Raw genomic sequence first — 72089 nt, 5'->3', positions numbered from 1 at the left:
CGGAGCCCTCCCATCCTTACTATGTTGCTTTTCCTTATTTTCTTTAGACTCTGATGTATAGAGACACTTGATATTTTCTTTTATAAACTTGTGACTTATTTCTACCGGGTTTTGGGAGTTGTAATTATTTGAATCGCAGGTTCTATTCATATTTCATGTGTTGAGATTTGAGTTCAGTTTTATATTCAGTTATTCCGCAAATTGTTAGGCTTACCTAATCTTAGAAATTAGGTGTCATCACGACATCCTACAGAGGAAAATTGGGGTCGTGAGAGGGGAAATGCGTAAGAGATTATTAAATAAAAGGTTTGATCATTCTAAAGTTGTGTGAAGCTAAAAGTGTTTTGATGTTTGAATTGTATGAATTGTAAAAGCATGACGAAACTTTAAGGTAATAGTAAAAGTTGTCAAGTTTTGAAATATTTAAAAAAGTGATACAAAAATTAGAAAGTGAGGGAGTAACGAATTGCTTTATTTAATAAAGTTGTATGTATTATTCATACAAGAAGTCAACTATAGCCTGTCGTTGTCATCATGTCCCTTAACGTACCTGGCCCCACTTGGGGTGACGACTCTGCTCATTCTTCATGTGTTGACTCGGTTGTGTGTTGCGATTTAACTTCAAACAACAATATCGCTCGAGTGTTAGGTACATGTAAAGAAACATTAAATGTATGGAATATATCAATTCTTGATACTTGATTGATCAAAGACTTGTGACCAAAGATACATTGTTGTACCCCATTTTAAACGGGTTGAACTAGAATATAATAATTTAACTATTCCGGGTTTGAGTAAAATAAAGGCTCAATTAATTTAAAGAAAATTATTAACCGACCGGATTAAAGTTAATTAGGACTAAGTATAAATATGGAGAACCTTTTTAAAAGAAAATCAGGTTCACACCAAAAATTATGTTGAAGAGAATTCTCTTTGTCTTATAAGAAAATTGATGCTTGTATCATTGAAAATACTACTTTCTACCTACAAGTGGATCATGTTGAAACATTAGGCAAGTTAGTTCAGAAAATGTTTCTAAAGGAAGTACAGATAACAAACTCGACTTAAATGTTTGCAACACTGAAAGGAAAACATAGATGACAACTTCTGTGTGTTAGAAATACTACTAGCTTTATAGCCTTTTAAAAAAATCACCAAGGTGGAGTTTTTAATCTAAAATCGATAGAATGAAGAAATAAAGTTTAAAAACTAATATTTCTTTTGTAATACTTTAGCAGGCTCAACAACTAGTATTTGATGCACATTCATGATTCTAAAGAGTTTCAACTATATGTAACTATAAAACAAAATACATAATTAAAAGACTTGACTGTGATTTATAATAGAATTAGATCCTAACAGTCAATCACATAATAAAAATTAGAATAGTAAGTCATATAGCAAATAAGTGAAGCAGAAAGGACCGTTTCAAGAGTCTCTGCTCAGTTCCCAGAAGATTTTCTCTTCTATGTTTATGTCTAAACGATATGAAAACCGAAGAATGAGGATGTGCAGTCTCTATGCAGCAGCGACGTCGTTGAGTTTCAAAATGGAATTCTCTTTCGGGGCAGCAGACTGGGGCGTCGGGTCGAGTCGTCAAAGATTCGTCTCCAAAATTAAACTCCCAAACTCAAACTCAATCGTAGTGGCGGATCCAGAATTCCGAACAAGGGTGTTCAATATTATAAAGAATTGAACAGTAAAAATTTCATCGAAAGGGTTCATCGAAATTTATTGAATCCAAATGTAATGTCAAACGGATGCATAAAAAAATCTAAATAGGAACTAAACTATCGTCGAAACTCATGCTAACGATATGTTGAAAACGCACACGTACTAGCGATTTATATTATATTTTATTTTATTTGGATAGTAAGAGATTGGAATTTTTTTCCTTCCTACACAATATTAATCATTGTAACTTATGCAGCGGAAGGGGATAAAATATGAGCAATTATCACCAAAGATCGAGTCAAAAGTATCTCAATTCTAAAAAAAATTAGCAATTATTTTTCATAAATTTATCAAAGCAAATGCAGTAGAAAACTCAATAATTTACATTATTAAAGTCTACGGATTCAAGAATCAAAAAACAACAAACAAGAGTCATTAATCTAAATTAAGAATAACCAATAAAATACTAATAAATTTCTGAAAAATTAGAAAGAACAAGGAATTTACCTGGGATGACAATGCCATGACAGAAGAATAGCAAGCAACAGCAGCAAGGTAGAGAGATTGGAGAAAGAGAGAGAGAGACACACACAGAGAGAGAGAGAGAGAGAGAGAGAGAGAGTGGAGGGAGCCATTGAGGCAATGAAGTGAGAGAGAGATTTAGGGATTTTAACTCAAAGTCAGTTACGTTTTTGGGGAAAAATATATTAAAAGAGACGAAACGAAAACGACGTCGTTTCGTTTAGTTTAAAATTTTAAAAAAAAGTATGAGGTAAAAAGAATTAGATTTCAGTTGACGGGAATTGAAACTGCGACCTTTTACAAAATCTGAACACCCTTGACCACTAAGCCAAGCTTTTGACTTGTGTCAAGGGTGTTCAACATATTATATCTATATGTAAAAAAATAAAATTACCCCTATATAAACAGTGTAACTTTTTCCGACGAAGGATGTTCGGATGAACACCCTTCCGCCCCCTAAATCCGCCCTTGCTCAATCGAATCAAACAGAGGAGAAAACAAAATGAGTAAAGCACTAAAAACTCGAATTATCAGAGAGTTTTTTTCACATAATGAGTAGTGTATCTCAGGTTGTGAAAAGAGTATTGAAGTCGGCTATTTATAGCCCAAATTGAAGACCTTTTCAGATTTGAAACTTAAATTTCAGAATTTGAAGAAAAATGATGATGAAATCATGATGGAAGTCATGGTAAAGATCAAATGGAAAAGGTGAAAATCATTACCTTTTGGAGGCATTCATGAAAAGGGAAAGAGTTGTTGAAGCTAGGACTTCGGGGTCGAAGGCTTGTCCGTTGGTTTCAATCTTTGTCCAGCGGATAAAAACTCCTTCAGATTTGAAGTCTCTCGAATCTCATGAGTCAATTCAAACTCATGTACAAATCACATGAAGTTGAATCAAGGGATTTGTGACAGAGAATCTGATTCTCAAAGTCATGATGACACGAAGGATGTTGAAGTAACGCCAATTGGTGTTGGGGGGGTTCAAGAGAGGACAATGAGAGAGATGAAGGGAAAAGGAAATTTGTGAGGCTAGGGTGACAAAATCAGACCTTACACCATTTGGTGCTAAGGTTTTAGAAGATAGGTCAGATGGAGCAGATGAGAGGAAGGTGGCAAAAACGAGATTCCCGCCAGGGTTCTGACAAAGGGAGGTGGAGGAGAGAGGAGAGAAAGGAGGGGCGACACTTTTGGGCAAATGAGGTATATGGTTTCTTAGATGAGAGAGGAAAGAAAGAGAATAAGTTTTGGGGGGTTTGATTAGATCTGGAACATTTGATTGGAGAGATCAACGGCCATAATTAATCCGGATAAAAAAAGATTTAAAATGGTTAATGAGAAAATATCATGAACCATTAGATCTCATATGATCCAACGATTATGATTAAGTCTTAAAAAAGGAGAATGGAGAATAAATCTCAGTCGTTCACATCAATGGCTAGGATGGTTTATTGGTTTTGTAGTGATTGTACTTGGTGCAACATCGTTGGAAGGTGTCGGTATGGAATTTCCACATGTGAGTTATCTCCGGTGAGCAGGTTAACGGTTGCATGGAGTTGGCGAAGCTTCTACGAAGAATTCTACTAGCTATCCGGTAAAAGGTCGAATATGTAAATGTGGCTAGTGATTCAGAGTGTTCATGAAATATTTAACAGGAAAATCTCGAGAAACTTTGGCGGATCAATTGGGCGAGATCATGTCAATGAGGAAGAAGGAATCTTGGTGGGCTCCAGGGCTATGTAATTATAGCACCAAGCTAAGTGGGAGAGCCCCACCATCTATGATTGGATTGCATAGTTGTCTACTTGTGAGGTTTCTGGTTATCGATATATTGGTGGGTTATTACAACTAAGGAAAGAAAACATCAGTGGTAATTTGAGCAAAGGATTTGGGGAATGTGCGCTATATTTGGCCTTATCAATTCGTGTTCAGGCTTTGGGAAGACTCAGAGTTTATGCTTCGTGTAGATATGATGTACAAGGAAAGTGATTCAGCCGGGTGGTTCTTTGATAGAGTGTTCATGTGTCGTGTGCTAGCAGAGCTTTGGAGTTGATTATATTCGGGACCAGGTCGTAGTGGGTGACTCTAAACAACGGTCCTAGTGGATTCAAAAGTTAAAGTGCGGTGCCTAAGGATTTCGAGTCTGTAGTATGGTTAAGTATCGAGCTTTTACGGCGGATTATGAAAGGGGTTTGGAGTGTTCTATGTTATCTTCGATATGCGGTGTAGCATTGGAGGAATGGGAGAAAATAACTTTGGATTCATAGAGGAATTATCAGAATGGGTGTACCAGTTAAAGATGCAAATGTGCGCACAAGGAGGGTATGAGATGGTTCGTGGGTTTTGAGACAATGTGGTCTCGTGAAATGGGGTCATTCGGTATGAGTGCGGATTGAGTTCGATATATTTTGAATAGAGCTATTGTTATTTTTAAGGAATGTCTAGAGTAAATTAGAAGAAGTCGGATCGGTTAGCAATAGTTGAATTGGCATGATGGTGGCAATGGTCAGTTCCTTCAGCGTGTAAGTTGTACATGTAATTATGGAGGTACATGCGAGGCTTGACGGCCGCCGTAATTTGATTGAATTGGAGGTATTTGATTATTATGGCCTGTTATATGTAGATGGATCCCAGAAGAGTTATGGTGGTTTTGACCACTACTTGGGGTTGTATTTTATGCGGTTACAAGAATTTGGTCGCGTGTTGCAATGGTTCTCCTGAAAAGAGCTAAGTAAAAGGTTTCTATATGATAAAGTGTCTATCCTATTAGTGATTCAGGAGTTATGGTAAAATTCTTGTACTCTCGCGTATTGGCATGTTAGATGCAGTGAGCGGCATGGGAATTGGAAGTTGAGGATCAAGGTTGCAGTTTGGTGTTGACAACAATATCGCGAGCGCGGATGAGCAAGAAAGGATTCAAATGGTTAGAGTAAGCTAGTATTGTCTTTAGCGTCACCTGAGATCGGTGTCCGGTGTAAGAGGCTATGTACTGAATTGCGGATTCTCGATTTGCTTTACAACATTAGTATGGCTGGTAGTATGGATGTGCAGACTTGTTACTTGGTGCAGAAGGTCGTGGGAGCATATCCCACAGGAAGATTGTATAAGTGTGATATGTAGTCACTTGATTGATTAAAGATTGAAACCAAGTATAGAGATTTTGGTACTATCGCTAATGTGAGAGTTTGGGCCTGAAAAGCTCTCTATTTAGTTGGTTGTGAATTGAGGAAGTTTGTTCCGGATTCGACGGCTGTTCTTATGTGTCATGAATAGGTCATTGTGGGTCCTTGAGAGGTTATTTTCCCAAGCATGGTAGGATCAGAATCGGTTTGAGGTCCGTTGAAGGGTCCAAATGTGGATGTGTACTCTACACCAGCCTGGGTGTGTTCATTCAGCATAGCACTCCTTATGGAGGAGTATACGGACGTTGGATGTTATTTCATCATCACATATTTCCTGTAATACTCTATTGTGCCATATGAGTTGTGAGACCGCTTGATTAATTGCACATATGTTGAGGTCCCGCGTAGCGATGGTGTTATGTGAGCAGGATGGCTCTCGAAATGTAGATCATATATCGCACCTTAATCGTGCTTGAGTTATGTAGTGTATGGCGTTATCTGTCTCCCCAGGGATGGTATTATGCACTTGGCATGCTTGTGGTCGATATTCAGGTATTTCATAGTTATGACCATTCTAGCTCGGTAAGTAATTCTTTATAAATTATTATATGAGGATCGGGTGGCACGCCGCTACTGGTATATTATTTGGATCGGGTGGCACGCCGTCACGGGTAACATGATTGGATCGGGTTGCATGCCGCATCAGTATCATGTGTGGATCGAGTTGCACGCCGTAACATCGTGATATTTAGAACAGTTCCCTATATCTATTCCTGCGTGTTTTGTCCTGCATTTTCTGAGAAAGGTTCATGACATCTTTTCAGTTTTTAAATTAGTTACGCGGGTTGAGTAGTTCCTTCAAGGGTTCGATTTCCTTATGTATCACATTCGAGTTGGTAGCTTGTTGGCACATTGTGACATCATATGAGACCTTTGGCAGTGTCTGAGATGGCTTATTGCCTAAGAAGTTTGTACTGGGTGAGACGAGACTATTGGACCTGAAATTAGTATGACCAGATTTATATAAAGTGCATTAAAGAGAAGATATCGTTATTCAGTTCAGAGTGAGGTAATGGTTCTTGTCAGGAGGAGAGACTCCACAAATCATTTATTCGGCAGGTGGTAATGAGTTTTTACCCATCTTTTTCGTCATGGTAGTATTGCGAGCGTTGGAACAGTACTTATAGGTGTCATGAAGTGTGTTGTGGGCACAAGATTCGTGAAATTTCAGTTATTGTGGTCAGGGGATGTTATTATGATCATGTGAATTATGCGGTGCAGGGTGTGAATTCAACAAGGGTATACTATCATGTTTTGGTACGGAGTCTAGTGATTGATGCGGTGTTCGTGTGTTAGAATCTGGTATCGTGGAGAATTTCGGATGTTGGAATTTGGCTCTAAGGCTTATTTGACTAAATAAAAGGGAGGAATTTCAAACTGGCTCGAGCTAATGTGCTCAACTGGGTTGTGGTAGCATGGTTAGGTGCACGAGGTGTTAAACAGTAATTTTGGATAACTCCGGAACAGTTCTTAGCACGTTCAAGGACGAACGTATGTTTAAGTGGGAGAGAATGTAACGACACGATCGGTCTTTTTGAGCTCTAGCATATCGTTCGCTGGTTTGAGGCCATGAGTAGCTTCACTTCAGGTATTATGACTTGCACGTATGGTCGAAATCGAATTTCGAGAAGTTCGGAGTTGATTTGGATAGAAAATTCTAATTTCGGAAGCTTTAAGTTGATAAATATACTAAGGTTTGGAATTTTTATAAATTACCTCAAAATCAGGATTTGAAGGTTCCAATAGGTTCGTATGATGATTTCGGACATGGGTGTATGTTCGGGTCGAAATGTCGGGTAGCCCGGGAGTATTTCGACGCTTATTACGGAAAGTTGGCATTTTGAAGGTTTAATAATTTACTAGGTTTGGGTTGAAGTAGATTTTGATGCTATCGATGTCCGTTTGGGATTCCGAGACTGGGAATAGTTTCGTATGGTGATTTTGGTCTTAGATGCATGTTCGGACGTTGATTTGGAGGTCCGTAGGTCATTTCGACGTCAATTGGCGAAGGTTGGAAATTCGGATGATTTTGAGAAGTTTGATCGGGAGTGGACTTATTGATATCGAGGTCGGATTCTGATTCCGTAAGTTGGAGTAGGTCCATAATGTCAATTATGACTTGTGTGAAAGATTTGAGGTCAATCGGACGTGATTTGATAGGTTTCGACACCGATTGTAGAAGTTTGAATTTTCAAGTTTATTAAGTTTGAATCGGAGGGTGATTCATATTTTTAGCATTGTTTGATGTAATTTAAAGGCTCGACTAAGTTCGTATGATATTTTAGGACTTGTTGGTAGGTTTTGTTGAGGTCCCTGGGGCCTCGGGTGGATTCCGGATGATCAACGAATCGGATTTTTGAATGAGCAAATACCAGAAAAATCTGGTTACTAGTGTGATCACTTCTGCGTAGGTTTGACCGTAGAAGCAACCTCGCAGAAGCAAGAGGAAACTCGCAGAAGTAACATGGGCAGCCGGGCGTAAGGTCGCAGAAGCGGGTTCGAGCAGCGCACCTGCGTGTGCACAGAAGCGATGCCACTGCCGCAGGTGCGAAAGATGCGCAAATGCACTAGGATGTGTCGCACCTGCGATTGCGCAAGAGAGGACGAACTTCGGTAGGTGTGAGGGGCTGCTGGCCAGGGAGTTCCGCAGGAGCGATTTTTGTCTCCTAAAAGCGAGACCGCAGGTGCGAAAGTATGTCCGCAGATGTGACGATCACTGGGCAGAAGGCTTCTTTAAGTACGAGGGTTTGGCCGTTTTCCTTCATTTTTCTCTTGGTTGGGTGATTGTTTGAAAGCTTCAAGGGGAGATTTTCGTCATCTATGTCAAGGTAAGTGATTCCTGCCTATTTCAAGTTAAATACTTGGTTTATATGTGGATTTAAACATGAAAATTAGTAGAAATTAGAATTTTGAAGAAAAACCTAGAAATTTATATTCTTGAATTTTGACCACGAATTTGGGTATCGTATTGGGAATAAATCATGTATTTGAGTTCGTACTATTATGGGTAATGATTATCTTCGAAAATTTTCCGAATCCGGGCACGTGGGCCCGAGGATTGCCTTATCGATTCTTCGAGCGGAGTTGAAAATTGTTATTAATTGATTTATAATAAGCATTTGAGTATGTATTTATGGATTTGCACATTGATTGACTAGTTTTGGAGCGTTGGGCATCGATTTGAGTTGTTGGAAAGGCTTGGGAGTCGATTATGGAATTTCGGAGCGAGATAAGTCTCTTTTCTAACCTTGTAAGAGAGAATTAACCCCATAGGTGAATTGATTTAATATGTTCTTCTATTTGTGGGGGCTACGTACGCGCGAGGTGACGAGAGCCCGTGCGTAGATACTATTATGCTTATGTTCTAGTAGTCTAGGACCCAAATCACGCTATACTTGCGATGTTTACATCCTACTTGTTAATTTAATTGCTTAAATCATATTGAAACTTGATAAAGGAGTTTTAAAAGGTTAAACTTCATTTTCTTGACCGTTAATGAGAATTGTTATTTCCTTGAATAATTGCCCCTTAATAAATCTTGAATTGGTTATTTTAAATGTATTTTCTCTTTTGTGGAGCGGGCCGAACGCCTCGATAGCAGATAGATGCATCTATGATTCGCGTCGTTCGACCGTCGGCAATGCACAATTTAAATATTTATGTTGGATCGGGCCGTACGACCTCGGCATGATTTGCGCATGATAAATCTTTGGAATTAATAATAATTGTTATTGCTTCATTGGTCTGAGATACGAAATGTTAAATGACGAAAATAAATTTGAAAATTTTCTATTAACAAAAGAATTGTTTACTTACTTCATGTTATTGAGTTTATTGTCGTCCTATACAATCCATGCCTAATTATAACATAAGTATTTTATTGTTAGCCCATAATAAGTGTCGGAGTCGACCCCTCGTCACTACTTCTTCGAGGTTAGACTGGATACTTACTGGGTACGCGTTGATTTACGTACTCATACTACACTTGCTAAACATATTTGTGCAGGTGCATATATGTCTAGTGGCCTTGTGGGCGCAGAGGTGCGGTTATTGCGGGGAATTAGGTGAGCTGCATTCCACGTTACGAGTATACAACATGCACGGAGTCTCCATACGAGTTATTTACACACTCCTGTGTAATTATATCCCAAACAGATGTAGTATTTTTACTGTATTTTCTGGTTGATGCTCATACACTCGTGACACCGGGTTTTGGGGGTGCTTTTGGGTTGTTCAGTAATGAAGTTGTAAAAAAATAAAATATTGTCATTTACTTTATAAATTTTATCTCTTACTATTTAATTTAAGAAAATTATGATTTCAAAAATACTAAATGAGTAATAAAATTAATCACTTATTGTTGGCTTGCCTGACGGCGGGTGTTAGGTGCCATCACGACCTTTAACGGATTTTGGGTCGTGACAGACGATCACCTGCCTAGTATCGAATTTGTGATGACGCTAGCTTTCAAAAAAAGGAACAAGGTGTTTTAGCGTGAATGAGTATAGTCATACTCAAATTGAACTGCGTGAGGTTAGCAAGGAATCAGGCTGGGCGTAGTTTGAGAGAACGAACGAGGAGTGCTACTTGTGGATTTGTAGTCTTTGAAGATCAAAGGAATATCAATAACGATATCTAGGGTGGAAATTATTTTATAACATTCTAATTATAAGTGTGGTCAACAACATACCCATAAGTAAGATTCTACTAAAACACTTTCATGTTACCCTAAGATTATGTAAAGCTGACATTCGAATGCCGGCTCTCAGGATTGTCCAGTGTCGAGTCATGAAGACACTGAGATGCAGAAGAATCATGAAATTATAAAGAGTATAGTTGGATATGGAAGATCGTTATTCAATTGGATCACCTACATATCCAGTTGGCGAATGTAGGCTCAGTGAAGTGGATTTGAAATTTTGCAGACAAAAGATATGCCTCAAAAATCAATTGCGATGGTACTAGGGCAAGGCTTGTGAAGATTTGGGTGATTTGGAATTGTTTGTGTAGATATGGATTCAAGGAGATCGGTTTAGGAATGCCCTAGTATCGAGCTCTGAGGAAACTAGGATATGTTACTGTAATTACTCTAGATGTGAATTGACTTGAATTATAAGTCGTTGGGGATATAAGACTGTGTATGGACTAGATATGATGGATCTCAGGTGTCACAAGAATCAGGGCGATTGTAGTTCGGAATTTGTGATGTGAGAATGTACTTGGGGTTTGTAGCCTTGTGGGGCTGAAGGATAGATGATATTTGAAAATAGACGAAAGTGTGCATGTTGCCTCCGTGGTATATGATATACCTTGGATTCCTTGAGATTTAAGATTAAGTCAACTTGTTGTTTTGAAAATTGACTCTTCAAAAATTTGCCCTAGTGTTGGGTTATGGTGACACCAGGACATTGAAACTGGTTGTGCAGTCTATAGAAAATGGTGTTGGAACTCAAAATAGAAGACACATGATTTGAAGATTTGAAAAGTTAGGGAGTTAAAGAACGGATCCTAGACTTGCTTATAAGTTTGATGTCCCTCATTAGCAATTTGCCCCAGTTTGCTGCTTAGAGATAGTTCCACGTTGTAGTGTTTGATCTGTAAAAGTATATACATACAAATATACCTTGATAATGCAAAATAAATATTAGAGAAATATTAATATATAAAGCAAGAGATAAAGTATATGGAAAGAAATCCTCGGCCACCGACAAGCCTTTATTTGGGGTGGATTTCTCCGGGTAATGGGAAATTTGAATTTGAAGTCTCCGAGTTGCGGAGTATTATTTGGGATTTAAGGGATTAGGGTGTTTGAAGTCTCCACGCGATGGGAGTATTATTAGGGATTTGAGAGATTGGGATATTTGACGGGCTGCGTACCGTTTCGCAGCCGTCGGAGCATTGAATGTTAGACGGGCTTTAGTATTGTTCCGTATAGGAGCATTGAAAAGTGTCTCCGCTTGTTGGGAGAGCTTTACTTATCGAGTGCGTCTCCGCTTGTTGGGAAAGATTCGCACTGAAAAATGTCTTCGCTTATTGGGAGTACTTGATTTGTAGAGTGTGTCTCCGCTTGTTGGGAGAGCTTTGCACTGAAAAAAGTCTTCGCTTATTGGGAGAGCTTTGCACTGAAAAATATAAAGTAATATCTGCTTGGGAGTGATTGACTTAAAACGTAATCGTGTCTGAAGCTGCATGAGCAAAACATCAAAACATTCAAGATAATATAAAAGGAAAAGAAAAGCATGCCCAAGAGATACACTTGATTGCGAAGCTAGTTAGGTTGCGGCCATCGATTGGCAGACTGTCGGTGACGAGGTTTGCGACTGTCTATACTGGCATCCATTGTGACTGAGCAGCGGTGCAGATTGCTCCATTGATGGAGTGAACAGTTTGCTATGCTCAAAGCCTCGATTGGCGAAATTGACATTTGATTTTGTACAGGGCACTCCGATTGATTGAGCCGACGATTTGCTATATATAGGACTTCAATTGGTGAAGCTGGTAGCTTATTTTGTACAGGGTGCTCCGATTGGTTGAGCATACGGTTTGCTATATACATGGCTTTAATTGACGAAGCCAACGGCTCGTTTTATACAAGGTTCTCCGATTCGCAGAGCGGACGATGCGATATGTACAGGGTGCTTCGGTTGGAAGAGCGAACGATGTGATATGTACAAAATGCTTCGATTAGCAGAGCAGAAGATGCTTAGGCTGGCAGAGCAGACATATGACTCTAGTTGTGTTAGAGGTTTCGACTCCGGGATACGTCTTTGGGAAACTTGATTTGGTACTCTCGCTCCCTAATTTTTGTTATTCCTGAACTCAAAGAAAGGTTCTTAGTTTGAGGAGGATATCGATTCAGCCTTTGCTCTTCGGTTTTTTTCTGAATCATTGAGCATCAAGTCTCCGTGCGTCTATGCCCCTAATCACTCAAAGAGAATTCCATTAGAAGAAAGTGGTCGACTCGGTGTTGAACCTTAATCTTGAAGAGTCATTCGAACTGTTTCGAGAGAAACTGTCCCAATTTATATTGGGACAGTGGAAAGAAGATTATGAAAGGTTGACTAATTCAAAAATTATGCCCCAGTTTCCAATCCTGATGACATGCATTTTGAGACAGTCACAATTACCAAAGAGTTGTCTGATTTAAAAATCTGCCCCAGTTTTCGTTTCTGAAGGCATATATTTTGAAAACAACGGAATGACTGAATCCTTATGTATAATTGCCTACGTATCTTGCTGGAATAAGAATCAGGTCAGACGTAGTTCAAATTGAACTTGGTAGAATTGTAAGAAAAGGTGTAAGATTTGTAATGTTTTTTTATGATGATCTTTTGGAAAAGAGCCATGGGTGGGCCGGTGGAGACTGGTAGTACTTGAAATAAGGATTGATGTCAGTATTCGGTTGTATTGTTGTCTTTGTCTAAGATAGCGTAGCGCATAGATAGCTCTTAAAATACGAAAGCATGTGAATATAGGAGAAGTAGGAGAGCAAAGAGCTTGTTTGATCAGTTGGAAGAGTGTATTAATTTGGAATGGAGTGCTACTTGAAAGAAATGGTAGAGTACTAAGCGATTAGATAAGTTCGTGTGATTGTAGAGCTGGAAATAAATTTGACTGGGAAAGATTCATGGTTCAACACAAGTCCATACAAAATTGTAATGCAAGTTAAACAAGACATATAACGTGTATGTAATAGATAAAGAAGGTTCAATCAAGCTAAAGAGATTTCAAAGTTGATCTAGTGTATGAAGTCCTAACTGTAAAAGAAGGTTAGGTCCAGTAAGATCAAGAAGCATACAATCAGAAGTGATTGACAAGTAACAAGCTTTTACACTTGAGATTTGAGGTGAAGCTTTGATCTATTATAAATGGTATACTCACTTAAGAGCTTTTTAGAAGTAATTGATATGTCAGAATTGAGTTTTATGAGTTGTTCTGACATGCGAGAATTAATTTTGACAGTCTAATACATAAGCATTGATATTTGAATGATTATATGAAAGCAGGACCTTCTTTTGGTTGTGAAGGGGTGAATGAATGACGAATTGAGGACGAAAACATATGTAACAAATTATCACCAAAGTTAGAGATGTTGATCATTTGATGTGAAGAAAAGGCTACTCGAAACACATGTTCATAAAGAGTAACAACTTGTATAGAGATTTTGAGGTCAATTAGGAATGCGAAGGTATTGCAAAAACCCAAAATTAAATCGAGGAAAGATGACTTAGGAGATGTAACTTAAGCCTTGAATAAAAAAAGTTGATTTGATCCCGTTAATCTTGACTTGAAGAATTTAACAGTTACGGATGGTAAAATTTGAGTTGTCATTGCTTTTTAGAGAGTATTAAGGATATGCAAAATATTAGTATAATTGTGCATATGATTAGCCGGATGCACGGAGCAAGGTCTTGGCAACCCAGACATACGAAGGCTCGAGAGAGATTATCTTGAATAGTCATTCTAGAGCAACTTATTGGCAAAAACAATCGATCAAACGTTGATGTTTACTTGGTAGATTGTGCGAATAAATTTGGACATCTACCAATTTAGGATGCAACATTCGGTAGGAAGAAAAAAACCTTAGAGAACAATGAAAATGTCATGGCTTGAACATTTGCCAGAGTAGATTTTCAAGGGTTTTACCACAATTCCTAAGTGTGAATACAATTGAGATTTCTGGTGTTGTTAGAAAGCGATATGAGACTAGTATATGGGAGACACGAAAGAGTTGGTTTGTTGTATAGGAAGCTGCATTGTGTTCCTGAGAATTGAGATAGACGTGTGTTTAAATGGACACGTGGTTGATTCATGTGACATCCAATTTTGAAAGAGACCCTGGATTAAGTATACTAGATGTATGAGTGAAAGAAAAATTATGACGTATCATGTCTGTTGGAGAATAAAGTTTAACTACAAAGAGTAGATGTGCTTTTCTTAGGATTTGAAGACGCAAAATGTCATGAAATTTCCAAGGGTGATTAGAATTTATGGGCAAGGTGTCCTGCTTTATGTGAATAGAAAGTCACTCCCGGAGAATAACATATTAATCGGGCATTATGAACTTTGTGTGGGCTGGGAAGGATTCTAAGAATTGGTAGAAGGATTAATTGGAGGTTCTAGACTAGCTTAAAGTGCACGTCATCAAGGACTTTATATAAAGCTAACTAGTAACATCAGGATCATAAAAAAATAAGTACACAATTATGTACACAAATGAGCAAGTAAGCACATATTCATGGATATAACATATTGGATAAACAAATAAAGATGTGAGCATCCATAGGTCGTAAAAGTCCGTTGAGGTAAGGGAAGTTTTTCCTTAATTGTGGGGTTAATACGAGTGATTTTCCCACTTATGGTGTATGCAATATGACCTGAAGCTTCCTAAGAGTAGAGTATTTCCTTAACTTTTGTAGAGTGAGACTGAATAATTGTGAGGCAATATGTCAGTTGACCTCACATGTCATTCTCTAAAACTAAAGAGTTATGAAAAAAGGTTCAAAGGGATGCAAAGACAGCCTTGCGTGACTTGTGTGTGATAGTGTACGTGTAATGACCTGGCCGATTGTTTTGAGTGTTTTAGCCTTGATTCCCTTAATTATTGCCTCCTCTATGTTGTATCCTGATTATGTGACTTGTCGTGGGTCCTTGTTTTTGGTTTGGGTGAGTTTCGGAGTGAAATGGGACACATAGTCCCTAAGTTGGAGTCTTAAATTGAAAGAGTTGACCATAGTTTGACTTTTGTGTAGACGACTCCAGAAGTTTGGATGGTTCCAATAGCTTTGTATGGTGATTTTAGACTTAGGAGTTTGTCTAGGTGTTGACTTGGAGGTCCGTAGGTCGTTTTGGCGTGAATTGGCGAAAGTTAAAAATTGAAAGATTTGAAAAGTTTGATCAGGAGTTGACTTTATTGGTATCGGGGTCGGATCCCAATTCCAGAAATTGTAATAGGTCCATAATATCATTTATGACTTGTGTGCGATATTTGAAGTCAATTGGAGTTATTTTGGTATGAATCGGCATTGATTTCAGAATTTGGAAGTTCATAGTTTATAGGCTTGAATTTGGGTTGCGATTCGTAGAATCGATGTTGTTTTATGTGATTTTTGGCCTCGAGTAGGTCCGTTATGTCTTTTGGAACTTATTGGTATATTCGGACGGGGTCCCGGGGGCCCCGAGTGTGAAACAGGTTGAATCCGGATCAATTTTCGGACTTATGCAATTGTTGAAGTTTCCAGCATCTTGTGTCATCGCACCTGCGGAGGGACTGGCCGCAGGTGCAGACTTGTAAAAATGAGCAGTGGATCGTAGAAGAGGAGTTGGTCTTGCCCCGCTGGGGTCGCAGAAGCGGGATGGTCTCCGCAGAAGCGAAGTCGCTTCTGCGATGGAAGGACGCGCATGCGCGGGCTGGATCGCAGGTGGGACTTATTCGCCGCAGGTGCGCATGCGCAGATGCAGCTTGGTTCTCACAGAAGCGAAGGTTGCTGGGCTTAGTTATGACCGCACCTGCGATGGAAATTCCGCAGGTGTGGAGCCACATATGCGTCAGATGGTTCGCAGGTACGGGTTCGCTGGGCAGAAAGGTCTTATTCGAGGGTTCAATTTTCATAATCCATTTTGAACTTCGAGAACTCGGTGTGGGGCGATTGTTCAGGAGATTTTGCAAGGAAAACATTGGGGTAAGAATTCCTAACTCGATTTTGGTTAAATTACACGAATCTACTATTAATTTTATCATTTAATTAGTATTTTGAGATAGAAATTTAGAGAAAAAATTATGAAATTTCTTAGACTAAAATTTGGGGATTTGAAAGGCGATTTGAGGTCGGATTTGAGTAATTCTTGTATGGTTGGACTCATTATCGAATGGATATTCGGATTTTATAATTTTGATCGGGTTCTGAGATGCGGGCCCGAGTTGACTATTTGAGTTGACTTTTTAATTCTTTGTAAAGATCGTAATTTTATTTTTTGAATTAGTTTCCTATAGTTTATATTTATATAATGAAATTATTTTGGCTAGATTCAAGCCCTTCGGAGTTGGATAATCGAGGAAAGGCTTATTAGTGGATTGAGTTAGCGTGATTTGAGGTAAGTGACTTTCTTAACCTTGTGTGGGGGAATTACCCCTTAAGATTTGCATTCGTTATGATAATTGTGATATGTTAAACTCGTGTACGCAAGGTGACGAGTGCGTACATGGGCTAAATGTGAAAATTACCGATTTTAGCTATGTAGATTCCTTTCATGCCTTAATTGAGTTACCTTAACATGTTATAGTCATCATTTATAGTCTATTTTCACATGTCTACTTGTCTTATCTCTTACTTGCTAATTGCTCTACATGTTTAGTTGAAGTTCTTGTTTCCTTTATTCTGTATTCATTATTTAACCGTTTAACTCTTTACTTGAAGTTGTTATTCTTGGAATATCTTATTGTTGAAATTGGTGTTGAGTTATAAAGGTCGTGATTTGCATTGAGGCAAAGTGTTAAGTTGTAAAATATTATTCTTGTTAAATTATTCACTACCGGTTATTGTTGTTGAGACTCTTGTTTACATTGTGGTTGAGTCATGGGCTCTTTATTATAAAAACATTGTTATTGTTTGGTTTATATGGCAAGTTATGATATTGGGCACTTGAGGTGCGATTTGTGATACGTTGTGATATTGATACGCATGCGGTGGTATAAGGTTTTGGGGTTGAAATGCATGCGGTGAGATAAGGTGGGCTTGATATGCGTGACTAGTAGGGGAACTACTAGAAGTCATGTGGTGTGATAAGGTGGGCTAAAACGCGGGATGTTATTTCAGGAAAATAATTTTTAAAACTAAATGTAAAGGCTCTCGCGATGATATAAGGAAAGATTATGATTTATTCTTGTGATTTGAGACTACGAGGTGGTACCTCGGTAGTGACTCTTGTTGGTATTTCTCTATTGATGCACTTGTCTTTGGTCGCTTTGTTTACTTATCATATCACTTTATTTTTTCTCCGTGTTGCATTATTTACTTTAGTTCCGTGTAGCTAACCTTGATATGTTAATTGTTGTTTAAATTTCATTGCTTCCATTACTGCACTGCCTTACACTTGTAAAGTTTGTCTTATCTATTCTAGTAGGACCTTGACCTGACCTCATTACTACTCTGCTGAGGTTAGGCTTAGCACTTACTGGGTACCTCTGTGGTGTACTCATGTTACGCTTCTGCACATCTTTTTGTGCAGATCCAGGTACCTCTTACCAACCCAGGTGTTAGCAAGAGTTTAGCTGCGGAGACTTCAAGGTATACATATCGGCGTCCGCGGGCCTCAGAGTCCCCTTCTACCTAGATTCCTTTATCTCATTATCCTTTTTTTATAGACATTGATGTATAGGATTATTTAGTACTACTACTTAGAACCTATGACTTGTATTTCTCCGTGGGGTTTTGGAAGTTGTACATGTTGAGTTGCAAATTTTATGTTATATATTTGTTGAGGTTTTGAGACCTTAAATTATTGCTTTAGTCATTTCTGCATGTATGTTAAGTTGGTATCAGAGCTCTAGGTTCATAGGTGTTATGAGTCACAAGCAAGTTTAGTAGAGTCTCGCAGATCGGTACGGAGACATCTGTACTTATCTTCTGGAGGCTATGGAACTGTTAGGAAAAGCTTCACTTCATTGATTCCTTATCGTGCGAAGTTGTTGACATCGAAATTCTAAATCTATGTCTTTCTATTCTCTCACAGATGGTGAGGACACGCACAACTAGATCGGATGATCAGACACCCGCGCCCTCTGCCAGAGCCGCGAGAGGCCGGGGCGGGGGCAGAGGACGGCCACATGGGGCAGCCAGAGCACCTGCACGAGCTGCTACAGAGGAGCCACCGGTAGCTTCGGCTGGAGAGCAGGCACCCGAGACGCCTATTACTACCCCTGCATTTCAGGAGACTCTCGCCCAGTTTTTGAGCATGTTTGGCACTTTAGCCCAGGCAGGATTGATTCCACCTTCTTCCGAATAACTTCATTCCTAATCTTATCCATCCTAGTATGCCCTCACATCCACCTCAACATCCTCATCCCTGCCACTTTCATCTTCTAGATATGAGAGCGGCCAACACTCTGCCCCATACAATATGGCCGGTCTAACCACAGCTCTATAGAACTTACCTTTGATTAACGGTGGTACTCTCTTGTCAGTCCCCCTGGATAATCGACCTCAGGTACTTAAAACTGCTTTTCTTGGGGATGACCTATGCTCCAAGCCTCACGTACATGCCCATATCCCCCGACTCGGCACTGAACTTGCATTCGAGATATTCTGTCTTGGTCCTGCTCAAATTGAAAACATTAGACTCGAGGGTATGCCTTCAAACCTCCAGCCTGTCGCTAACACCACCTCGCGTCTCATCAATCAGAACTATGTCCTCGGCGAATAACATACACCATGGAATCTCTCCTTGAATGTGGTATGTCAGTACGTCCATCACCAAGGCAAATAAGAACGGGCTGAGCGCAGATCCTTGATGTAATCCCATAACAACCGGAAAAATGCTCTAAGTCGCCTCCCGCTGCTAACCCGAGTCTTAGCTCCATCATACATGTCCTTGATCGCCCTAATGTAAACTACCGGCACACATTTTACCGCCAGGCATCTCCAGAGAACCTCCCTAGGGACCTTGTCATATGCTTTCTCCAGGTCAATAAACACCATGTGCAGATCTTTCTTCCTATCCATGTAATGTTCCACCAACCTCCTAATAAGGTGGGTAGCTTCCGTAGTCGATCGATCCGGTATGAACCCGAACTGGTTGTCAGATATAGACATAGTCCTCCTCACCCTTGCTTCTACCACCATCTCTCAAACTTTCATAGTATGACTAAGTAACTTGATACCCCTATAGTTGTTACAGTACTGGATATTACCTTTGTTCTTGTACAACGGTACCACCGTACTCCACCTCTACTCATTCGACATCCTCTTCGTCCTGAAAATAACATTGAACAGCCCAGTCAACCACTCCAGGCCTGCTCTACCCACACACCTCCAAAACTTGACCGAAATTTCGTCTGTACTAGTCGCTCTACCCCTGCTCATCTTGCGCATAGCCTCCACGACCTCCTCGGCGCTAATGCGCCTACAATACCCAATGTCCATTGTATTAAAATCATCAAATGGAAAATTTGTGACCACTTAGTTAAATCTCCAAATATGACATGATAGCTTCACAAATGAAGTCAAAATCAAATATTTGCAACCCTTTTCAATATTGAAACCAAAAAATAAAATAAACAGAAACCCAAATTAGTTAAAAAAAATTCAATTTATCAGTCTCTTTTTTGTGGATAAAAAAGCTTAACTAGGCGGGATATTTTTATTTTTAAATTATTTGGCCACTTTCAATATATCGATTAGTTGATGTCAAATGCCTTTATTTCTGTTGCCATCTCCCACAGCAAACCCCCTAATACCACAGCAGCAATTGGAGGATTTGCAAACATACAAGCATACTAAGGGGACATTTTATTTTTATTATCTGATTTTTCTGGTTCTGAATTTCAGAATTGAGGATAAAAGATAAGGCAAAAATAGAGTCAATTGATTTCTTAATTGGCAAAATGACCTCCGAGCCGTTTAAACTTGTACTCAATTGTCAACGCGGTATAGAAACTTTGTACTTTCCCATTTGAATACCCCAACTCAACTATTCGCACATCAATAGATATATTTGATCGTTGACTATGCTTATGTGGCAATATCATATGTGATATGGCAATACTGTGTGTAATTCACGCAAATTAGGCGCGTGAATTCAGTTTTTTTATGTAAAAAAAATACTAAAACATAAATAGAATTAAAAATAAAAAGATAAGACAAAAAGTAAAAGAAATAAAAAGAAAAATTATGTGAGTTCCACCGTCCCCTTCTCCCTTCCTTGTTCTTCTCATCCCCCACCTCCCCTTCCCACGTTTGTTCTTCTTTTCCAGAATTCTTGTCTCCCCTATTCCCCTTCCCTTTCATCTTCCTCTTCCTAATTAATTCTCTTCCAACTTTCCTATTCTTTCCCCCATTCTTTTCTCCTCAATAAGCCAAGCATTGAGATTATTTTTCACTAAATACGATACAAATAACTAATTAAGCTACTTCTAAATCACCTTCTAATTTTAAGAAAGAATACATATGCCAACAATCTGAGTATAGATATGAGCGTCACAATTCTTTTCCGGCCAAAAATATTTTCTGGTGAATTGACCGGTCAAATCGACTCATTTTTTCTCATTTACAAAGGACTAGATTTGAAGATGAGAAAACTTGAGCAAAAGCGCTTTTTCTTTTATTTTGACATTTGGGTTTCAAAATTTTATTAAGATTTTTTTCTTTCTTCTTCATGTTTTTCGTTTCTGGATTTTAGTTTTGATGCTTAGAAAATGGATTGTAGGTTTTCCATAGGAAAGATGGTGGCAGTGTTAGCGGAGATATTATTGTTGTACGCCGGATCGGAGTTTTGGGGGAAAAAAAAAAAAGAGAAGCGGGAAGAGGTAGTGTTTCAATGGAGATGGTAGAACCCGCTGAGGATGGAGTATTTTGATAAGCATTTGTTAAATTAATATTTTTTAAAAGTAGGACCCACAAATTACACATGTAAAATTATGAAAGGCTAATTAAGTGACGTGTCAATTATGTCACCGCGACTCAGAAACATGCTCAACTGAGTGTGCCTATTGATGTGTGAATAGTTGAGTTGGGGTGTTCAAATAGGAAAACACAAAGTTTCTATACCGGGTTTACAATTGAGTACAAGTTTAAGTGGTCCGGAGGCCATTTTGCCATCTTAATCTTGTACACTCTTTCCGTTGACGTACATTCTAAAAAATGGAGATGACATAATTTATCTTCCTCCATTCAGACAATTGAACCTTAAACCAAAAAAAAAAAAAAAAAAATTCATTAACAATTCTCCTTAAATTTTTTACCTCTCAATCTTAGCAGAGATGTTGCATAATTAAAATTTCCAAGAGCTTCGTTTCAGACATTAAATATGAAGTCCTAGCCAATAAAAAACGACTAGATGGTGTCATATGCTTCAAAAATAGAAGAAAGATTTTTCTGGAGAATCTTGTCAAGAATTCATACACTCCCTATGGCAAAGGATAATTACATGCGATTATGCAGATATAGTTTCTTTTTTCGCCTTTAGCAAATTGGAGGAATGTCTTTACTAAACATTCGCGTTACATGGTGGACGATTTGTTTGTTTTTTACGACTTGTGGGTGGCAAACGGGCCAGTGGGGCGGAGAAAACAGATAATGCAAAAAACGGATAAATTATCTGACACGATTTATATTTAATACGGATAGAAAATAGGTTAATCAGCGGATAATATAGATATTCATGTTATCCATGGCTTGTTTGGAAGAATTTCTAGTAGCCCAAACTTGAATAACCCCTAATTTGAGTCTTTACAAATATAAAAATTAAACTCATTAGTTATCCATTGGTTATCCATATTTTAAGTGAATAATATAATTTTTATCCCTATTTGACCCATTTTTAAAAAGTTTATTATCCGACCCATTTTTTAGTGGATAATACAGGGGTGAATAACTATTTTTTTAATCCATTTTACCACCATTACTTGTGCATATTATATAGAGAAAAAATAAATTTCTACCAAAGTTTGACACAATAAGTTTCATGGGAATAAAAATCTTTGAAAAACATTGAGAGATTAATCACTTCAGTTCTCTATTCCGAAACGCCTCTCTAAGGAAAGAATCATTGAATATGAAGATATGATTTCTTGGTACAGCGAGGGGCAGAGAAAATTTCTCCAACCAAATATATTTTCGAGTGATCATGCAACATTTAAATTACATTTAAATTTTTTTATGATGATTGTAAACCATTCTCAACGTGTTATAGTAAATAAATTCGCATTTTTAAAATTGTGAGTAAGTAGCTATGGCCTTTTCTTTTTCTTTTTTCCAGATACTACACCCGTCATAGTTCAATTGCATATATACTTCTTCTTTTTTTCTATCTCATAAGAAAGGGTGAAATTTAAAAATAGTCAGATTTACAAGTGGTAATTATAAAATATGTACATTTTCAAAAGTAATCGAAATTTAGTCACTTTTCATGTAAAGATAAATCTGAACAAAAAACTATTCAAAATCCGAAAAATATTCCAGCATAATATACTGGAATTCCAGCATAATATACTGGTCCAGCATAATATGCTGGAAGTTCATACATAGGTGCTGTAATCTCCGGTATATTATGCTGGAACTTTTCGTGTGTTAGAATTTCAGCAAAATATACTGGAAGTTCATACACAGGTGCACCAATCTCCAGTATATTATGTTAGACCTTTCCGTGTTGCAGTAAAATAATGACTATTTATCAATGACTTTGCAAACGCTGACTATTTTTCAAATACCAGTCCAAAAACTGGCTAATACCTATTTTCACCCTAAGAAATTATTGTAACTGATTCACTTAAACAATATAAGGTCTTTTAGTAATTTCATTCATTTTCTTTTCTCCAACAATTAGTCAAACGATATATAAGCTCATAGTTAAGTACTTTTCAACTAACTTGTTACTTATCCTCATTTCAAACTATAACAAGTAGTAGTAATAATTTTGCAAATATTGGTGAATCTGTGCATGTAAATGAATTAGGGAATCAAGGAGGAATTGGCGGCGCTCATGTCAGAAGTAAGTAGACCTTTTTCCCTCATTTCAACTTTAGCTATAAAAAAAACACCGCCTTCTGTTTCACTCTCTTTTCCTCTGGACTAGATTCTCTCTCTTTCATCTGCTTACAATTAATATAGGAAAAAAGTTCAAATATACCCGTATATTGTTCAAAGTAATACTATAGGGTCACATCTACCCTCACTGTTACCCAACTTTATAAAAATACCCCTCATTAAATGGAAAGCCATTAGACATGTTGGCATGACCCATTTTTAAAATTAAAAAGTTTCAACCCATAACCCATATAACCCGTCTGCATGTCTGATGTCTGTGTTGGGAGGAGATTACACCTTCACAAACTTTGTGATGTCTTGTAACGACCCGACCGGTCGTTTTGTGAATTTAAATTTCGTCTGGCGGCATAAGGCCCTGGGCAGCTTCGTATTATGTGTATTGACTTGCGTGCGTGGTTGAATTCAATTACCGGATGATTCAGAGTGATTTGGGACACTTGGTCCCAAAAACGGAAGCTTAAGTCTTAGGGTTTTGACCGTAGTCGGAACTGTGTGGAGACGACTCCGGAATGGAGTTTCGTCGGTTTCGTTAGCTCCATTAGGTGATTTTGGACTTAAGGGCGTGTCCGGATTGTGTTTTGGAGGTCGGTAACTCATTTAGGCTTGAAATGGCAAAAGTCAATTTTTTGGAGATTTTGACCGTAGTCGGAACTGCGTGGAGACGATTCCGGAATGGAGTTCCGTCGGTTCCGTTAGCTCCATTAGGTGATTTTGGACTTAAGGGCATGTCCGAATTGTGTTTTAGAGGTCTGTAGCTCATTTAGGTTTGAAATGACAAAAGTCGATTTTTTGGAGATTTTGACCGGAAGTGGACTTTTTGATATCGGGGTCGGAATGTGATTCCGATAGTTGGAACAGCTCTGTTATGTTATTTGGGACTTGCCTGCAAAATTTGACGTCATTCCGGGTTGGTTTGATAGGTTTCGGCACGAGTTTTAGAAGATGGAAGTTTTGAAAGTTCATAAGTTCGATTCGTGGTGCGATTTGTATTTTCGGCGTTGTTTGATGTGATTTGAGACCTCGGGCGAGTCCGTATTAGGTTATGGAACTTGTTAGTATATTTGGACGGTGTCCTGGGGGCCTCGGGTGTGTTTCGGATGGGCTACATGCCATTTCCTTCTATTTTTGAACTGATGTTTTCTCTCATCTAGTTTCCTTAATCGTGTTCGCGTCCCTTCCTTCGCGTTCGCGAAGAGTAATTTTGGAGGAGGAATTTATTGTTCTTCGCGGTCGCATGATCATGTGATTGATCGCGAAAGTCTGCTTTCTCCCTCTTCGCATTCGCGTAGTAGAAACTAGGAGCTGGGAGCTGATGACCATTTCCTCTACGCGTTCGCACTGTTCTATCTGTGAACACGTAAGCGTGCTTTCCCCTCCTTCGCGTTCGCGTAGCCCAGTTTCTGGGCCATTTTCTTTTTCCTTCTTCGCGATCGCACATGCTTGTTCGTGATCGCACAACACTAATTCCGGGCAATAGCCATTTCCTCTTCGCGATCGCAGCTCCTCTTCCGCGATCGGATCACGATGTACCAACACCTGGGCAGCAGAATATATTTTCCAAATCGAGAGTTAGGCCATTTTTATCATATCTTGACTTGTGGAGCTCAGTTTTGAGCGATTCTTTGTGGATTTTCAAGCAAATCGATTGGGTAAGTGTTTTTCAGCTAGAATTTATTATATTCCATGATTCTATCTATATTTTTATCATTTAATTTGTGTTTTGAGTTGAGAAAAATGAGAATTTTTGAAGAAAACTTTCAAAATGAAAAATCATGATTTGAGGGACAAAATGGTATCGGAATTTGATAAATTTAGTTTGGTTGAACTAGTATCGGAATGGGTGTTCGGGTTTTGTAAAAATTTATCGGGTTCCGAGATGCGGGCCTAGGAGTCAAGTTTTGGTCGATTTTTAGATTTTAATAAAGATTGAGCCTTTATGATCAGGAATAGTTTCTTATGAGTTTTATTTGTACTTTGAAGATATTTTGGTTAGATTTGAGCCGTCCGGAGGTCATTTCACCCGAGAAGTTTATTTTAGAGTATCAGTTTGTCTTCTTTGAGGTAAGTATCTTGCCTAACCTTGTGTAGGAGAACTACCCCTTCGGATTTGAGTCTTCTATGTTGATTGTAGTCCGTGTATGCGAGGTGACGGGTGCGTGCTCGAACTTATTTGTTGAAATTGGCCTTTTAGGGTTCCTAGGTCCTTGTATTCATTGATTATGCAGTTGTGATGTTATGAATACGTCTCTTCATTACTAGTTTCACCTCTACCTGCTTTAATTAGAATTAATTGCTTCATGATCCGCTCTTGATGCCTATTTGAGTCATCTGTGCCTTAACTGAAATTGTTATATCTTCTATTGCCATGCTATTTTACTCCTAACTGCTTATCTTTATTTGAAGTTATAATTATCTCTTTTATATTTGTCCATCCTTGATTGAGGCTTTGATTATCTTTCTGCTGCTTATCCCTAATTGAAATTGTTGTATCTCTTTCTTAATTGCTAACCTTAAAAGAAGATAGATATCCTATATTTTAGTTGACTTGTCCTTATTTGCAATTATTCGTCTTGTGTTAGCTCCCTCATTGTCGAACTGTACATTGTGGACCGTTGTTATATAATAATTCCTTTCTTGTTGAGTTGTTCTTATTATGGCTAGCATTCTTTATTTTTGCTACTCCTTGTGAATTAGTTCCTCCGTTTTCCTTGAGTTCTAGAATTTCTGAGTTGACTTATTTGTCATACCATTTTATTATTGTCAATTGTTAGATGTTATTTAATTATTGTTGTTATTTAGTAAATGTTAGGTTTACCTAGTCCCTAATACTAGGTGTCATCACGATACCCAACAGAGGGAAAATTGGATCGTGACAAGTTGGTATCAGTGCTCTAGGTTCATAGGTGCTACGAGTCATAAGCGAGTTTAGTAAAGTCTTGCGGATCTGTACGGAGATGTCTGTACTTATCTTCGATAGGCTACGGAACTATTAGGACAGTTTCACTTCCTTCATTCCTATAGTGCGAGTTTATTGATCTCGAAATTTGGAACTTTTATCATTCCATTCTCTCACAGATGGTGAGGACACGAGCTGCAGTTACTGATGATGTTACCCCCGGAGAAGATGTCGCTAGGGGCAGAGGCAGAGGCCGACGAGTAGCACGTGTCGCAGCTAGGGAACCTACCAGAGCAGCAGTTGAGGAGACGCCAGTAGTTCCAGTTGGGGGGCAGGTACCGGAGGTGCCTGCTATTACCCCAGGACTTTAAGAGACCTTAGCATAGTTCCTGAGCATGTTTGGTATATTGGCTCTGACGGGCTTGATTTCGGTTTCACCAGCTACTTCGCAGACCAGGGGAGGGACCAAAACTCCCACCGCCCGCATTCTAAATCAGCAAGTCCACGTCGATCAGGTTCCAGGTGTCATGGAGACACAGCATGTGGTTCCAGTTCAGCCTGAGGTCAGGGCAGCAACATCTGAGGAAGAGCAGCTTAGACTTGCAAGGTTCAACAAATATGACCCTCCTACATTCAATGGTTTGGCTTCAGAGAGTGCACTGGGTTTTCTGGAGGAGTGCCATCACATTCTCTGCACTATGGGTATTGTTGAGACGAATGGGGTTGCTTTTACTACGTTCCAGCTTAAGGGAGCAGCTTATCAGTGGTGGCGGGCGTATGAGTTGGGTAGCCCGGCCGAGTTAGCTTCACTTACATGGCAGTCCCTTCGAGATACATGGCGCGCGAAGTTTGAGCGGCTGCGCCAGGGAACTATGTCAGTATCAGAGTATGCCGTGAGATTCAGTGATTTGGCCATGCATGCACCTGCTTTGGTCTCCATAGTTAGAGAGCGTGTCCATAGATTCATTGAGGGACTCAGGCATGATATTCGGTTTAGCATGGCTCGGGAGTTAGAGTCAGATGTTTCAATTCAGCAGGTGGTAGGAATCACTCGCCGTATAGAGGGCATGTGAGATCAGGAGAGAGAGGACGAACGGGTCCATGAGAGAGAGTATAAGCGGGCCATGAGAGAGAGTACATGCGAGGTCAGGAGAGAGAGGACAGGGAGGCAAGGAAGCGTCGTAGACCGGAGAGATCAATTGGTCCTTATTTTAGAGGCAGGGTACGACATGGTAGAGGTTTTGTGGGTCAGCCAATTCAGTTTGCACTTCAGGCTTCGCCCAATGTTTCAGGTGCTCATGGGTCTCAAAGTACCCGTGACGCATAGTTCCCACATCCACGTCAGCAGAGAGGTTGCTTCGAGTATGGACACCCAGCCACAGAGTGAGAGATTGTCCTAGACTCCGGACAAGTGTGTCACAGCGGAGTATTCAGAAAAATATAGGGCGCCCAAGAGGGGAAGGCCCGGCCCGTTGATGTGTCTCATATAGTAGGCTGGAGGCCGCTGCGCCAGATGATGTCATATAGGTATGCTTTTGATTTGTTACAGAGGGGAACCATTCGTATTTTGATTCGGTTCTGCTTATCGAGGCGAGTTCCTCTATTTGAGGTAAGTATCTAGCTTAACCTTGTGTGGGGGGATTACCCCTTAGGATTTGAGTCTTCTATGTTGATTGTAGTACGTGTATGCGAGTTGACGAGTGCGTGCTCGGACTTATTTGTTGAAATTGGTCTTTTAGGATTCCTAGGTCCTTGTATTCATTGATTATGCAGTTATGATGCTATGAATACGTCTCTTCATTACTAGTTTCACCTCTACCTGCTTTAATTAGAATTAATTGCTTCATGATCCACCCTTGATGCCTATTTGAGTCATCTGTGCCTTAACTGAAATTGTTATCTCTTCTATTGCCATGTTATTTTTTCCCTAACTGCTTATCTTTATTTGAAGTTATAATTATCTCTTTTATAATTGTCCATCCTTGATTGAGGCTTTGATTATATTTCTGTTGCTTATCCCTAATTGAAATTATTGTATCTCTTTCTTAATTGCCAACCTTAAAAGAAGTTAGATATCCTATATTTTAGTTGACTTGTCCTTATTTAGAATTATTCGTCTTGTGTTAGCTCCCTCGTTGTCGAACTGTATATTGTAGACCGTTGTTACATAATAATTCCTTTCTTGTTGAGTTGTTCTTATTATGACTAGCATTCTCTATTGTTGCTACTCCTTGTGAATTAGTTCCTCCGTTTTCCTTGAGTTCTGAAATTTCTGAGTTGACTTATTTGTCGTACCATTTTATTATTGTCAACTGTTAGATGTTATTTAATTATTGTTATTATTTAGTAAATATTAGGCTTACCTAGTCCCTAAGACTAGGTATCATCACGATACCCAACGGAGAAAAAATTAGATCGTGACATGTCTGTGTTGAGCCAAGTGGCTCTAGATTTTGGAAAGGGTAAAGGAATATATTTCATGTTCATAACCGTTAAAGACAAGACCCCAGGAAGATTAATAGCTCGCTTTCTTTTAACTAATATTTACAAGAGTCCTTATTTCAAGTATAGTCCTCTTCATCACCCCGCGGATAACTGCATTAGTCCAACTGCAACCATTTTGTGCTCAAACTCTTACCAAAGCACGTACTCGCAAATGCTTTGTGGCCTCTGCCAAAACCAACAAGTTTTCCAGGTTGGCTCCTTTTTTGCAACCACCTTCGTTCGTGCCATGCGATTCCTGGAGAAGCACTAGTCTCTACTTTGTAATGATATCCGTACCGGAATCATTAACACCCAAATAACTGATTCTTCAGTGAGAGAGGCAGTGATGGAAATCCTCAAACCTGACCAAAAATTAGCTGATTTCATTGAGGCTGAATGCAGTAATTGGCTAAACGGGTTATGGGTCGATGGGTCGAAACTTTTTAATTTTAAAAACGGGTCACGCCAACATGTCTGATAACTTTTCGTTTAATGAGGGATATTTTTATAAAGTTGGGTAACGGTGAGAGTAATGTGGCCCTATAGTATAACAGAGGGTGCATGTGATTAATATACAAAAGTAGAGGGGTATATTTCGACCTTTTCCCATTAATATATGGCCCATGCTTCTTCACATCCAAAAACTTTTATTTTAAACAAACAGCTGATATTTTCTTTTCTTTTTACTACTCTTTCAATCATTATATATATATATATATATATATATATATATATATATATATATATATATATATATATATTGTTTGATTTGGATATATAATTAATTAATTAATGGCTTTGATTCGGATATAATGATCAATTGGGATTTTAGGATGACTTTGATTTGGATATAATGATCTGATCGTTGTAACTTTTAATTTTGATATCTTGTTAGGTATATTAGTGCTTGATGATGATGACTAGTTTAAAATCCTTGTTACCACCTCACCTCATTTCTTGGAATAATAACCAGGGATTGTACAGAGAAAACCGATAAATCGAGTCAAATCGGATAAAAACCTCGATTGTGGGTTAGTTTGATTTATTTTGGTGTTGGCAAATAAAATCCGACCATAATTGATTTGGTTTGGTTTTATCTAAAAAAAAGTCAAACCGAAACCAAACCAACCCGACATTACATTTGTACAATTTTTTAAAATATTTCATCATATAAATATTTATTGTAATATAATTTATAAATATTTGTTAAACTTGTTCACAATTTTATCTTTAAACGTATTATTTAAAGTTTGGACTTAACATTCTTGAATGGTCCAATAAATTTTACCCAAAAAGTAGTAAGTCAAATAAAGTTCAAATCAATACTAATCCTGATAAAAGAAAATTCAATTCAATACTAAGAATGACAATAGTGTTGGATATCCATTTTTTAGTTTTACATTGGTTTATAATGAAAAATGCATAACCTAGCTTATTTTTTTCTTTAGTACTTAGTTGTGTAATTAATTAGTACTTATTAGATGTACTTATTTTAGCATTACCTATATAGTATTTTTAGATTATCTTAATTTTTATTATGGCGTATTAATTAGTAATATTTTATTTATGCGATTTTATTATCTTTGTTATTGAATATATTATTTAGTACAATGTTGTGACTAATCTCATATTATTGTGTTATTTTCTTAAAAAATACATTATATAGTTGTATCCTACTAGGACTAAAGAAATAATTGGAACACAAGTTATATATTTTGTGCTATGATGACTTTACCCGGAAAAAAATCCGAAAACCCGGAAAAAAACAAAAAACCCCGAGAAAAATCGAGATTGAAAAATTCGACTTTATTGGTTTGGTATGGTTTATAGATTTAAAAATCCGACACCATTGATTTGATTTGGTAATTGAAAAATCCAAACTAACTCGATCTATGTACACCCCTAAAAATAACATTTTAAATTCTTCACGTCTTTTGTTGGATTGTAGGTTTTCGTAAAAAAAATGTTTTTTTTTCTTTTGGAAAGTATCTCTTCATGCAAAGTTTATATTTGGGGCATCCTGGAAAAGAATCCCTTTCATGCAATGTGTAGCGTACACTATATGAAAAGGTTTTGTTTATGTGAACAAGCCGATCACAGACTGGAATTTCTTTTCTTTTTATATAATAACTTGTATATAGACATTGAGAAACAAAAGTACATGAAAAATTGAGGACTTATGTCAAACAAGTATAACTTTTTGGGAATCTTATAGAAATGTCCCAAATAAGTCATAACTTACCAATCTCTAGCCATTAATCATAGACTTATCAAAACTAGTCAAGCACATATAAAAATTGAAAACCCAAATAAACAAGGTTCTTTCTCTCCGAGAATCACATGCAAAAATCTCCTTTCATATTTTTAAGCATGATCAACAACATTAGATGCATAAGGAAATTTCATGGATGAGGTAACAAATAAGGTGATGAAATATATATATATACATACATATATACGAGATTCAAAAAGTCTAAGCAAAAGGGGATATTTTTTCAATGTGTATGGTTGAAATTCATTGAAAACGTATTAGATGAGTCAATATACAAAATTTGAGGAATATTGAGGTGATTTGGACTAATTTGGTATCAAAATTGACAGTTAAAATCGAATTCAAAAAATTCTTCTGCGAATACAGGCATGTATCGCACACACAGGTATATATGAATATACATGTGATACACATTTGATACAAATACAATACATATGTGATACACATAATTTTTTTCATGTTCATCGTCTACTTCGAATTTTTAATTCAAACAACCTCAAAACTCTAGCAAATCATCCCAAAACTGAGATTCAAACACCTTAAGGTGTACCCAATCTATTATAATAACACTCACTCATAATAAAACAAAAATTTGACCCTTTTTTTGCTACAAAAAGCTAATTTGCTAATGTTGGTAACACTTGACTATTATTAGTAATATTTTGTGAATTGACCAATTTTTGTTATAAGCTACTTATAAATAGATATAGCTGGTAGTTTCCCTAACTTTTTTATGGTAGGTAGGAAAACAACCACAATGGAGAAAACAAAAAAACAGAAAAAGAGAAGTGGAAAAAAAGGGGTATGTCATAGGAATATATTGTATTGAAATTATTGAATGGAAATATAGTCATCATTTAGAAACAACAAAAAAATAATTGGCCGTTGTGAGTCAACGAACACGTGAGAGAATTTATAAGCAATTACATACCAATATGTGTGATGAACTATAAGATAATATAAAGTTGTATAGAACAGGTTTTGCATTTCAAATTAACCCTTGCTAATAGCTTGTGAATCTTGTTCAGTAATACTAGATACATCCAAATCAACAAAACTCTACATAAACAAAAATACTTAAGGGAATACCACTACCTAGTATCTCAGGCCCGGAAAAGGGAGAATTCACTATAAGCATAACCACTCATTTCTGGCAAAGTTTTCTCGTGCTACCTTTGCTATAATCACATAGACGATCAAAAGTATAAATTTACATGATAAAATACCTAAACAATATTCTGATTGTCAAAACTAAGATGAAAATCTATAACCATATATTTAGAGTGATTATCTCCCATAATTGAACTCAACCTGGATAATGTAGCGCATCCTTATTTGTTCCACGTTGTAAACTATGTACTCGTTATACAACAAATGTCCCTGCAAAGAAACATGTAAATAATGCTTACATGATCTGCTATACATATATATCACAAAAATGGTAAGGCCCAAGGGACAAGGCAGCTATCATGAAGTAAGATATTGATGTTCATTTTAACACAAACAAGGATTTATCATTCACAATTTCGCAATCACAAACATGATATGCATATAAGATTTTGAGCAAAAGGAGCCGTGCAATAAAAGGGATTTCATCAACAAGGCTAGAGCAAACCTTGTGGTCTGGTTGCTTCTTTGGCTTTCCCAAAGGAACGACGACACCATCTTCAAGTAGATGACCTTTTGAAAAATCTGGAGCAGTAGCACCGACTCCTTTGGTGCTGCAATATCAGGAATCATGATATTCCCATGAATCATTCTTTTCAAGCTCAAGACATGGTTGTCTATATCTATAGTTAGTTTAATTTTTCCTTTTGTTGTATTTTGAGTTTACTATCTTAAGCAATAACATAAATATGAGAAGATTGAAACCTTAGCTTTCCCAAAGGCAACTTATCAGCATTGTAGTTTGATGACAGAAGCTCATTCATGTCACCAAGAGCAACCTGTTAAGGAAGTAGCAAGGTCATCAGTATGCAAATGCTACTATTACTTTCTGGATTGCAGGAGGCTTCCCTCCTATCCAAAGCTTGAGAAAGAAATCATATGAAACAGCAAGCTAGATATAGAGAGGTTGTGACAAGTAAAAGGGACTCGTCTAGAGGAATAAGAGACGAGAACAAAAATTGGGCTGGATTGAAGGGCTAACCAACCTCACATAACAGAAGCACACCATCCCTAGCAGTAGAGGATGCATAGCAATAATTTGCACTTTTGGAGAACATATCAGCAAAATAAACACCTTTACCAAACATATACCCAGTCGAAGGTGCCTCTGGAGGAGCAATTCGTAAACCTACGGTATCACGCAGGAACCATCTTTAGTGAATCTACTGAAGATTTAAATCACGCTTGAAAATACTTAAGCAAGAGAATTAGCAAACAACCCTGTGAAAGAATGCCAGCCCAGTTTGTCAGCCGAGAACCATGCCATAAAAGCATCCTATTACTTGTATTCGAGAACTGCTTCCAAAAGTTCACATGTTTACATCAGGCTTAGGTAGTAGTAGTTATAAGTTATAAATAGAAACAGCTGTTGTAAGGCATTTTATGGGAGATTTGCAATCACCTTCTGGAATCTTTCAGTTTCATCACCTCTTGACGCCCTAAATATTTGAACAATACCGACAGTATAACCAGAATGTGTTTTTGCATGAGTATTCTTCATGTAATTCTCAATCTGACAAAAATAACATAACTCAGCTTTATAAACTCCAGACATGAATAATAATCAGAGACGAAAAGACATGAAGTGGTGATCACTCCATGGACAAGATGAACAAATAATATTCACAATTTTCATACTTGTCATGCTGATCAACACACTGAATGAAGGAGGAATACAATATTCAAAAGATAAAAGACCATGAAGTAATAGATCCAGCAAGAACTTGTTCATACCATGAAATATTCCTGGGTACCAACTTCAACTGGAATAAGTTTGCAACGAAGTTGTTCATATTGATAATACAAAGGATCATCCTACAAGAAGATGACAAGTTAAGGCATATAGATGCAAATTCAGAATCATATCTTAATCCTCAAAACAGTTATTGTGTGCAAAAGCAAATTAAATTGTGTTAAAAGCCAGATCTCTTGGAAAATAGCTTCAACTAAACTGTTTCTTTTTTATTTTAAAGATAAATCAAAAATCATTTCACTGAGATGCACCAAGATGGAGACAAAATTTATGGACTTTTATTTTTGAGCTTCCAAAATATTTATCTATACATAAACGAATGTTCTTTTAGCACCAAAGATAAAGTGAAATAAAAGAATACTTTCAACGGGACTCAGCAACGTAGTACCTGTATCTCTGTGTTATCTTCCAATAACTTAGTTGCAACTTCAATTTCAGCAAGAGCTTCGACCTTTTAGTTCCAAGAGTTACACCACAGCAAAAAGATCAGGCGAAAATGAGTAACAGAATAAACAAGCAGCATGAGAATAAACGTTAAAAGCCATTGAACTAAAATTTCATTGTAGTGATAATTTGTGACTGAAACCAGTTAATTTCGATTTTCTAACATATTCTTTGTTAGCCCATCTGCATAAACCACCTATATCTCCTTCGTTAAAGGCATACAACTGGCAACTTTGAACCAAACTCATTGGTACAGAACATCAACTAACAATAAATAAGAAATCCATGCTTCTAGATCGAAATGATGGTTGATACTTCTGATGAAACATCATATGATCAGTCCAATTAACTTGGTAAAAGCGCAGACACTTCCATCCCTTTAATAGAAATGCACCCATGATAGAGTAATACATACATAGCAAATAGCAAATAATGATTGGGACGAAAGAGAAAAGGAGTGAATTTAGCAAAGAGAAAAAGGAAGTCACCATTTCAATTTTGCGTTTTAACTTCTGAGGGGTGTCGATGATAAACTCACCTGACAGCAAGTCAACAAGTATATCAGCACGTTAAGCAAAATCCTTCTAACAAAACTACCACCATCCACCTCAGAGTCACTGAGAAAAAGAATATGAGGAGAAGAAAAACTGGAAGTTCAAGCAAGCAGATGAAGCAGGATAAGGAGGCAACACGAGGTTTCCTGGAAAAGGAATAGGAACTAAGATGGCTTACGCATCTTCTTGAAGCCAAAATCATGAGGAATGACTGTATAGAATTCACTGCAACATAAGAGCGAAGAAACATCAAACCATATTATTCATGTCTTAAGATTGCTCCTGAAGCTTGTAAAGTCCCAGAGACAACATGATTAGAGATAAGCTGATATGCATCGATCAGTGACCAACTGACCATAATCAGACAACTCACAGTAGGGATGAAGCAAGCTTACCTGGTCAAATCTTCAAGCAGTTTTCTGTTGGACTGGCCAATTACATCAGAAATCCTTTTCAAGACATCATAGCCCTAAACAAAGACCAATTTTCAGTTGAATAGTTGAGAGTATTTCTCTTTTGCTCTCATTTAGTAATCCCTTTACTTATTCGCTTATGTCTTGGTCAGTGTAATAAAGCATGACAGCTGGAACGATCATAGTAAAGAGAATTTAAAAGTTTCTGGCTACATGTATCCACTTCCTGCCTAACTTTTTCTCCCTACAATCTTAAATACTTATAATTATTTACATAGAAACAATATAAATAGGAAAAGCCAACCAGTTGAAGCCAAATGAGAGTAGACTTCCAAAACCCGCTACCACCACCATCCTTAATCCCGGCACAATTTGAACCCAGAGACAGTACTAAATTTAGATAAATTAGATGACACACTGATGTCAAGAACTCTAGGGGACCTCTTAATTGGAAAAAATAGATTCCACCTTCGACCCAGCAGATTTCATTTTTGAATCCAATTTAATTGTCCCGATCTTTTTCCTTTTCTTAATCCTTCTCTTTTCTTTTGGGGGGACTAATTCTGATAATCTCAGATATGGCACAAGAGTGCGGCTCAGATTCGCCCTAATGCTACGATGTACCTCCTTAAGGCCTGGAAGCATTCTGGTGCTAGCAAATGTCATTCTTTTCAGGGGAAGGGAAAAAGAAGCAAAAAATTGCGAGTTTTAATAGTTTTCTTGACTTTAAAAAAAGTGAAGAACCAATTCTAGAAACCTAACTTTTTTCATGGAAAGACACGACACAATCCTTCCCAAGTTATGAAGCTAGTTGACAAATACTGATTGCTTAGAAATAGATAAAGTTTGACTGATTTATCAGATTCAAAATAAAGGAAATTGCTTAAATGGGTAAAAATAGGTGGGAGGAAAATTCATCTCACAAAAAATAATATTCGATGTTATAGAATTAGGTTATAACACTTAGAATGTTCGAATGTTAGAAAGAAGGAATAGAACATCAGGGGAAATGGTCAAGTCAAATCAAGTAAACTGGAACCAAGGGAGTATCAAATTCAAGATAACAAATGTAGGTGTAACGGATCTTTACATGGTTTGATTTGTGCTTCATCAACTATTTGTCATTCAGCGCCATACAGATTTAAATATATGACGACACAAATTAGTGGTTCAGATATGAAACACCCATGCATAAATAACATGCCAGATACTTGCCTTTAAAATAGTTGTTTTGCTTAATTTACCGAGTGGCAACTTGTTAGCATTGTACCCTGTCCAACATTAACAAAAATAGATAGCAGTTAAGATAGAAGTGATGAATTAAACCTCATTGTGGAGTGTCAAAATTACATAGCAATGAAAGATAAGAATCATAATGGAGTGACAAGAGTGCAAAACCTATTTCCATCATTTGCTGCCTCATCATATTGACATTGCAAATAAGAGATATGAACTTTGCAATCCGGGCCTCTAGCTTAGTCTCATGAGGTTGACTTTGTAGTATTGAGTTGGACAGTTCTTGGACCTGTTTGAAAGGTTCATCAAGACCTCAGATCCACTAGTACACATTACTGTATAGCTGTTGCAAGTCTACTTGATAAACAAGAATGGTACTTCAAATGGAACTGCTTATTCATATGACAAAAAGTTCAAGTTATCGTGTGAATACTGTTTTTTCACAACTGAACTCAGATGCAACAGCAGAAAGAGAGCAAAAAGTTCTAAGTTGATGGAGAAAATAATGCATTTAACACATCTACATAATTGTGATATATAGCAACAGATTCTATGTTAATGCAAAAATAACAAGTTTAAACACATGAACGTAATTGCCTCAATAGTGCAAGCAACAACTCACAGATGACTCTTTCCCAGTTTCATCATAGTCCATTTCCAACCAAGTATATTGCTTTGGTTGACAAACAAAATCTTTCCGGTTAGACCAATAGTTCTTGGTCTTGTCATAGAACTTGCTCTCAAACTCAGAGGTGGCAGCATCTGCAGACGTATAGGGACCATTGATCTTCGTTCCACCCTTTGCACCAACTCTGCCCCATCTAGTATACACTAGGAAGTTCCCACCATTATCATTCTCTGCAATCAGATGAATAAAATCAGGCAAGCAAATATGGAGAAGGCTAATGAAATAATTAGATTTGAGAAAACTTTCAAATATGCAAAGACTCAAGACCATACTCCTATTATTCTATGGGAGCTATAGAGATCTAGATGCAGCTCCAAGTATGATCAAGAAAACCCTTCCATTATAAGGTCCAAGTCTATGGTCAGCTTCAATATTTCCCAGCTAATCAAGCTGCAGTTCAAGAAAGTTAGATTTGGTGATAATTGGGAAGACATCTGCAAGATGACTGAGCAGTCTACAGTTGAAGTTCAAACTACTATAGCCAAATGGATCAAACCTCCTATTCTTTTTGTCAAGCTAAAGAGCGATGGTTCATGCATTGGTGGTCACTGTAGTGGAGGAGGAGTTATAAGAGACGGTCTAGGCAGATTCATCATGGCTTTTTCTAATCCTCTGGGGCAAGGTACCAGTGATTGGACTGAAGCTTGGGCTCTCATGTTTGGACTAAACTGGTGCATTGAACAATGATATAATCTTATCATTACAGAAGCTGATTCAATATTGCTTCAGAACTGTATTAATGGTATCTGGGCAACACCGTGGAGACTGGAAGACACTGTTAAGGAGATAAAGAAGATGTTGAGCATTCCTGGAGTCTTCACTAATCATTGTTTCAGGGAGGCAAATAAAGTTGCTGATAAAATGACTTCCCTGGGACCCAACAGGAACCAATTGCACATATACACTTTACCAAGTCATGTTAAGGGACTTCTAAATACCGATAAACAGCAAATCCCTTCTTTCCGGATCAAGAAGAGAAAGCCAGCTATGATTGTTTATGAGCCACCTTGAAGTATTTACCTGGTGCTAATTTTTTGGAGGAATACCTTAGCTTGTGTAGTTAGTATTCTTCATACCTTTAGCATTTAATTCATCTATCTGAGATGTATGATAGTTTGCTATCTTCTCAGGCATCTAGGGAGGCTTTATATGTTGTAAAGCTCCCTCAAATCTCTTGTAAAATTTTTTGAAAGATGAATGAAAATGCTCAGTTAGTATGCAAAAAAAATGTAAAGATTGTTATTTTTTCCTAGAACATGATGAACCAAAATACAATATTCCATAGCTGTTCTCATGTTCTTCCCAGCCATCAGAAGTCGTCAGATGATACAACCACCAATTAACTGGAAGAATTTGTAGTGTATATTGCTCCCATAGCATGGAAAACCATTTTAAAAGGAAAACAAAGCACCTTTTACACTTTGCTAGGCAGTTCCCTACCAACAAATTAAGACTTATGTGAGGCAACAAAGAGAACTTAACCTAGAACTTGAATGATATAGAACTTGTTATTGTTGTTCCCAACATTTGTTTGGTTCAATATGGCATCATAAATCTCATTGCCCTGCATATCAACAAGAATTCGTTGAATCAAAACCTTCTTTATTAGAAGAATAAGAAAAAGAGAAAACAGGAACAATGCAAATACTTCTTTGCAGCCAGAAGCAAAAACTTTCTGAAAAAGACTTACTTGTTGCAGGACATGGTAACGTGTCTTGATGTCATCTGGCAGGTAATGATCCAAAACAGCTGCACCCTTCTTTGTTGCTGTGATCAATTTCTCTCTCTCACCTTCATCCCCATCTGCCAATTGTTTTAACAGTAAACAAGACACAATCATATATCACTAAAAGAAAAGGATGAAAAGAACAACCAAAAAGGTAGAGTAAATAGTCAAGTTAGCTTCGGATTAAACAAGTAGCACTAAGTTTAACACAAAACCACACACCTACGTTATCAATCAGTACTATAGAGTGCATATTACCACTTTGTGGCATTAACTAATGTGTATATGCCAGTAATTATGATGATAATCCACTGTCTAAAATGTTCAATTCTACTTAGTATACAGCTATTCCCTAAGTATCAACATTTAGTCCCTTTTGATTTAATGATTCTTGAATCGATCATAAACTAATTCACCCTGAAAATAAAAATTTAGACAATCACAAAGCTACATGAAAAGTAATATGAGTTGAAAACATTTCATCTCAAATTGACAACTTACTAATACACTTGAAAGTTATTGGTCAAAGCCACTTCCTTTCACGAACTTAAAAAAGCTTAAATTATGGGCTGAAGTAGAAGTAAAAATGTGAAAGGTGAAAATAAATTAAAACAAGACTATGTTAAGTCTGTACTCAGCAATGCACTCAAGCACCATCAATGGCAGTTAGGACACACATAATCCCACAAACAACTGCCTAAACCAACATAAATTACTCCATTGGCCTGACCAATTTTCAGTATAATATTTCACTTAAGATCTTCAAATTTGGACAGAACTGCTACCAAAAAACTAAGCTTTGGTTCCAAAACAAAGGTAGTTATGTTAATGAACTAACTGATGGTTAAATTTCATAAGTTAAACTTTAATTAATTTGGTACTTATAAAGTAGTAGAAGAGATTTGCCAAACAGCAATACTATTGTAAGAGTTAAAGTTTTAAATGATAAGTGAGGTTAAATTACGCTAAGAGTGTGTTGGCACGGAGGAAAACACTTTCCAATTCTCTCCTCCGCACCCTCGACACCCCACCCCACCCTCGACACCCTCCCCTCCTCACCCCGGACTCACCCTCACCCCTCGACCCACACTCCCATCCCCTACTCACCATCCTACCCTACCCCGCCCCGCCCCTCGACAACTATACCCTACACTCTTGACCCCCCATACCCCTCTCCACCACCCCCTATCTCAACTCCTGCCCCATAGTAGTTTGCTTAGATTATATATACATATACATATCCTTTTGGAACAATATTTTCTGTTTACTTACCAAACGCCAAAAATAAGTAAGAAAATCACTTATTTTCCGGGATAACTTCTCCCGTCAAAAACATTTTCCTTAGTACCAAACACACCCTAAGAAAATTCATTACTCAATATATATAACTTAAATTCCTATTGCAATACCTCCAACATTATCTTTTGACATGTCATTCTGTGAATCAGAAGCAGCACAAAGCCTCTCAACAAGTTCTTTCTTTGACCCATTAGTGGAAACCCCAAGAGAAGTGGCTAACTCCCTTAACTCCTTAACACTCATCTTCTTATACTCCTCCTCCACAGTCAGAGTCTTCATCTTCTTCCCATTTGAATCACAATCATCATCCCTCAATCTCTTTCTATCATCGTTTAATTGTTTCTTGTTTTCCTCCTCTTCAATTGCCTCCTCTAACCTCCTTACCTGCAATTTGGGTAAAACAACAGCATTATGAAAAATACATTTAAAGAAAAGAATTAGTGAGGGTTATTAAGTGCAAACCAAAATGGGTTTGTTTCCAGTGGTGTCAAGACCGCGACTTGAAAGTTGCTTACGGAGGCCATCCACTTTAAGCTTGTTAATGGTGGCCATTGTTTGAATGTTTTGAAGTTGTTGAAATTTTCAGCGCTAAGGAATTGGAGAGGATTGAAAACTACTTATATACTTTGCTAGTGAATGGGGAAAAGCTTGCAAAGGAAGAGTGTTTGTATATTTGTGCAGCGCACGCTTTTGCGCGGGGCTCCTTTTGACGTTCGGAAATTGGAATCAGTCTTTAGGGTCTCGTATAAATGGACAGGTTTCTCTTATTATTATTATTATAATAATTATAATAATAATAATCTATCTATATCTATACACTATATTAAAAGCACGAATTCTCTTACAACTTATTTGGATCTATGTTAAGTATCATTTCATAATATATCGTATCGTACTGTATTGTATTATACTGTATCGTTTGATAAATACAATATTTGAATAAATTGTGTCGTTTGTCATCGTTTCATAATATCACGCACCAGCAATATGAAAAATAAACTTGCAATATTATAAAGAACAATTATGATACAGGGTAAAATTATTATATAAAAAGGTAGGGTAAATGATAAAATTAAATTATTTAATAATAATGAAGGGTGAGATTTAGAGAAAAAGATAAGGTAACGACGCGACCACATCAAATCGATCGTTACATAAAGTGGCACATTTCGTCGTTATGTAACGACAGATTTAACGATACGATACAATAAAATTTAAGTAACAATCAAAATAAACATCGTATTTAAAGTAACAATACGACACAATACAATGGGTAACAACCATCCAAATAAGTTGTTAATGAAATGTTATTCGCTTTTTTTATCCTTTTAAAATACATTTTATATTGGACAAAATCGTCTTTTATATAATAATTTTCATAATATTTAGGCGATTAAAATCCACTAAGATATTTACATCTTAAATTATTCCTTATTTAAATTAGATAGAAAATCATAATATTTAGGACTATAAAATCAATTAAATTTTTACCTAATAGAGTATAAATCACTAAAAAATCAATTATTTTAGAGAAAAATGGGGAGGGAATTACAGGGAATCACCAACAAAATGAACAGGTCCATCTACTCTTGTTTTATTTTCTTTTTTCTTTTTCCTTTTTTTCAAATTGGCAAGGAAGATAAATTGAAAATTGAGGAGAGGGGGAGAAATAAAAGGGAAGCCTTCTGAAGATGGAGAAGTAGAGGGACTGAAGACCTAAGGCAAAACTGGAAAAGAATTCTTTCTTTTACCCTTTATTTGTGCAAGGCATAATTAGAGAAAAGAAAAGTTTAAAAAATTATTTCTCTTAATAGGTTAATTTATTTTAGGGAAAGTGATATTTACTAGAATTTGAGAGGGCAAGTTACGCATTTGGCCAGTCAGCCTAGAATAATTATATACGTTAGCCAATATACAAAAAATATACATTAATTATGTATAAAATATGTATATCTTTTGTATATTAAATATTAGTAATATACAAATATACAAATATATATATATACTGGCTATTATGTTTTAGAGCAATTATATTGTAATCCCTCCGTTTCAATTTATGTGAACCTATTTCCTTTTTAGTTCGTGCCAAAAAGAATGACTTCTTTCCCTATTTGGAAACAATTAACCTTTATGCAATGATTTATAGCCACACAAAATATATGTGCCTCATTTTACACTACAAGTTCAAAAGTCTTCTTTCTTTTCTTAAACTTCGTGCCCAATCAAATAGGTTCACATAAATTAAAACGGAGGGAGTATAGTTTTTCCAAAGAAGAAGAAAGAACAAGGTATAGAAAGAGTTGCATTTTGCTTAGCTATGATAGAGTAAGATCCACCAAGAGGTATGGGGTATTTGGTTAGATCCTTTCACGAGAGGTTTTGGATTCGAGCTTAAAAACTTCTTAGTGGGAGGTGCTTTACTCTCTTAGTAGGCTTGTTCAATGCGAACCCAAATTAATCGGGTCATTAAATTTCAAATACAAATGGCTAAAAAAAATAAATAAGAAGAAGACCTTTTACCAACTCCATTACATTTTTAGAATATGAAAATGAAAAACGATGTACTCTTGAAATTGCGCCTATTGGTGCACCGATCAATTCGCGCCAACTAGCAAATGAGGCCCCGAACTGTCAATTTCAGCAAGTTTGTTTCTGAAATATATAAAAAGAATAGTAGTAATTTCCGAAATTCTTAGACATTCGACTGGCAAACTTAGTGCATAAAAGAAGAAAAATATACAGGTAAATTGAAAGCATTGGTCTGTGGTATAACTTTATAACCACAAATCACAATAATGCGCTAAAAATCTAAAAATCATACGTGAATGCACGTATTTTTGTAAAACATTGCAGACGTAAAAATGTCGATTATAAGAACAAATCTTTACTAGGCAAAAATATTTTAATTTGTGTCGATGCATAATCATACATAATTACGAAGATTACACATTCATCTAAACAATACTACACATTGAATTTTGAGGGTTCAATATTAAATTCTGTAGACTAGATGGGAACTTCATCGCGATGCTAACAAGGTAAAGATCCAACGAGTCTTTTATTTTTATTTTGTGCTTGAAAATTTTGAATTTTGCTAGCTTAAACCAACAACCAAATTACTAGCGAGGCAACCATGGTTTGATTCTTTAATATTGCGGTTTGACCGTTTCATAGTTTGTAATGGGTTAACATATGCAATAAAAAAAATTCTTCATTGCTTTTCTAAACTTCAGTCTTCACGTATTTTCTAACAGTAGTTAGAAGACGGACAAAAATTATTATATTATTAATCACTAACCAGCACATTGTTTAATTCTACCATCATAGACTTCAAATTTATCAAATACTTTATGAAGATTACTATGGTCAATCTTGAATCAGTTTGTTTGTCACAGACAAGATGGCTCGGCATTTATGTGCAAATACTAGAGTCATATTTTTCCAGTAGCGCGTAGCTTTAGATTCTCTTTTCCTTCAATTTTTTTTTTCATTCTTTTCCCTCAAAGGGATTTGGGGGGTGGGGTGGTAAATAAAATAAGCCCATGAAAATAATTACAAGAAAAAATAACATACCTCATCGTTTAAAATTTTACTAGTTTTCTTGTTTACACTATTTACAGAGAATGTTCATTCTATTTTCCAAAGCAACCACCACCAACTTGGACTCTACCTTTTAACAATTTTTACTGATTGATTCAAAGATTTGAGAACAGAAAGCAAGCAGCTTCCAAAGAAAAACAGCAAATATTATTTACTTCTCAAAGGGAGCTGTTTAAACAATCTTAGAAACTCGGTAGTACAATCATTATTTCTGTCATGGGCGGCTTTCCAGCCATGCCCCATGATCCCTTGGACGCGCCCCGTGGCGTCCTGGCCAGCCTCCCAACGCCCGTCGCCACGGTCGGCCCCGTGGTCTCGGCAGCTCCAAGTGACAAGCGCGCATGTGCCTCTGTCGCCCCACCGATAGCCATCGCCAGCGCCCAGCCACAGGCAAAAGCCAACAGCGCCGCGCGCGCAGACAATGCCGCGCGCGCAGACCCTGATGCTAAAGACAAAGTTGCTGCCAACGGACTTGCTGCTGCTTTGTAGAAGACTAAGTCCTTTTCATTGTAAATATAGAGTAGTTTTGCTGCATTTTCTTTAAGTGTGATTTTCCAGCTTTCATAGGTCTAGTCATGTAACTTTGGTTTATTTTTTTTAAGCATTATTAAGGGGAACCAAGCAATCAAAACTTTCAAGCAAGCAAACAATTCTCTGTACTGGTGTCTCTCCCCCCCGACACCGTCTTGTTTTCTGTAATAGTTTTCATTCAATGCAATCAAGCTTTCTTTCATTCTCAATTCTCTTTTCTGCTCTCTTTCAATTGCTCATGACATTGGTTTTCCCGTACGGCACTGACAATCTAGTCTAGCGTACGGAGGAGACCTCAGTTGGCGGACAGCAACCGTACTGACATTGGTTGCCTAGCCTTACGTCGCCCTTCCAAGGAACTTCAGGAAGGCGCCGCGTAACAGTTGGTATCAAAGCCTAGGCTCGACATCGGACGAGGGATCACATTGCAATTACCACTATTTCTGACCATGGTGAATTATGGGGATCGCATCGCGACCCTTGAGGGAACGGTTGACGCATTACGGCCCATCGTGGAAATGGTGCCCGATCTAAAAACCAGCCTAGTGCAAAGGTTGGACGACCTGGACCGCAGACTCACCCAGGCCGAAGTTGACATAGAAAACATCAGCCGCGACTCTGAAGGAGACCGGCAAACAGCAGCCACAGAGGCAGCTGAAATTTTTGGTAAATTTGAGGTCCTCCAGCAGGAGCGTGCCGAGGATTTAGCCAACAGGGAACAAGAGGCAGACAGGGTGACTGCCATGCAACAAACCATTGACAACTTGACAGGCCAGCTCAATGTTGTCAATGCTGCTTTACAAGGCCTACTTCGAGGAGGCGGAAACCAATTTGGGGGTGGTGTGAACCTCGCCCCCATGGCACAAAAGCTGAAAATTCCTGAGCCAAAGCCATACAGTGGAGCTCGGAATGCCAAAGAAGTGGAAAATTTCATTTTCGACATCGAGCAATACTTCGATGCCGTGGGAAGCCTGGAAGAAGCTAAGAAGGTAGCAACTGCTGCCATGTATCTTCAGGGTGATGCCAAACTATGGTGGCGGGTGAAGTACGAAGCCATCAAGGCAGGTGAAGATGCCCTCGACACATGGGCGGAACTGAAGGCAGCCATACGCCTACAGTTCTTCCCCGAAAATGTTGAGTACAATGCCAGGAGAAAGTTGCGGGAGCTCCGCCAGACCAAATCAGTGCGAGATTACGTGCGGGAATTCTCCGCGCTCATGCTGAACATCCGTGACATGGGGGACAAAGACAAACTCTTCACCTTCCTGGAAGGGTTGAAACCTTATGCCCGGATGGAGTTGCAGAGACAAAGGGTAGACACGTTGCCTAAGGCAATCCAAGCAGCAGAGTGCCTTGGGGATTACCAAGTGGAAGCCCGGAAGGATAGGCCTCAACAGCCTGTCCGAGGAGGATACAAAGGGGGCCAACCAAACACTAGTGGCCCTAGCAGAAGTGGAGGAGACCGGAGTGCACCCAAATCCAAGACTCCCTCTTCCGGCAGTACTAGTGCTGCATCTAACAACAATGATCGGGGGAGGAAGCCCCCCTCAGGATGTCGCCATTGCGGCGGACCACATTGGAATAATGAATGTCCACATGCACAGATGAATGCCCATCAAGCTTTTGAGGATGGGACGGATGACGACGCCGATGATGCGGACCAGACCGAGCCAGTAGGTGCATTCAATGCAATTGTTGGCTCCATTTCTGAGCCCTTAGCGGGTACCAGTGCCGGTATCCGCAAGAAGAAGGACCCCTGTCCAATTGCCAGGAAAGGAAATAAGAAGGCGAATTTGAGGACTCCTCCTCATCAAGAGAGGACCCTAATGTTCGTTGACATGAAGGTAAATGGCAAGCCCATTCGGGCAATGATAGACACAGGTGCCACCCACAACTACTTAGCCTCGACTCAGGTGGAGCGTCTTGGACTAGTCGTAGGAAAGGGCAAAGGTCGTGTGAAGGCTATCAACTCACCACCTCAACCAGTGGGTGGAATAGCCAAAGAAGTACCAGTGAAGCTTGGCCCTTATGAAGGAAAGTTCAACCTGCGCGTAGTGATCATAGATGACTTTGAGTTAATCGTGGGGTTGGAATTCCTGAGACAGACCAATACCATGCCCGCACCGTATGCAGACATGCTGCTGATGATGGGGGCAAATGGGGCCAAGCCCTGCATTATTCCGTGCATTCCCATGAAGATGGCAGCCGAGAACATCTCGGCCTTGCAGTTGAAGAAGGGGGTAAAAAGACATGAACCCACGTTCCTGGCTACCCTCTGCATGGAAGATATAGAACGCTCCTCGGGTCCCATTCCTGCACCCGTGAAGGAGTTACTTCTGGAATTTGAAGACATCATGCCACAAGACATGCCAAAGCGTCTTCCGCCTAGGCGAACTGTGGACCATGAGATTGAGTTGGTGCCGGGTGCGAAGCCACCTGCCCGGGCGCCATACAGAATGTCACAACCCGAACTCGCCGAGCTTCGGAGACAATTGACGGAAATGCTAGACACAGGGATCATTGTGCCCTCTAAGTCCCCATACGGGTCCCCTGTGCTATTCCAAAAGAAACATGATGGTAGTTTGCGACTCTGCGTGGATTACCGGGCTCTAAACAAAATCACCGTGAAAAACAAGTACCCTATTCCGCTAATGGCAGACTTGTTTGATAGACTGGGTGGTGCGACGGTATTCACCAAAATAGACCTGAGGACAGGTTATTGGCAAGTTCGGATTGCCGATGGTGATGAGCACAAGACGACCTGTGTGACAAGATATTGGGTCGTACGACTTCCTGGTTATGCCCTTTGGCTTGACTAACGCGCCAGCCACATTTTGCACCTTGATGAACCAAGTCTTCCGAGAATACATTGACGAATTCGTCGTGGTTTATTTGGATGACATTGTGGTATATAGCCAGACACTAGAAGAACACCTGGAGCATTTGCGGAAGGTCCTAGCCCGATTGCGGGAGCACGAACTATATGCGAAGCTATCCAAGTGCTCCTTTGCTCAGAAACAAATTGACTTCCTCGGACATGTCATCGAGGAAGGGAGGATCAAGATGGACCAGCAGAAGATTCAGGCCATTACAGAATGGCCGCCTCCTAAGGATATACATGCCTTGAGGTCGTTCCTTGGCCTATGCAACTTCTATCGGCGGTTTGTGAAAAGTTACTCCCTCATTGCAGTGCCGCTGACAGAACTTCTCAAGAAGGCCACCCCGTGGGATTGGGGCCCCAAGCGGGCAAAGGCCTTCGACGCATTGAAGATGGCTATGTCCAGTAGCCCAGTCTTGGCCCTCCCTGACTTGGCCAAGCCATTCGAAGTGCAAACGGATGCCTCCGACTATGCACTTGGTGGAGTATTGCTACAAGAAGGGCATCCCGTAGCGTACGAGAGCCGGAAACTGAAGGATGCAGAGCGACGCTATGCCGCCCATGAGAAAGAATTATTGGCTGTCGTTCATTGCTTACGCCTTTGGAGGCATTATCTACTGGGAGCCCCATTCGTGGTCAAGACAGACAATACAGCCGTTAGCCATTTCATGACCCAGCCAAAGCTGAATGGACGACAGGCTAGGTGGCAGGAACTCCTAGCGGAATTTCACTTCAACCTGGAGTACCGAAGTGGAAAGACCAATCATGTTGCTGATGCACTCAGTCGGAGAGCTGATCTAGCATCGATGTGTGTTCTCGCCGCCCTAAAGGGAAGCGAAGTAACCACCACCATAAAAGACCAGATACAGGATCTACTCATCAAGGATCCTGCTGCACAGTATTTGGTTGATTTGGTAGGACAGGGCAAGACTCGCCAGTTCTACACCGAAGATGGGTTCCTGAAGGTGAAAGGGAACCGACTTTATGTTCCTAAAGGAGGAGATCTGCGACGGACTCTTCTTGCAGAATGCCACGATACTTTGTGGGCCGGTCATCCCGGCGAGGAACGCACCATGGCATTGCTTCGCCGTGCATATTATTGGCCTCAAATGGTCGATGACGTCGCTCAGTATGTGAAGACTTGTCTAGTATGCCAGAAAGATAAGTCAGACCGCTTGACGCAGGCAGGGCTCTTGGAACCACTAGCTGTACCAAAAAGACCTTGGGAAAGCGTTTCCCTGGACTTCATCACCGGATTGCCCAAGGTCGGAGATCTCACAACTATCTTGGTTGTGGTGGATCGGTTTTCCAAGTATGCTACCTTTATAGCAGCCCCACAATATATATCAGCAGAAGATACAGCTCGACTATTCTTCTCTCATGTCGTCAAGTATTGGGGCTTACCTAAAGACATTGTTAGTGATCGCGACTCACGCTTCACTAGCAATTTTTGGACCCAACTCTTTAAGTGCCTCGGGTCAAAATTGAGTCATAGCTCAAGTTTTCATCCGCAATCTGATGGCCAGACGGAGCGATTCAATGGCATGCTAGAGGAATATCTCCGGCACTTTGTGACCGGATCGCAGAAGAATTGGGTGAAGCTTCTGGATGCTGCTCAACTGTGTTTCAATTCACAAAAGAGCTCAAGTACCAACAAAAGCGCTTTTGAAATTGTTACCGGACAGCAACCGCTACTCCCACACACAGTGAACGCACCAAACATGTCAAAATCTCCTCGGGCTGCCAGCTTCTCAAAAGAATGGAAGCAAAATTTGGAGATAGTGCGGAGCTATCTTGTCAAAGCCCAAAAGCGGATGAAGAGGCATGCTGATCAGAATCGCCGCTTTGTGGAATACCAGGTGGGAGACAAAGTGATGGTCAAAATCCCAAAGCGGTACTTGTTTGCAGGGGTCCATGACCCTCGCCTATTGCAAAAATATATTGGACCCTTGTCCATTGAAAGGCGCATTGGGAAAGTTGCATACCGGGTGGATACCCCAGCTTGGTGGAAAATCCATCCTGTTTTCCATGTCAGTCTCCTGAAACCTTTTCGGGAAGATGTGGAGGATCCTTCACGAAGCCAACTCACAATACCAAGTATTCGAGGCCCCAATTCAACCGGAAAAAGGCGTGCTGAAGCTATTCTTGATGATCGAGTGATTCACGCCTCAAGAAAAGATCACCAGGAGTTCTTGGTGAAATGGCAGGGATGTGATGTAGAGGAGAATACTTGGGAGAGGGGAACAAACCTCAAAGCCTACAAGAGCCTGATTGATGATTACCTTGCAAGGAAGGCGCCGAGGACGTCGCCAACTCAGGTGGGGGAGAATGTCATGGGCGGCTTTCCATCCATGCCCCATGATCCCTTGGACGCGCCCCGTGGCGTCCTGGCCAGCCTCCCAACGCCCGTCGCCACGGTCGGCCCCGTGGTCTCGGCAGCTCCAAGTGACAAGCGCGCATGTGCCTCTGTCGCCCCACCGATAGCCATCGCCAGCGCCCAGCCACAGGCAAAAGCCAACAGCGCCGCGCGCGCAGACAATGCCGCGCGCGCAGACCCTGATGCTAAAGACAAAGTTGCTGCCAACGGACTTGCTGCTGCTTTGTAGAAGACTAAGTCCTTTTCATTGTAAATATAGAGTAGTTTTGCTGCATTTTCTTTAAGTGTGATTTTCCAGCTTTCATAGGTCTAGTCATGTAACTTTGGTTTATTTTTTTTAAGCATTATTAAGGGGGACCAAGCAATCAAAACTTTCAAGCAAGCAAACAATTCTCTGTACTGGTGTCTCTCCCCCCGACACCGTCTTGTTTTCTGTAATAGTTTTCATTCAATGCAATCAAGCTTTCTTTCATTCTCAATTCTCTTTTCTGCTCTCTTTCAATTGCTCATGACATTGGTTTTCCCGTACGGCACTGACAATCTAGTCTAGCGTACGGAGGGGACCTCAGTTGGCGGACAGCAACCGTACTGACATCGGTTGCCTAGCCTTACGTCGCCCTTCCAAGGAACTTCAGGAAGGCGCCGCGTAACATTTCATATGGATCAAGTTTCAACAGCTTTATTTTGAGGGTTTTATATGACCATGTCTCACTCATTTGAAAGGGCAAATGAAGAGTTCAATCATTATTCCTTCCACACACTCATTGTCGACCTCTATCAAAGAATGCATGTCACTCAACATATATATCTCCTTCCCCACACCCTGGGATCCTAATTAAATCAAGACAGAGTTGGGGTAAGAGTAATGCAACCAACAAAAAGAACTACAAATTACCACGCGATTAGAGTCCTAGACACTTGAACAGCTAACAAGTCCAACAAAGTTAACCCCAGCCCAGGCACCCCTATATATAAAGAATTTGGTTTAAGATAGCAGTCCCATGAGCAAGTCCCAAACAAGCACAAAATCTTGACAGTAGAGATAAATGAACAAGCCCGAGGGAACAGCATGAGCACTCTCAATGGTGTAAAAAGAAACTTTAAACAAGGAACACCAACTATACATGTTATACCACTATGCTGTTACTACCTTAGCTCTAGAAATCAGAACTTGAGAGAACTCTCATGGATCACTACAAGGAAAGATGAATAGTGTGGGTAAGCATTGAGAGGTAAGAAAGGACTTCTGGGGATAATAGGAGAGGGGACTGTGGGCTTCTATTCTCTTCCCTTTTAAAGAAGTGAAGCAGAATTTTTCTTTCCGAATTTTGTTTGCAAGAGGGCATTCATTTGAGAAGGGATGAATTGTTAAGTGATTTGAGTATAATGAGAAGGGGACTGCACCTAAAGACGAGCAAATAGAACGTCATAGATAATGGTTTTCCTCTGTCAAAAGGAGCGTGATACGTTGAAGAAAAAGGAACTCCACAACCACCTTATCATTCGAGAGCGTGTGCAGAGCATACTTTGCTAGATGGGTGAATTGCATGCTATATTCAAGCACGCTCATCTTCCCTTGCCTACGCGCACTGACACTTAAACAGCTAAAAAGTCCCACAAAGTAAGCCCTGTTGAGGTTTTGTTTTTAAGATGAAATATTCTTAAAATGAGGGTGAATGGGAAATGGAGGAAAAATGAAATTTTGAGTAAAATTTTAAGTTTTCCCCTCTTGACAATGAGACATTGTCCCATATTGGAAGAGGAAGAGATTTTTGGTGGGTGTATATATAATTGCTCTTCTTGTAGCTCTTAAAGAGTTAAGAAGAAAGAAAGCCTCGCGCCGTCGTCGTCGTCGCTCGCTCGGCTCGGCTACGGCTACGGCTTCGGCTTCGGCTTCGGCTTCGGCTTCGGATTCGGATTCGGATTCGGATTTGGTCAAATGATTGATTGATTAATTTTTTGGACCAAATTTATTTGTTAATAGTAAATATTAACGTAAGATTATCCGCATTTGTAACGGATATTTTTCAATCCGTGTATTGACCATTTGGCAGCCGCCTAATGCTCTCTTCCCACCATGAATGTGCTTGCTCCACAAACATGAAGTGCTTGCTCCACAAACAAGCTAATGCTTGCTCCACCATGGAGGGTGGACGTTTGGTCTTCTTCAACACTGGCTGCTATATATATGTGCAGCAGATGTTGAAGAAAGACACTCAACACACAACACACAATTCGCTCAACAAATTGGCTATACATTGCACTCCTTCCTCTCAGCATTTCCATACGATTTTCTGAGTTTCTACTCCTTCGTTCTGCATTGTTTTTAACTTCAAACAAAGCAACTGTAAGTGTGATTTGCTACCGAACTTTGTGTTCGCTGAAACACTGGGGTTTGAAGTACCGCTACACCAGTGTGTTATTCGTTCTATCCTGGGAGGAAATAATCCATTACCTTGGGTACTAGGAGGGGATTAAATTCCTTAAGGAAACACTGTGAATTCAGTGGGCTCGAATTTATTATTGTTTCATTACGTTAACTTATATTTTGCAGAATTATTATTTACAAATACAACAATATTGACGGGAATAACAATCTTAAGGAATTCAATATTTATTTCTGTATTTGTGTTATTCTTATTATTCTGCAAACTAAAACCTTTGTGGTTTGTGTACTCCCGTTTTGGAGAGTTAAGCCTTCGTGGCGTTTTGTTGGATATTAAAATCTACGTGATTTTTACTCCAGTTTGAAAACGTGTATTAAACGTTTGTTTGTGTCATTCTTTTACAGAAAAAATGATGACTGAAAGCGAAAACCAAGCTGTGCCGATGGTAACTGCCAACGCATCGACAAGCCGAACACCGGCTTTGGCACCGGCAGAAAAACCCGAAAAATTTTCCGGGATTGATTTCAAGCGCTGGTAGCAGAAGATGTTCTTCTATCTAACTACGTTATGTCTACAGAAGTTCATCAAGGAAGATGTTCCTGATCTGCCAGATAAAACTCCAGAGAATGAACGCTTTCTCGTGATTGAAGCGTGGAAGCATTCTGATTTTTTATGCAAGAATTATATTCTTAGCGGACTGGATGATAATCTGTATAATGTATACAGTAGCGTGGAGACCTCAAAAGAATTGTGGAATGCGCTTGAAAAGAAATATAAAACTGAAGATGCCGGGATGAAGAAATTCGTTGCCGCAAAATTTTTGGACTACAAAATGGTAGATAGCAAGTCTGTTATTACCCAAGTCCAGGAATTGCAAGTGATTATTCATGATCTACTTGCTGAAGGTCTTGTCATCAACGAAGCATTCCAAGTAGCAGCAATGATTGAGAAGTTGCCTCCGTTGTGGAAGGACTTCAAAAATTATTTGAAACACAAACGAAAGGAAATGTCCCTTGAAGATCTCATTGTTCGGTTGAAAATCGAAGAGGACAATAAAGCTGCTGAAAGGAGAGGCCGTGGAAATTCAACAATAATGGGAGCAAATATTGTTGAAGCTAACAAAAAGAGGAAGAAGGCTTCTGGTCCGAAATACAACCCAAGCAAGAAGCGGTTCAGTGAAAACTGCTACAACTGTGGGAAAACTGGACACAAGTCTACGGAGTGTCGTGCTCCGAAGAAAGACAAGAAAAGAGGTCAAGCAAACATGGTAGTAAACCATGATGATGTTGATAACTTGTGTGCCATGCTTTCTGAATGTAACTTGGTGGGAAATCCTAAACTGTGGTGGTTTGATTCAGGAGCCACTCGCCATGTTTGTGCAGTTAGAGAGGCTTTTGCTACTTATGCTCTTGCTGAACCCGGAGAGACAGTTTATATGGGAAATGCTTCAACAGCAAAAGTTGAAGGATATGGAAAGATATTTCTGAAAATGACTTCTGGCAAGGTCATGACTTTGAACAATGTCCTTCATGTTTCCGAAATGAGAAAGAATTTAGTCTCTACTGGACTTCTTGTTAAGCACGGTTTTAAGTGCGTTTTTGTGTCAAACAAGGTTGTAATTAGTAAGAATGAAATATTTGTAGGAAAAGGTTACCTCACCGAGGGCCTTTTCAACCTAAATGTAATGGTTGTGGAAAATAATAATAATATTTCAGCTTCTTCTTACTTACTTGAGTCAAATGATTTATGGCATGTACGTTTGGGTCATGTCAATTATAAAACCTTGCGGAAAATGATTAACTTGGAAGTACTGCCCAAGTTTGAATGCGAAAAATCAAAATGTCAAACATGTGTGGAATCTAAGTATGTTAAACATCCTTATAAGTCAGTTGAAAGGAATTCAAATCCTTTAGACTTAATTCACACAGATATTTGTGACATGAAGTCAATACCATCTCGCGGTGGAAAGAAGTATTTCATAACTTTTATTGACGATGGTACTTGATATTGCTATGTTTACTTACTGAATAGTAAAGATGAAGCAATAGACGCATTCAGGCAATACAAAAATGAAGTTGAAACGCAACTTAACAAGAAAGTAAAAATGATAAGAAGTGATAGGGGTGGTGAATATGAATCTCCTTTTGAAGAAATATGTTTAGAATATGGAATTATTCATCAAACAACAGCCCCTTACACGCCCCAATCTAATGGGATTGCGGAAAGAAAGAATCGCACATTAAAGGAGATGATGAATGCGTTGTTGATAAGTTCTGGTTTGCCACAGAACTTGTGGGGGAAGCCATTCTTACGGCTAATCGAATATTAAATCGAGTGCCCCATAGCAAAACACAATCCATTCCATATGAAAAATGGAAAGGAAGGAAGCCCAACTTGAATTACTTTAAAGTGTGGGGGTGTTTGGCAAAAGTGCAAGTTCCTAAACCCAAAAGGGTAAAGATAGGACCGAAAACCGTTGATTGTGTTTTCATAGGATATGCGACAAATAGTAAAGCATATCGATTTCTGGTTCATAAATCAGAAAATCCCGACATTCATAATAATACGGTTATAGAATCAGATAATGCTGAGTTCTTTGAAAATATATATCCGTATAAAAAGGAATGTGAGTCGTTTGGTGAAGGATCTAAACGACCTCGGGAAGAAACAAAAGAAAGTACATGTAATCAGGAGAATCCAAGACGTAGTAAACGTCAAAGAACGTCTACTTCATTTGGACCAGATTTTGTGACTTTCTTATTGGAGAATGAGCCTCAAACATTTAAAGAAGCTATGACTTCTTCGGAATTATTGTTTTGGAAAGAGGCAGTCAATAGTGAAATAGAATCCATATTGAATAACCATACATGGGAATTGGTTGATCTTCCTCCTGGAAATAAACCTTTGGGTTCTAAATGGATTTTTAAGAGAAAAATCAAAGATGATGGCACTATTGATAAATTCAAGGCAAGACTCGTAGTCAAAGGGTATAGACAACGAGAAGGTCTAGACTACTTTGATACATACTCTCCAGTTACAAGAATTACGTCCATACGAATGTTAGTAGCATTAGCTGCAGTGTATGGTCTTGAAATTCATCAAATGGATGTTAAGACGGCCTTCTTAAATGGAGAGTTGGAGGAAGAAATTTACATGGAACAACCTGAAGGGTTTGTGATTCCAGGTAAAGAAAAGAAGGTATGTAGACTTGTTAAGTCTCTTTACGGACTAAAGCAAGCACCCAAACAATGGCATGCGAAATTTGACCAAACAATGTTGTCAAATGGTTTTAAGATAAATGAATGTGATAAATGTGTGTACATTAAAAATGTTCCAAATCACATAGTCATTGTTTGCCTATATGTGGATGATATGCTGATAATGAGTAATGACATTGCCAACATAAATGCTACTAAGCGTATGCTCAATAGCAAGTTTGATATGAAAGACTTGGGAGTTGCTGATTTAATTCTGGGAATTAAGATCCATAAGACTCCTCAAGGTCTGGCATTGTCACAATCTCATTATATTAAGACAGTACTTGAAAAATTCAAGCACTTGGGCTTTAAAGTTGCAAAGACTCCAATTGACGTGAATCTTGCATTAGCAAAGAACAAAGGCCAAAGCATATCACAATTGGATTATGCTCGTGTGTTGGGATGCTTAATGTATATCATGAATTGTACACGACCAGATATAGCTTGTGCTATAAGTAAACTGAGTCGATATACGAGCAATCCAGGCCAATCTCATTGGATGGCAATGAAACGAGTTTTGGGATATTTAGAACATACCCAGAACTTTGAATTGCACTACAGTAAATTCCCTGCGGTGATTGAGGGATACTGTGATGCAAATTGGATCACCGGTTCAACTGATTCTAAGTCCACGAGTGGATATGTATTCACTATTGGTGGAGGAGCGGTATCTTGGAAGTCGTCCAAACAAACATGTATTGCCCGCTCTACAATGGAGGCTGAATTCATAGCCTTAGATAAAGCCGGTGAAGAAGCTGAATGGCTCCGAAATTTCTTGGAAGACATTCCATTTTGGCCCAAACCGTTGGCACCAATATGCATACATTGTGATAGTCAAGCGGCAATTGGAAGGGCTGGGAGCGTTATGTATAACGGTAAATCTCGTCATATACGACGAAGACATAAAACCGTTAGGCAATTACTCTCTAGAGGAATTATCACGATTGACTATGTAAAGTCAAGTGATAATGTGTCGGATCCACTTACAAAAGGCCTAACTAGAGAGGTAGTTGAGAAATCATCAAGGGGAATGGGGCTATGGCCGAGAACAAGTCAGTGTGGCGGTAACTCTACCTAGAAGACTGGAGATCCCAAGATCTAGGTTCAAGGAGATCAAACAAAGTCATTAATGACGGTTCAACATTGTCAAATAAAATTTTAGTCCGTTCTCGTGATGAGACAATGTTCAGTACCAAGGATAAAGTATTAAGGCTTTTTAATGATTTCTAAATTTGATACGGGGTATATCAAATAGTGTATCTACAGGATGACACATTTAGGAATCACCTATGTAAGTGTAAAGTGTTAGCCGCTTCAAGGAGAACTTTGTAAGGCCAGTTCTCTACGCACTTATGAAACCAGGCGGTGTTCATGGCTGAAACGAACACAACAATGAGAACCAAAGACGGTTAAGGGTTGATTGTATGACTTATGGTTGTCTAGGTATACACCAAAGATCGACGGTTCAAAGATATCAAATCTACCGATTGACCGAGTATATCCGACATAAGTTTACTACGGAAAGTTCAAAGGGAAACCTACTTATCCAGATGCGATTAATCCTTGCTTGCAAATTACACAGTTTTTCCATGCATACTTCCGTGATATAGCCATTCCCCATTCATGTGGGGGATTGTTGAGGTTTTGTTTTTAAGATGAAATATTCTTAAAATGAGGGTGAATGGAAAATGGAGGGAAAATAAAATTTTGAGTAAAATTTTAAGTTTCCCCCTCTTGACAATGAGACATTGTCCCATATTGGAAGAGGAAGATATTTTTGGTGGGTATATATATAATTGCTCTTCTTGTAGCTCTTAAAGAGTTAAGAAGAAAGCAAGCCTCGCACCGTCGTCGTCGTCGCTCGCTCGGCTCGGCTTCGGCTACGGCTTCGGCTTCGGCTTCGGATTTGGATTTGGATTTGGATTTGGATTTGGTCAAATGATCGATTGATTAATTAATTTTTTGGACCAAATTTATTTGTTAATAGTAAATATTAACGTAAGATTATCCGCATTTGTAACGGATATTTTTCAATCCGTGTATTGACCATTTGGCAGCCGCCTAATGCTCTTCCCACCATGAATGTGCTTGCTCCACAAACATGAAGTGCTTGCTCCACAAACAAGCTAATGCTTGCTCAACCATGGAGGGTGGACGTTTGGTCTTCTTCAACACTGGCTGCTATATATATGTGCAGCAGATGTTGAAGAAAGACACTCAACACACAACACACAATTCGCTCAACAAATTGGCTATACATTGCACTCCTTCCTCTCAGCATTTCCATACGATTTTCTGAGTTTCTACTCCTTCGTTCTGCATTGTTTTTTTAACTTCAAACAAAGCAACTGTAAGTGTGATTTGCTATCGAACTTTGTGTTCGCTGAAACACTGGGGTTTAAAGTACCGCTACACCAGTGTGTTATTCGTTCTATCCTGGGAGGAAATAATCCATTACCTTGGGTACTAGGAGGGGATAATTCCTTAAGGAAACACTGTGAATTCAGTGGGCTCGAATTTATTATTGTTTCATTACGTTAACTTATATTTTGCAAAATTATTATTTACAAATATAGCAATATTGACGGGAATAACAAGCCCTACCAACTCAAGATGGCAGTCCAATGAGCAAATCCCAGTCAAGAACAATCTTGACAGGGAAAAATGAACAAGCCAGAGGGAACAAAAGCACGACTAAAGCCACTCTCAGTAGCCTAAAGTATAGAGAATCATATAAAAAGTAAACATAAACAAGGAACACCAACTATACATGCTGCACCACTATGTAGTTACTACCTTAGATCTAGAAAGCAGAAAGAGAACTCTCATGTACTGCTGCTTCAAAAATAGCTGAAATAAATACATTTCCCCAAGAAAGACATAAGCTGCAGCAATTCGAATGAAATTGGTTCCTTTAAATTAAACTTCTCTTTTTCCTTTCAAACAAATTATAAATAGCAGAAAATTATTTAACGATGATTGCAAATTCTTTTCTAACAGCGCCACCCAGCAGACTATACAGAAGAGCACTTTGATCCAGATTACTATCCATTAAAGAAGCATATCTATCCAAAATTTACAGCTCCATGAATTGATATACTAACACATACAAGCAAATCTTACAAAAATAAGAGAAAAGGGTGTAGAGAAAAAGATTGAGAAATTTTACTTTACAAATGGGACATATGACTTTGAGACCAACAGCACGGGCTTCAAGTTGAGACCCTTTTAATTTCTGATTCTTCTCCGCACTTTTCCTCTGCGCTTCGATCTTTTGCTTTCCCCTTGTCATCTCAAGATTTACTGGGTTTGTAGTTTGCACTTAATTTAGCTTGTCGTCAATCCGCTTTTAGTAAACTACATGCATTTCTTTATGGTCCAATCCTTACATAGGTGAGTAGGTGTCGGCTCAAACTCGTCTCAAAGAGTTCATCAAAAGTTTTATACTAGAAGAGCTAAATTTTACTCTAAATTTGACAAAAATTATCTTACAACTAACAAAATTATCGCGTAAAATGCTTTGTTTAATCTATTTATACATATTTTTGTTGCAATTTGTTTCCATGTGACTTGCAAAACTTCTTTGCCGAAACGGAAAAGGGCCAAATGCCGGTGAACAGAATTAGGACAAATATGTCCGTCGTTATAGTTTGGCGCAGATATGTCCAAACCGTTCAATACTTGCTTATTCATGCCATTGGTTAGATGAAACCCACTATTATATCTTTCTTAAATAATTAATAACTGGACCCAACCAAAATCTACTGACCCGATCCATTACGACCGATCCATCCTTATTTCTAGAAGACCCCACTAGTTATTCCCCATCTATTTTTATTTCTATTCATATTCTCTCAAGCTTCTCACCTTATTTTCCCAACTAGTGTTTCCATCTTTGAGGGATTTTCAATCGAAGGGTGTATGCCTGTCCATTTTCCGCTAGTCTCGACTAAGGTATGACTACTTTATGCTTTCTTTGTGTGTTATACATGTGAGTTCGAATTTTTCTTGTATGTTTTATATGTAGGGACAGGCAATCCATTAAAGAGTGATGTTGTTTATGATATCTTTTTGTATTTTAATACACCAAATAACAAAATACAGTCAATTAATTTGAGAATTTTGATGGTTTTGTCGGGTGGATGGGCCTTGGACAGTATTTGCTATTTTTTTGGTTTGCAGTTGAATATGACTTTATATATATTGATGTGGTCCCTTCTTGTCCCTTTTTCTATGCCTTTGCATGTGAAGTCCGTTGAAGATGATTGATAAAGTGGACTTGGTGTTTCACTATGGGAGTAAGTGGGTCTTTTCCCCTGAGATAGTATATAACAACATGTAGGTGCATACTTTGTCTGGTTATGTCTCTTATCTGGTTAAATATGATTTTATTTGTGAAGAATTTACAAAAAAGTTAGGGTTTAGCTCTGTCAAACAACTTTTAGTGACTGGACCTTCGGGGAGGTACTACTTGCTAACTGATGACGAAGGTGTGAAAACTCTTCAGTACTTGTTTTCTAAAGACTTCAATGTGATTAATTTCTTTGTTGCTGATGAGTCTGACTTAAAGGTGTTTGCTCAAAATATTACTCATCATACAGAGACATATTATATAGACATTGATGTAGCTTCTGAATGTGAACATAATCTTGAGGGAAATGACTTTGATGAATCAGATAGTTCTGAGGGTGATTCTATAGAACTTGATGGTATTATCAAAGAAAAGAAGATGGATGTAACTGATAAATTAGAACATTTTAAGGAGTTAGAGCTAGGTTATGATATTTAAGGATATTGTAGAAGCTAGAAAGGTAGTAAACTTCTATGCACTGGTAAATAAAATAGGGTTGAAGTTGCTCAAAACTGATACGACTAGGCTAGTTACAAGTATGCTGAAGGCTGCCCTTTTAGACTGTCACGACCCGAAATTTTCCACCGACGGGACCGTGATGGCGCCTAGTATTTCACTTGCTAGGCAAGCCAACGTTAGAGAATCATTAATTAATTTCTTATTTTTATTCAGTAATTAATAATAATTAACTAAGATGAAATATAATAAGAGTGGAATATCATAAAACTGTATTAATTACTACCACCCGGATCTGGAGTCACAATTCACGAGCATTCTAGAATTTACAACAAGTAATAGTCTGAAAGAAATACAATTGTCTGAATGGAAGAAAACAGTAAGACATAAAGGATAGACGGGGACTTCAAGGTCTGTCCGGACAGCGGACCAGTAGCAAATCTCGATCAACCTGAGCTGGTATTAAAATTTGCACAGGAAGTGCAGAGTGCAGTATCAATACAACTGATCCCATATACTGGTAAGTGTCGAGCCTAACCTCGACGAAATAGTGACGAGGCTAAGGCAAGGCACCTACAAATTAACATGTACAATTTAACAGTGTATATGCAAATAACAGGAATGAAGAGCTAAACTGAAAATGTCGGGAGGGGAATATACTGAAGGGAATACAAGATAAAGAACTATAACAGAGTGATCACTGGAGCAGTCAATATACCATGAATCAACAGGATTAGTGAATACAGTAAGAAAAAATGCACGACATCACCCTTCGTGCTTTTACTCTCAATCTCACCATAAAATAAATAGAAACGGCACGGCATCACCCTTCGTGCATTATCACTCACAATATGGCACGGCATCACCCTTCGTGCATTAACACTCACAATATGGCACGGTATCACCCTTCGTGCATTAACACTCATAATATGTCACGGCATCACCCTTCGTGCATTAACACTCACAATATGGCACGGCATCACCCTTCGTGTATTATCACTTTCTCTTACCATAATGCAATGCATAAATATCAACATAGAGATAGAATAACAAGTATAAATCTTACCTCAACATTTGGTTCCAAAACATCAGTCTCAACTTTGAAATAAAAACTCAATTATCACCAGAAAATCCGTAAACATGATAAGAACAATAAATTGAACAACACTAGTATAACACGTAGCAATTTGGCATAGGAATGGGACAATATAAGAAGAACAGAGAAACATAAAAAATAGATAAATTAGCGGCGCATAAGTACTCGTCACCTCACATATACGCCGCTCACATGAATTTCACTTAGCAAGTAACCTAAGGTTCCTAATTCTCTCAAGTCAGGGTTAGACACAACACTTACCTCGCTCTGAAAGCCACTTAATTCTCAATCACATCTTTTCCTTTGGAATTTACCTCCAAACCACTCGTATCTATTCAAAAATGACTCAATAATATCAAATATTGCTAAAGGAATCAATTATATTGCATAAATTAAATTTCCCAAAATTTCCTCCAAAAATTCAAAAAATTGACCCCGGGCCCGCTTGGTCAAAACCCGAGGTTCGGACCAAAACTCTTTCACCCATTCACCCCCGAGCCCGAATATGTAATTAGTTTTGAAATCCGACCTCAAATTGGGGTCTAAATCCTCAAATTTCCGAAATCCCTAGTTTCTACCCTAACCCCTAATTCTACTATGAAAACTCTAGATTTTAGGTTGAAATTTTAAGAAATGTAATGGGTAATTGAAAGAAAATGGTTTAGAATCACTTACCAATAATTTGGGGAAGGAATGAATCTTGAAAAATCGTCTCTCACCGTTTGGTTTTTGAGAAAACGAGTTTTTGGCTAAAATCTCGTTTTGGATTCTTTTAAGTGCTGGGCGACAGTGTTCATCGCGTTTGCGAGAGCACTGTCGCGTTCGCGATGGGTAATGGCTGATAAGCCTTCACGTTCGTGAGACCCAGCTCACGTTCGCGATGATTACTCCCCCTGGCCTTCGTGTTCGCGAGACATGGCTCGCGTTCGCGATGAAGCAACGACCAATCCCTCCCCCCCAGGTCCCAACATGCTTCGCGTTCGCGAAGGGTAAGTCCCCCATCACTTCGCGTTCGCGACCAGGCCTTCGTATTCGCGAAGAAGAAAACTTCAACTGCCCAGTTTACTCTTCGCATTCGCGAGAGTACCTTCGCGAACGCGAAGAAGGACATGCCAGAACACAGAATCTGCAGAAAAATCAGATTTTCAAAGTCCAAAACATCTCGTGGCTTATCCGAAACTCACCCGAGCCCTCGGAGCTCCAAACCAAATATGTACACAAGTCTAAAAATATCATACGGACCTGATCGCGCGATCAAATCGCCAAAATAACACCTAGAACTACGAATTTAGCACCAAATCAAATGAAATTCTCAAGAACACTTTAACATTTCTATTTTCTTAACTGGACGTCCGAATCACGTCGAATCAACTCCGTTTCTCACCAAATTTCACAGACATATCTTAAATATCATAATGAACCTGTAACGGGCTCCGAAACTAAAATACGGACCGATACTAACAATGTCGAATATCAATCAATTCTTAAAAATAAATAATTTCCAAACTTTTAATTTTTATCAAAAATTCATAACTTGAGTTAGGGACCTCCGAATTCGATTTTGGGCATACGTCCAGGTCCCATAATTCGATACGTACCCACTGGGACTGTCAAAATACAGATTTGGGCCCGTTTACCAAAATTATTGACCGAAGTCAACTAAAATTAACTTTAATTTTTAACATAAAAGCTTTTCAGAAATCTGCCCGGACTGCGCACGCAAATTGAGGAGGGTAAAAATGATATTTTTAAGGTTTAAGAGCACAGATTCGAGTTCTAAAACATAAGATAACCTTTTGGGTCATCACATAGATTGTATATTTCAAATTATAAGAAGTGTCCTACCATTAGAATCAAAACATTGAGAGATGAACATACATGTGATCTATGTTTCAAAAATGTTAGGGCTAATCAGAATACTTTGGCCCAATTATTTAAGAGAAAGGTACAGTACAATCCTAAGTACAAGTTAAATGATATAAAAGTTGAGTTGGAGAGTGGTTTTGATTTAAATGTATCCAAAAGTAAGCTCAAAAGGGCCAAGGGGTTTGCTCTTAACAAGTTGGAGGGCAGTTTTGTTGATGACTATAACAAACTTGAGGCATTTGGATAAGAAGTAAGACAATCTAATCCGGGCAGTGATGTTGTGATCAATTTATCAAAGGGATCTCTTGAAGAAGGGAAAAGAAAGTTTTTAAGGATACATATGCTTCAATGCATTAAAAAATGGGTGGAAAAGTGGATTAAGACCACTGATTAGGTCGGATGGTACCTTTCTTAAGGGTAGATTTAAGGGTCAGTTGTTAGTGGCTATTGGTCAAGATTGTATGAACCAATTTTATCCTCTTGCATGGGTTATGGTAAACAAGGAAACTACCTGGACTTGGGTTCATTTTTAAAGTGTTTGAAGCTTTCTCTGGAGCTAAATGATGGACAAGGAGTGACTTTCATCTCAGATATGCAAAAGGTAAGCACTACAACATTCATCTCCGATTTCTATTGTTCTCTTCTATACACTTATATATTTTACCTTTTCTGACTGTTTGTTCTATTTTATCACAGGGGTTAATTGATGTTGTGCAGAATATACTTTCTGAATCTCATCATAGATATTGTGTAAGACATATTGAGGCAAATTGGCAGAAGAAGTAGACAAGTGGACATATGAAAAAGTTGTTGTGGTGGTGTGCTTGGAGAACTTATGAAGAAGATTTCAAAGATCAACTAAAAAAGATTGGGTGAGCTATGTGAGGATGATGATGCTTCTGCTGCCAAAGATCTCCTGCATTATCCTTCCCAGTCTTGGTGTAGAGCATATTTTGACACTCAGTGTAAAAACATGATGGTCAACAATAATTTCACCGAGTTGTTTAATGCATGGATTCTTGAAGCTAGACATATGCCAATTATCAAGAAGCTCGAGGAGATTAGGGTAAATGTTATGAATCTGTTGGTTATCAATGAAGATAAAATCAGGTAATGGCTAGTTATTATGAAATGTTCTGCTTCTGTTTTACATACCGTCCCTTTCCTTATATTTTCTTTTGAATCCTTGTATGTATTTTGTCAGAAAATGAAATGGTGACTTTAGTCCAAGTGCTTTGATGCTTTACAATGACTATAGGGCAATAACTCATTATTGCAAGGTTGAGTTTAATGGTGACTTTGGATATGAAATCACAGAAGGTGATGATAGAGATACCGTGGATCTTGAACATAAAAAATATTGTAGATTATGGCAACTTTCTGGAATCCCTTCCCTCCGTACTATCAAAGCTATAATATACGATAGGGTATGAAATATTTTAATTTAGTTTTCTTTTTTAACCTCATATTTTTCAAGTTATCTAATTAGTGTTATTTCTTACTTTTGAAGGGTAATCCTAAGGCACTAATTCATTGATACTATAGCAAAGAAGCATATTCCTTGACTTACAAGCACAAGTTTCAACCAGTCAAGGGTATAAAATTCTGAAAAAATTTTCCTAGCCAAGCAATGGAACCACATGAAATTGTCAAGACTGTGGGCAGACCCAAAGTAAAGAGAAATAGAGAACCTGATGAAGCAAAGAAGTGGAAGGGGGAGTGAAGTTATTCAAGGTAAGAACTGTGATGACATGCAACAAATGTGGTAAAGAGAACCACAATTCTAAGACTTGTTTCAAGGTAAAACAAACTTATAATGGAATTTTAAAGTATGAAAAATTCTTATTAACTCATTCTTTGGATGGCAGAGCAAAGATGGCATAGAGAGTACAATATCAAGTAAAAAGAAGCAAAAGGATAGTACAATATCGAACGTTAGTACTGAAGATGATTGGTTGGACTTTGAATCTGAAACTGAAGCACAAACACAACAATCTGATTACTCTTCTCAAGTCACAACACAACAATCACAAGCCTATGGTCCAAATATTGGCGATGAGGAAGATCCATCGTTGAGGCCACAAATCATCTCTGAGTCACAATTAATACCTAAGGAAAGAAGGCTGAAAGCAAGACTACCAACTGGGACTAGAAGAATTCAATTTACCGGGGGTGCAGATGGAGTGTCTATGCCAACAAACTTGCCTTACTCACCAACTAAGGTAACTTGGAAGGGAAAAGTTGCACTTACACTTAGCCAGCTCCAAGCTGAAGTAAGAAAAAAGAAAAAGAAGATGGCGCCAAATGGGGAAGGAGTCCCTGTACCAAATTCTAAAATTTATCATAAGTTGGTGGCATTTGGCTAGTTATTTTTGTGAAAAACTTAATTAACTTTGTTTATGTGTGACTGTTATGCACAAAACTGTTGGTTTTTGGTGATTCACAATCACATTTGACATGTCGAGGGTTGATATGTCTAACTAATATGAATTTTATCTTGGTTTAACTGATATGAATGTTATTTTGCTTTAGTGGATATGAATGTGCTTTTGGGTAATGAATGCGAAAGTTGTTTGTATATGAATATTGTTTGGGGCCCCAGTGAATTGGTCTAGTAATAAGAGCCTTGATGTGTGTTAACTAGGAATATTCTGTTGTGCGTATGTTCAACAGGTTTGCTTCTTCGCATTCCAGTAAAACTATGTTATATGTGTGCGTGTGTATATTTTAAAGCTCACAACACGACTATGTGCAACATAGCTTTATGTCCTGGAAAACAACACTATATTTTTCCACCAAAATGCTACTTCAAAGCATCCTTACCATCTAAGAGACAGAAATAAGAAAGGCCAAATTTGTATTAGCATTTACAATCATGAAAATCAGAAAGAAACTTCAAAGCAGTTAAGATATCAAGTGAACTTCATTCCTCCTTTATCTTGAATCCAATTAAATGAGAACATGGTTCAGTATAAAAATATTTCAAACAATCAATATGACACAAAAATGACATTTCATTCCAAACGATTTAAAATATTTCCAATTATAATCATCGAACCATTACATTACAATGCATCTAAATTATACAACTAAAACAACCATAAGCAATTACAACCATATTTTCAAGTCTTCCCTCAAAACATGAAACTAACCACAAATCCAATAATGAAACCCAATAACATAAGAAATAATTTTTTCCCCCTGTTTTCAAGTCTTTCTTTAAGAAGAGCATCCTTTTCCCTTTTCAATTTGTTGATGACAATAATAGATCTTGGTGGAAATTCATCGTCTTCACATTCCCAATAACCACATCCACTTTTCTACAATAAAATATTAACATAATAACAAAAATCGATTACAAATCTGCCAAAATCAACGATACAAATCTGTCAAAATAAATATTAACAAGAAAAAAGAGAAAACTTACATCAGGCTTATGACACCTGAAAAAGCGTCTTCTAGGATTCATTTCAGTCCGCGATGTGAGATGGAGTGCAGCAACTCCACATCCTTCTACGGCTATTTGAAGAACTCGAACATTTCAACATTTCAAAAGCAAATAAAAGAAGTAAGAGAGCAAAGTGAGGGAAAATCAAACAAGATAGCTAACTTACTTAAGAATAAACTCACTATAACAAGCAGATTGAACCCTAATTGGGGATTTTAGAAATGAGCCATCTTCACGAAGAGAGAATGTGAAAAGGAAGGGCTAGAAATTAGGGAATAACTAGTGGGGTCTTCTAGAAATAAGGGTGAGTCTGGTCATAATGGATCAGGTCAGTAGATTTTGGTTGGGTCCGGTTATTAATTATTTAAGAAAGACAAAATAGTGGGTTCCGTCTAACTAAGGGAATGAATGAGTATGTATTGGACGGTTTGGACATATCTGTGCCAAACTAATAACGACGGGCATATTTGTCCTAATTCGAATAGTTCACTGACATATTTGATCCTTTTCCGTTGTCGAAAATATTACAGGATAAAAAGAGTATAGTGTTAAGAGTCTTTTGCTTCGCATATTAGTTATCATAAGATTATAATGTGGTAATACACAAACATATATATGAATATGTTATATTATGTCGAGGTTGATATATATATATATACACACACACATACACACTATTGCATTAGTTATGCATGTATTAGTAATGTGGAGTCTTACATAAAAAATCACACACTGCTTGAATAATACATAATACAATGTCTTATACTATAAACTAAATGATATACTACTAATACAAAGCTTTATGAGAAGAATATATTTTCGTATAAAACAAACCAGACAAGTCACTAGTGTTGTGGTAATTATTTCTAGTATAAGGTGTGGACAATAAATTTACGTCAAAAATAATCGAGACTAAAAAATATTATAACAATCGTAGTATTTTATTTTAAATAATATAAGTGTCTTTATAAATCCTCTGACTCTTCTTTTCAAAGAAAAATTCAAGGGGTTTTTGAGCTTGATCTTGAATTGTATGTATTTTGATCCAAGAGCTTCAAGTTTGATCTTGAACCTTTGTCTTGGTTTTTGAGTCATTAGAATGCACCTTGATTTTCGAATACTTAAAACACTTATTGATCGTTGAATCCTTAGAATTCTTGAATGCTTACAGCTTGTAAAGAAAGTTATAGCATTTGATTCACAAGCTCTCTCTTGCATCTGATTTAAATTTTGGTATCTTTTCTGAGTTATGAACACTCCAATTTATAGTTGTGGGAGAAAAGAGTTGTCATAAGAATAAACTCTTTCTGACCAATCAGATTGAAGCGTGACAAGACTGTATTTGATTGACTGAACATATTACTTATACAAATGGCACAATTTTATTGGCTATTTTGATTTGATTTGGCTTGCCATATCATTTTGACACGTGACCTTATCCTATTGGCTCTTTCGTTTAACTTGGCATATCATGTCGTTTGACACGTGGCACCATACTGGGACTCTAGAAAGATGATATATTGGACTTAATGAAGTAGGCTCATTATTTGTAACCCATTTAAATGGGCTAGCACAATGAATTTAGATTTATTTATCTAATTCATGTATACATAAAACTTTTATAATTAATTTAATTACATTAGCCAATAATATTTATTTAGACTAATATATTCTAAATATAGTTTAAATTATTTATTGGATTAAAATTCAATAAAACTTATAAACGGTTACATAAGGGTCTGATCAACATATTTTTGAGCGAATAACAACTTGAAGTAGGAAGCTTGAGCGTGGATACACAAATAGTAGACTGCAAGTAAAGTAGAGCTTCGGACAGTTTTCATAACTTGTTTGAGGAATCATCATATATAAATGATTAAAGTGTATTATATATAAGGAATAAAGTTATGTAATGTAACATAGGAAATTTTTATTTTCGCTACCACAATTTATTTTGTCTAGGCCATAAAAGATTACTTTTCAAAACAACTATACTAAACACATATTACATTTTATTTTTGTTGATTGATAATCATATATGTGACTACTATTGTTTTACTGATTTGTTATTTGGCTGGAGCGAGCCATAAAAATTAAAAAATAGAACCATCTAATTTAATCATAGCTACAAAATGTTCATATTAGGATAATCCTTTTGTCGACAGACGCTCTTATTATACTCGTAGTCTTTAAGGATATAGGTAGCATGCTAAAAAGATTCCGAAGTTGATCTTGTGCAGTCTTGAGGGTTTGCTCTTGAGGCGCACGTTAGGCAGGGAATAGCTAACGTACGCCTTCACTAATGACTCGACGGAAACGACGCAACGATCTAGTTGCGGATGCAGATACGATGACGGATACAGGAAATAGGATGGTTACACCGGAATCGGGGGTTCCCCAAACCCTAGAACCACCTCAATTGGTTCACTGGATGCAAGGTATGGGGAGCGCCCCAACTATTCTTCAAGCACCGACGAAAGAGGATCTGATAAAAGTGCAAGGAGCTCAAAAACCAGTGGAGTTCGATGCGACTTTGCAGCACGGAAACTAACATTTTCAGTCGAATCGCATGAATCAAAGGTTACCTTAGCAGATGTGGTACGAGGGAATCGAGCCACGCCACGCATCAGGGATCGAAGCTTGAGTACTACCCACCGGTCATGAAAGAAGGGGTAAAGATAGTCCGTCTCAATCAAATTGAAATAGAAGAAGATGCTGAAATTCGTATATGGTGTTTGGCACTTTGTGGATACACCACATGTATATTTACATGATGATGGATACTTTATCTTTCGATTTCTAGATGATGAAGACAAGTTGAAGGCATTAGAGTATGGACCATACACATTCAATAATAGACCTATGATGCTAAAACAGTGGGAGCCAGATTTTGACATAAGCAAAGAGACCAATCGTATTGTTCTTACATGGGTATTACTACCTGGGTTGCCGATACAATATTGGGCAACTGAGAATTTGGGCAGAATTGCAAGCTACCTAGGTAAACCTGTATGCGCTAATAAGTTGACAACACAAGGGGATAGAATTTCATATGCTAGAATTTTGGTGTACATAGATATATCACAACCTCTCCCTGAGTATGTATTGATTGAAGATGAAAAGGGTGGTTACAAGGAGCAGAGATTGGAATATGAATGGAAGCCTTCTTATTGTCAGGATTGTCTGCAAATAGGACATAACACTGGTAATTGTAAGAAGGAACATGAGCCTGCTGATAAACTTGAGTAGGGAGAAGAACAATATCGCAAAGGAAGAAGACAAAAGCAGAAAAAATAACAACCAATAGCTCAATAGAAAGTGAAGACTAGTATGCCTAAACCACCAGAACAAGAAGGACAACAGAGTGAAGAAAGTCAAGTTAATGTGAAGGCAGATGACAAGGTTGATGCTGATGAACAAGGAATATTAGTAAAAGGGAAAATGAAAGTGGTTCCTCAAAGTAGTGAGTCTCAGGAAGGAATTATGACTGATGCAGAAGTAGAAAAGTTGCTAAGCCAAAACAGATTCATCTCTTTGAGAATTCAAACGAAAGAAACTACCAGTGGAGTAGAAAAGGCCACTAGTACCTCTGATAAGTTTTCCCCATGATAGTTTGTTCATGGAATATCAGAGGGCTAAATAAGCCCTTTAAGCAGAAGGAACTCAAGGCCTTCCTGCTTAAGAATAAAGTATCTGTAATAGGGTGCCTTGAGACAAAGGTAAAAGATAAAAAAAGTAACTAAAGTAAGAAGAAAGTTTGAAGGAGAATGGACAATATATACAAACTATGTTGTAGCTCCTAAGGGGAGAATCTGGGTGTTTTGGAAAGATCATATGGTGGATGTACATGTAACTATGGCCAATCACCAGATGGTCCACTGTTATGTAAAGGATAGAGGTTCTGCTTTCTCTTGTGAGCTGACTTTTATCTATGGCTACAACACTAATTCAGATAGGAAGGAAATGTGGGATCAACTGAGATGTCTCAATAATAACATTAAGGATCCGTAGTTGGTGATGGGGGACTTCAATACAATGTTGTCAATCAATGATAGATTGAATGGAAACCTAGTCCATCAAACAGAAATTCAGAATTTTCAAAATTGCATTACAAATATGGGATTGGGACAGCTGAATAGGAAGGGATGGCAATGGTCATGGTGTAACAAACGAGAGGCAACAAAAAGAATTTACAGTAATATTGACTGAGTGTTTGGGAATCCTCAATGGTTCATTCTTTACAATGGAATTGAAGCTTTTTATGACTGTCCTGGTATATCAGACCATTCACCAATTATCATAAGTACTGATAGAGTTAAACAGAGATTTCCCAAGCCATTCAGATTGTTAAATGCAGTAATGCAGCATCGAGAATTCAAAGAAGCAGTGCAACAGATTTGGGGACAGACTATAGAGGGATATGCCATGTACTCAGTATGAAGGAAATTGAAATTGTTAGAACAGAGTACAAAGCACATAAACAGAGAATTTTCCTCTTTGGAAAGGAAACTAAACCCAATAAGAGATGAGTTGAAAGGAGTACAAGAGCAACTGAGCACAGACTTATTCAATAATCAATTGAGCACAAAGGAAAATGAGTTATTGCATCAGATAGAGAAATGGGAAGGCATACATGAACAGGTCTTAAGACAGAAGTCTAGGGCCATTTGGATCCAAGCAGGAGGGTTCAAACTCAAAGTTTTTTCATGCTCAAGTGAAAGCAAGGCAAGCTAGAAACAGAATAGGTTATATATGTAGTGAGCAAGGGGTAAGACTTACTAAACCTAAGCTGGTGGAAAGGGAGTTTGTGCAATTCTTTCAAGCTCTATTGGGGACTTGTGCAAATGAACTACCATGCTTGGATGTAAATATTGTAAAGCTTGGTCCATGCCTAACCAAAGAGCAACAAATGGGAATGCTTCAACAGGTCACAAAGGAATAAATTTATCAGATAATCAAAGAGCTTCCCAATGATAAATCCCCGGGAATTGATGGTTACTCAGCTGAATTCTTTAAATAATACTGGGACACTATTGGTTCAGAGATCACAGAGGCAGTACTTGAGTTCTTTGCAAATGGAAAGATGTTGAAAAGTGTGAATTGCACAACTGTTACATTGGTACCTAAAGTAGCAAGCCCTACTTATGTTAAAGAATACAGGCACATTGCATGTTGCACCACTCTATACAAGGTGATAGCTAAGATCTTAACAGGGAAGCTAAAAACAGTGGTGGACTACATAGTGGGGCCTGCACAATCTGCATTCATTGAAAGGAGGAATATATTAGACAATGTAATTCTGGCCCATGAATTAGTCAAAGGATACACACAAAAATGTGTATCTCCCAGATGTTTGATCAAGGTGGATATAAGAAAGGCATATGACTCAATGGAGTGGCCATTTATAAAGATAGTTCTGTTAGAGTATGGAATTCCTGCCAAGTTTGTTGATATGATAATGGAACGTGTTACGACTGTAAGCTATTCATTGTTGCTTAATGGAGAGTTGACACCTAAATTTCAGGCCAAAAAGGGATTGAGACAGGGGGATCCTATGTCTCTCTACTTATTTGTGTTGGTTATGGAATATCTCAATCGAAGTTTGAAGACACTTGAACAAATACCAGATTTTAATTACCATCCAAGGTGTGCCAAGCTTAAGATAACACATATATGTTTTGCATATGATTTGATCATGTGTTGCAGAGCAGACAAAATATCAATACAGCTAATTCTTCAGGCATTCCATCACTTTTATGTTGTAACTGGACTA

At 38.3% G+C, this 72089-nt stretch overlaps 2 protein-coding genes and 3 long non-coding RNA genes across 5 annotated transcripts in view; 2 read left to right on the top strand and 3 right to left on the bottom strand.

Moving 5' to 3' along the window:
• LOC138896667 (uncharacterized) overlaps nt 1–3384 on the bottom strand; it is a 7380-nt gene extending 3996 nt beyond the window's left edge. The window contains exons 1-2 of the long non-coding RNA XR_011410056.1: nt 2182–3384; nt 551–619 (exon numbers count right to left, since the gene is read on the bottom strand). This is a non-coding gene — a long non-coding RNA (uncharacterized lncRNA). The remainder of the gene's footprint in view (nt 1–550; nt 620–2181) is intronic.
• A 28370-nt stretch (nt 3385–31754) lies between these two features.
• Nucleotides 31755–40792, bottom strand: LOC104110259 (poly [ADP-ribose] polymerase 2). The gene is made up of 18 exons (XM_009619711.4): nt 40532–40792; nt 40180–40453; nt 38735–38847; nt 38527–38608; nt 36979–37214; nt 36519–36645; nt 36336–36391; nt 35103–35176; nt 34886–34932; nt 34642–34691; nt 34098–34160; nt 33691–33771; nt 33359–33469; nt 33177–33252; nt 32943–33085; nt 32662–32735; nt 32405–32510; nt 31755–32169 (listed from the first exon to the last, which is right to left on the bottom strand). Exons 1-18 carry the CDS (start codon nt 40619–40621, stop codon nt 32077–32079), a joined length of 1896 nt encoding a protein of 631 aa, XP_009618006.1. The 5' UTR covers nt 40622–40792; the 3' UTR covers nt 31755–32076.
• A 22025-nt stretch (nt 40793–62817) lies between these two features.
• LOC108944972 (uncharacterized) lies at nt 62818–64565 on the top strand. The gene is made up of 4 exons (XR_001969110.3): nt 62818–63469; nt 63565–63978; nt 64073–64295; nt 64379–64565. It is a non-coding gene; the product is annotated as an uncharacterized lncRNA (long non-coding RNA).
• Nucleotides 64566–65917: 1352 nt separating this feature from the next.
• On the bottom strand, nt 65918–66552 carry LOC104095330 (uncharacterized). The gene is made up of 2 exons (XR_011410055.1): nt 66296–66552; nt 65918–66188 (listed from the first exon to the last, which is right to left on the bottom strand). It is a non-coding gene; the product is annotated as an uncharacterized lncRNA (long non-coding RNA).
• Nucleotides 66553–68666: 2114 nt separating this feature from the next.
• LOC138897670 (uncharacterized) lies at nt 68667–69565 on the top strand. Its single transcript, XM_070183668.1, has 2 exons — nt 68667–68754; nt 69120–69565. The coding sequence occupies exons 1-2, from the start codon at nt 68667–68669 to the stop codon at nt 69563–69565; spliced, it is 534 nt and encodes a 177-aa protein (XP_070039769.1).
• The last annotated feature ends 2524 nt before the right edge of the window (nt 69566–72089 follow it).

The sequence above is a fragment of the Nicotiana tomentosiformis genome, chromosome 8 (genome assembly GCF_000390325.3).
Source record: "Nicotiana tomentosiformis chromosome 8, ASM39032v3, whole genome shotgun sequence".
Lineage (NCBI taxonomy): Eukaryota > Viridiplantae > Streptophyta > Magnoliopsida > Solanales > Solanaceae > Nicotiana > Nicotiana tomentosiformis.
The sequence above is the reverse complement of the archived record's forward strand: the minus strand, read 5'-3'. Positions and strand labels throughout refer to the sequence as shown.

What these genes read in the sequence shown, in the direction of transcription:
- LOC138897670 (XM_070183668.1), top strand. Translation starts at nt 68,667, where the DNA reads ATGACGGATACAGGAAATAGGATGGTTACACCGGAATCGGGGGTTCCC. An exon ending in ATTGGTTCACTGGATGCAAG is followed by an intron (nt 68,755 to 69,119) that starts GTATGGGGAGCG and finishes TTCGATTTCTAG; the next exon opens with ATGATGAAGACAAGTTGAAG.
- LOC104110259 (XM_009619711.4), bottom strand. Translation starts at nt 40,621, where the DNA reads ATGGCCACCATTAACAAGCTTAAAGTGGATGGCCTCCGTAAGCAACTT. An exon ending in CTGGAAACAAACCCATTTTG is followed by an intron (nt 40,454 to 40,531) that starts GTTTGCACTTAA and finishes CCCAAATTGCAG; the next exon opens with GTAAGGAGGTTAGAGGAGGC. An exon ending in AAACTGGGAAAGAGTCATCT is followed by an intron (nt 36,646 to 36,978) that starts GTGAGTTGTTGC and finishes CCTTTCAAACAG; the next exon opens with GTCCAAGAACTGTCCAACTC.